General features: G+C 38.6%; 1 protein-coding gene across 1 annotated transcript; it reads left to right on the top strand.

Annotated features, from left to right (window-relative positions):
- Positions 1-5,141: 5,141 nt before the first annotated feature.
- LOC127067029 (protein apterous-like) lies at positions 5,142-45,926 on the top strand. The gene is made up of 6 exons (XM_051001480.1): positions 5,142-5,431; positions 18,969-19,293; positions 19,738-20,134; positions 37,964-38,553; positions 40,433-40,650; positions 44,481-45,926. The coding sequence occupies exons 1-6, from the start codon at positions 5,384-5,386 to the stop codon at positions 44,694-44,696; spliced, it is 1,794 nt and encodes a 597-aa protein (XP_050857437.1). The 5' UTR covers positions 5,142-5,383; the 3' UTR covers positions 44,697-45,926.
- Positions 45,927-60,948: the final 15,022 nt, after the last annotated feature.

The following is a 60,948-nucleotide window of genomic DNA, read 5'->3' as shown; positions in this document are numbered from 1 at the left end:
CAACGATATTAAAGCGTTTTCTTTTCTTTTTTTCATTTTTTTGTTTTAGTACGCGATAAAAGGGAAAAGAAAAAAGAAAAAAAGAATTAAATATAAAGATCGAATTTTAGAATAAGATATTTCTTTCGTTTGGCGAATATTAATCGGATAAAAATACTCTTGCTATTCTAAAGAAAACTTGATTTTTGTAACCATATTCGCAATCATTAAAATTTCTCATACTCGTACAACGAAGTATCATCATACAATAATTATATTTATGCTTATTGAAGACAGAAGTAGATTTGACAAAACAAACACAAATAAAAAACTGATTGGAAAAAGAAATTCGATCGCAATGTAAGTAGAAAGTACTCTTTTGCTAACGTTATAACATAAAAGATAGAATCTAAGTACGCAAGAGAGAATTATTTATCAAAAATATATAAAAACTGATTATTCAAAAATTGTACACGATTTTATTGACTTCGATCGATAAAAACAGAGAGAGAGAGAGAGAAAGAGAAAAAGAGAGAAAGAGAAAGAGCGAGAGAAAGAGAGAGAGAAAAAATGTAAACCGAACGGTTTTCGATTGACGAGTCTGAGAAAATGGATTCGTCAATGAAAAGAACGTAAACGGAAGGGAAGAAGAAGAAGGGATCGTCGTGACCAAGCGTTTGGGAGGAGAAAGGTAACAATTCGAAAGAAAGAAAGAGAAAGAAAGAAAGAGAAAGAGAGAAAGAGAGAGAGAGAGAGAAAAAAAAGAGAGAGATGCTGTTAACTTGACGCGTGAATACTAAACACGCAGTGACGGTACAATGAAGAGCGGCGCCCCATGGTGAATGGAACCCCGCCCGTTGAGAACCCCCCACGAGTGGGACTCGACGAAAAGTATGAAAGCCTCGTCGATCTTCGTAAAGCTCTTGCGTTTCAAGACCAACCGCGACGAGAGAGAGAGAGAAAGCTACCAAGCTGATCGAAACGAGCGGATAATCGACTACCTATTCGCCACCGACATTTTCTTTCCCTTCGAGCGAAATTTTAAAAACGTTCTCGCCACCCCATGGCTTCGCGAACTATAATTTCTGGATCAATTTCGATGTTAGAGAGTGTTAACGAGAATCAAATACAAGGATCGAGGATCGTCTTACCGTTTTTTAATCGGTTTTGTTAAAATGGGATTCGTTCTCACGATTTCTTTTCTCTTCTCCTTTTTTCTTCCTTTTTTCGTTTGCGGATGTATTCCAAATTGTCAATGTGACGAATTGGAGAGGAATGTAAGTACTACTTACCTACTTCTATATCCCTCTTTCGGTGATAAGGGATGACGAATATCGATTACAGATTAATTTTTTAATTCTGCTTTCTATTTCTCTTTTCTTTTTTTAAAGACTGAGAAAAATGAATAATGTAATGATAAAAGAAATTTATATAAAATGATATAGATATTTATCTTCAATTTCTACAGAGATCTTTTTAAAATATAGATACTTCTCTTCTTCTTATTCTTATTGTATTTTTTCATTGCTGAAGGTCGTGTTCATTTTTAACAAGAAGTATGTTGTTTTCTATTTTAATAAAAAATTTCTTGAAAAATCAGTGCAACGATTTCCTCTTGCTTTATGCATTTAGATTTGCACTAATGGTATCTCACATAGGTATATACCACTAATTACATACAAGTTTTATAGATACAGTTTTTATTGCAATAAATTATTCAGTAGTCACTGTCATTCGTGTAAAAAAAAGGAAGATATCGTAATGTATAACGTTTATTACAACTAGATTCTTTTTCTTGTGAAAACAATATTAGCTTATAAATTTGGAAATTAGGCAGATAAGGTAGATATATTTGACGATAAAGCGGATTGATTTCGCAAGAGTTTCAAATTGAATGAAAGTTAGCAAAGAATAACTTTGAAGGGTGTAACTTAGAAGAACGAGAAAAAAATTCGACGTTGTTTAAAATTTTACGAAAGGACAGGTTGACCGTTCGGATGGTAAGACAACGAAAGCAACGACGAAGAAGAAGAAGAAGAAGAAGAAGAAGAAGAAGAAGAAGAAGAAGAGACTCACTTCGGGTCGATTCGCTTCGTCGACATGTTTTTCTGCATTCCAAGCTTGGCTCTCCCTGTAAACACTCGGTTTAATCGTACGAACGAAATAAAATGATCGCTGCCGATGCAACAAAGGGCTCGCCGAGTAGTCGTTGCATGTTGGGGTCAAGCTAAGAGAGGAGCACCTCGAGCACCTATCCGAAAACGTCATCGAGCTATGTCCGAACGTCAGGGAATTTCTTGAATTGACGCCCCCCCGCATATACGACACTTTCCGTCTTCGTTGCAACGAAACCGGTTCTTTTTTATGACGGAGTATATCGGCCCGTCGTTCCTTTTCAGCGGCTCTCAAACTCGATCTATTCTATCTGTCTGTTTGTTCTCTCTATCTATCTATTTTTTATCAATTTTTTAACGATTATACTTTAAGCTTTTTAAATCGTAACTTCATGCTAAATAAAGATTTCCTATAAAACTCTTATGTCATCTCCGAAGTGAGAAGAATAAATCGTTCCTTCATTTTCCCCTTGTAGCATATTTCTCATTCGACTATTTTTATTTATCGATTTAATTATACCGATGTAAATCAAGAAAATAATTATCTTCTTGTTTCGCTTTCACGCGTCAAAATTTTAACGCAACGGTATTAGATAAAAGGAATCGAGTACGAAAGGTTAAACCTGTCGTAACGATTATAGATAAAAGTAGGTAAAATCGAGCAGGTTATAATATTATAAATAATTGAAGATATAAGTAAGTAAGAAGTAAGTAGGTATTTATCATAAAAATAGGTAATGAAGAAGTTAAAATTACTTCACTTAAAATTAATTCGATTATCAAGATAATTATGATATTAAGAAATATCCAGTTAGAGAATGAATAGGATTTCGAATAAAGAACGGGAGGATATTTAAGGAGGCGTAGCACGCGAGATCGACCGAAGGGACGTAGTAGGTCCTTAGGAGTCCTTCGTAAGAATAAAAAAAAAAAGATGCGAGACGGTGGTCAGCTACCGTTCGAACGGTCGAATCGACTTCCCAATGAAAGAAAAAAAAAAGACAAGGAAAAAAAATAAAATGCAACGAAAGAGCGAAAGAGAAACAGAGATAGAAAGAACGTAGGAAGCAAAGCAGAAGTTTCGAAGTGAATTTGACGGTAAATCGATTATACTTTCTTCATTAATCGATCTTATGCGATTTCTTCGCGTGAAAATTCTTTTTTTTTTCTTTAAAATAATTCATAAAATATCTATAAGATAAAAACGATCGATCGAAGAAATGAAATTAATCGATCGAAAACTTTCACAGAAATAGAATAGACGAAAACTTCCTAGGCCGTTTTAAAAATCAATTCTTAAATACCCATCTACTCTTTTTCGAGACTCGCTCTTTTCCTTAAACTAATTTTTCTTCTTCTTTTTCCTCTGTTTCTTCTTTGAAGGAAAATGATAAAAAGAATTTCTAAAATGCTTTATGACCTTACTAGGATGTGTAAAGAGAAAAAAAAAAGAAGAGAAAAAAAATTTGCTCGGAAAAATAGTAATCGATATGTAAAATAATTTAGGAATCTTGGCTCACCCTGTATAATCAATGAGAAAAATCGAATGCTACGCCAATGGAGATCGCAGTGGAGCCGAGAGGGATCTCTGTAAAGAAAGAGCGAGAGAGAGAGAGAGAGAGAGAGAGAGAGAGAGAGAGAGAGAGAGAAAAGAGAACAGAGAAAGAGAAAGAGAAAGAAAAGAGAAAGAGAAAGACAGAGAAAGAGGGAGGACAGAGAGAGAAAGAGATGGTATAAAGTTTAGGGTGTGGAGGGTAAGAAGAGGATCTCTGTTTCGATAGGAGGAGCTTGTCGGCAGAGAGTCGATCGTGGAGGGGTCATAGGTGGGCTGGCCTTCTTCGAATCGTGTCCGCCCAACTTCGGCTTGAATCGCCGGTTCTCGGCGTGGCCGTTTAATTCGGCCGATTTGCCGCAAGACGGCGCTGTTCTCGGCTGAAAGCGGACGCTGCCGCGCCGGTTCCCTCACTCCGCGTCGCGGCTTCGAGTCGGAAGACGGCTCCCCTTTAGAAGAGCGCTATCCAAACGACGAGCCGAACCGAGCCGAGCGGAGCCGAGAGATGAGATGAGATCATTCGCGATCTCATCTTTTTCGCGTGACGACCGAGTTTCGTCCTCCAATTACGATATTATATTCGCGTGTACAACTCTACGAACAACGAACAGTGAGGATTTAGTTGGTGCGTGCCAAAAAAAAAAAAAGAAAGAAATAAGCTTTGTGATAATCGAGTGCGATACCAGTGTTAACGTCTAACTTCGAAAGAGTAATATTAGCCGACGGCTGAAAGGAAGAATTTCGATCGCGAATAATGTTTCCGTCTCGTCGTTATCGTGCTTATCATTGATTGGTACCCGCTTAAATAACCGTGAAAAGAGTGAGAACGATCGAGTGGTGCGGACGATAGAGTGTTTCCATATATACATACCTACCTACGCGACGTGATAAGATTCGAAGTTTCCTCTCCGTCTTTCTTTCTCTCTCTCTCTCTCTCTCTCTCTCTCTCTCTCTCTCTCTCTCCTTTTCTCTCTCTCTCCCTTTCTCATTTTTCTTCCTTTCTTTATTTCTCTCTTTTTTCTCTCGGTTTGTCGTTCAAAGACGATAAGGAAAGAGGGACCGAGTTCTCCTTTGAGATGTGCCCGTGAGGGCGCTGCTATTCGCAGCTTCTACCCACAATTTTATTTCTCCGTTAATACTATAACAAACCTACAACAACAACAACAACAGCCAACAACAACAATAAAAATAATAATACAAATAATAACAATAATTAAAGAAACATAATAACAATTACAATCGGAATAAAATATCAATCGGAATAAATCATCAATGAGGACGTTCCGTCGAGTTAGAAGTTAGATCCAGATAGATCGAGGGAAGAGGGTTTGTTGCGGTGTCAAAGCGAGAACGAGGAAGCTAGAGAGGAAGAAGAAGAAGAAAAGGAGGTGGTGGAAGAGGAAGAGGAGGAGGAGGAGGAGGAAAAAGAGGAGGAGGAGGAGGAGGAGGAAGAGGAGGAGAAGGAGGAGGAGGAGGAGGAGGAGGAGGAGGAGGTGGAGGAGGAGGAGTCGCTCGACGGTGGCGTCGGCGGCGTCGGCGGCGTCGGCGGCGGCGGAGGAGGCGGCGGTGGTGGTGGTGGTGGTGGTGGTGGTGGTGGTGGTGGAAAAAGCAGAGGAGAAGCCGCTCAGCGGACGCCATCTCCGCGTTATCGGCAAGCGGATCCCCCGGGACTCCCCCCCAAGCAGCTTCGACGTCGCGCACCCTCGCTGGGAATTACCCCGCGACAGAAGCCACCCTGATGGGAGTGTATGAGGAGCGCGCCCCTCCTACCACCGGCATGCACTGGGTGAGTTTCATCCCCTTTTCATTCGTCAACAGACGACGTAGGTTACCTACGATGATACATACGAAGAAAACTTCGATATCTATGTACTTACTTAGTTACCGATATATATTTCGAGATCGACAGCTTCTTCTGTATTTTCTTTCTTTTTCTTTTTCTTTTCTTTTTCTTTTTCTTTTTCTTTTTTCCTCTTCTTCCATTCGAATCAATCTTTACGCATCTCCATTCTCGTACTCGTCGATCGATCGATTCGAGATCTGAAAAACAGATGAAGTAGTGACAAAAGTGAGAGCGCAATTCTCTCCTGCCTTTTAACACGACTAGAAAATCGACTCTACGGACTCGTACGAGAATCGTTGAAATGATTAGACTTTCTTAGATTTTCTATGATTTGTCCGTCTATTTCGTCTTGACGTTTCTTTACTCATTGGGTTTTCTAAGAGAAGTGTCTAATGCAAAATTGACGACAATGTATTATCTAAGAATTACGGAAGACGTTGGATAATACTACAGCGATTTGCGTTTCTTAATGTTATGAGAATAACGCGATGAACGGTCGATCAATTTTCTATACTTTACTTGTAACGTTTGTAAGATCTTTTTCTTTTTCTCTTCTGACATTTGAAAGATTATGTCTATTTATTTACTTTTACATTTTTCAATCGAATTAATGTCTAATTTACAAAGAGTATTCTTATATTTTTTATCTTTCAAATGTTATAAAAGATATTAAGGGAATTATTCGATTTATGGAAAATTGCTTAGGCGGTCAAACGTATCGAATGGACATTTAAAGGGGAATCTTTGTTTCGATTTACGCTTTCCTTGAATCTTTTTAAGGAAAAATACTAGTTACTATGTATTTCTTTTTTGAACGTGCGAGATTACGTGATAACTCATGGATTTGAAAACTTGATTAACGTTATAAAAGAGTAATGGAATTTTATGGAATATCAAGTATCGGTATTGTCAAGTTTAACTCGTAGCATCGTTTCCATTCTTCGTTATCATCGTCCCACGAAAATCGATTATCTGATAAGTTAAATTCATTGCCAATTACATTTACTTCGTGCGATGGTTAGCGACGATTGTTTCTCGGTTTTACTTCGACTAGTACGACTACCCTGTACCTCCGGTTTACCGTTAAAGGCTTAGACAGCTCTTACTTCGGTTTATTCGACGTAACACTCTTCGTATTTCTCTCCTTTCGTGGTTAACCTGTTAACCGGCTTCGCTTCTCTTTTAAAGTGAATGCGAATACTATGGGATTTATTTCTAATACAAATTTAACGATGTGGTTTAAGGACAATAGGATTTCTTTTTTTAAAGAGGCGAAGGAAATAAATGTATTTAAGTACACTTGACCTCGGATTAAAAATCTCTATGACTAAAATAAATGAACTTTAAGTAGGTACCTACTTGTTTGTATCGTGTGTGAATATGCATGCGTGCGTGCGTCTGTTAAATGTTATATAGAAACGAATGGAATCCATAATACTTTTGACTTTGATCGTTGAAATTTATATATATATATATATATATATATATATATATATATATATATCGTCCAGTTCAGAGTGTTGTGTTCATGGATTCATTCGAGGCTTATCGGCAATGTAACGCCCGGTGATATATTCGCAGAGTGAACATGGCAAACGGGTTTCTCGGTTTCTCTCGCGTCGTTGTAGATTGCTCGTCTCGTCTCGGGAATTGGGAAGAGACGGGGAGTAAGAAGGAAAAAAGAAAAAAGTAAATGAATAAAAGAAAAAATGAAAAATAAAGAAGAAGAAAAAGCAAGAATAACAAGGAAGAAAAGAAAAAGCAATATTTATTCTAATGACACTCTCTAGTCAATTGAAAACTATTCGTTCCATACCAACTGGCAAAAGAGCCCCTTCGGCTTCTGTTCGTTAGCAAAACATATAATTATCCATTTCGACTTTCTTAATTTTCTTTTTCCTTATTTTTTTTTTTTTGGTTTTAATACATACCGATTTACTCTAAAAAGATATATACGATATATAACTTAACTATCATGTGTTTATTTGAGAAAGTCGATTAGCATTGGAGTAGATATAAACATTCAAATATATAGAACAGTTCAAAACATAAGGGAACGATGAAGATGAAAAAGAAAAAAAGAAAGAAAAAAAAGAAAAAGAAAGAGAAGAAGAAGAAGAAGAAAAAGGGGAATTGCGAAATGGACGACGGACGGTACGAAGTTCGGATCCGCCGGCAAGGTCAGAATTATACGTCGGGAATATCGTGACAAGCTCGTCCCTATCGTCATCGACGATGTTCTTCCTTCCTACGCTTGCTTCGCGCTTCAACGCGTTCGTCTTATTCGAACTCGTTTCGAACGATGTCTCTGAGCTCGATCAACTCGGCTAGCACGCGATTTTCTTTGCGATCATTCGTCGAACTCCTCTAAACTCTCTTTCTCTCTCTCTCTCTTTCTTTCTTTCTTTCTCTGGATGGAGAGAGACAGATCGAGAGAGAGAGAGAGAGAGAGAGAGAGAGAGAGAGAGAAAGAGAAAGATATCTCTCTTTCTCTCTCTTTTTCCTCTTTCTGCGCTCAACAGAAAAGAGAGAGAGAGAGATGCGCTGATAAGGGAAAAAAAATAATTATCTTTAATGTTAAAGAAATTTAAAAAAGAAGAGAAAAAAAAGAAGAAGACGAAGAAGATAGGGTCATCGTACAAATCCGTACATCGGCGAAGGATCGACTTTCGTTAATTGGCAAACGTACTTAACGTATACAGCATGTAAACAAGGGTTAATCGATTGTAAAGTGTCGAGTAGTTAAATCGAGTTGCATCGTTCCTTGATATTTGCTTGAAAGTATTCCGACGAATCGAAGTATTATCTTTAAGTAAGGTCAATCGAGAGCCTCGATCGGCAATAACGTCATTAATAGTGTTATCGAACTTTTCATTGATAAGAAAAATGTATCTGTAGAAATTTTGGCGGGACGGGGGAGGGTGAGCATGGGGTGAGTTTATAGGAAGAAGAAAAAAACAGAAAGCAAAAAAAGAGAAATGATATCTGGATATCAATAAGCAATTCTCATTGCTAATTTTTTTTCCTTTGTCTATTGATCGTAAAAGAATATTGTAATAAGAGTATAGATGAGGTCGAGGTCGAGCCTTTAGCTTCAGGATACCAATTCGCGGTATAGTTCGAGCAAATGCGCGAGTCCGTTTTATTATAGCCCTGTCTCCAGACGAAATTAATTATCTACGAGGCGCAGAACCGGTAGAGGTTCCCGTCACCCTTTCGGCCTTCTCAAAAGGTACGTCGTCGATAAAAAGAAGCTCGCTCGTTTCTTCATCTTCTTCTTCATCTTCATCTTCTTCTTCGTCTTCTTCGTCTACTTCATCTTCGTCTTTTCTTCTCTTCTCTTCTCTTCTCTTCTCTTCTCTTCTCTTCTCTTCTCTTCTCTTGTACCTTTCGGCGAAGCTCAATCGAATTATCGAAGGGAAAGGACGGCCTGTACTTAAACGTTTACGATGACGTCCGACGGAAGGATGGATGAAAACTATGCAAAAGAGGGTTGACTGGGAGGATTATATTTCAATTCGAACGAAGTTACATATCCTATCTTCATTGGATTTTTCTCAAAAAAAAAAAAGGATGCATTAACGTAATAATAACCTATATAATAAATAATATATACATAACGATTTGAAATATTAATAAACCATCTATCATATATTGTCTCCTCGTTTATTGATAATGATCTTTTTTATGATATGCTTGGAAAACAGTTATTATTAGGACGTTTTCCAAGAAGAAGTAAGTAAGTAGAAAAAGAAAAAGATGAAGATGGAGGAGACCGACGATCGAGATAAGAACTCGACGTCTTGCAATCTTCTTATTTAAATCCGTAATCTGAACGATTTTAAAAATAATTATATCGACGCCATTCATTTTCGGAAACTCGAAAAAAATATAATCGCGTTTAGAAAATTTATACCGAAGGCGATTGGTGATTTTCGCGAAGCACGCAAGCTACACCGTACACGATAGAGTGATTATTGTAGTAACCGACGAAGATAAGGACATCTCTCTTTCTCTCTCTCTTTCTTTCTTTCTCTTTCTCTCTCTCTCTCTCTCTCTCTCTCTCTCTCTTCTCTTCTCTTCTCTTCTCCTTTCTTTTCCTTTCCCCTACCGACAGCGTGTCTGCTAGCGATAGCAGAGTCCGCCGCGCTTGCTTCGAGCATAATTTATTACTCGGCTTGTATTTCATATGTTTACATATATACATATGCCCTGCTCATCTAATAATTTTAATGCTGATCGATATTCGAATGACTTTTATGATCAAAAATCTATGGTTAGATAGAACATATTTTATCTATTAATTATTATTTACCGATCAGTTATTTACCTTTGATCGTATTTGTTTTTTTATGTACCTATGTTTTTTACCAAAGTCGAGAAAAAGATTATTCTAAATGTTACAAGTAAATTTGCGTTCGTGTTACGTTTATTTTGAAGGTTTCTAATGAATAATCATTCGTTTCTAATGAATAATCATGCGTAAATAGGTAGAATTTATATGTATGTGTGTGTATATATATATATGTTTTATATATATATATATATATATATATATATATATATATACACATATATAACATTCATCACATATATCCAATACCCATATACCCAAGTAGTAATTAACATTTAAATTACCATTTAAAGTGTTATATTTAAAGGAACTTTATCTAAAAATTTTACATATATGCATACGTAATGATACAGTTTATTTTCCATTTATTTCCTGTTAGATTTAAAGATGTTTTTAGTAAACGTAAAGAGATATTAGGAGCGTCGTTTGACCAAAGCGTTTCGATGATCGAAACGTTCGCAGAAATCTTCAAGTCGATGGTAGACGCGAAGCTTTGAGAGGAATGGGAGGAAGGAAAGGGAAGGAGGAGGAGGAAAACACTAATCTCTTGGGTCGGGTCGCGATTCTTGGCCTCCACGGCATGCGCCTATCCGAGACACTCCGTCGCTTTTAAACGTACAATCATTATTTTCTCATTTTCTCCCTGTCTACATCGAGTCGAAAATGCTGACAATACTTTCAAATCTAGAATCAAATAACTTTTACGTATTAACGAGAAATTTAACTCTGTAACGCGACGAAGATATATACATATTATATTCTTTAGAAATGCTGATAGAAAATGTTTTTCTAGAACATGTTTACAAGTATCTAAGAATTCATATTTCCATCTTATTATTCTAATGAATTCCGAAATAACGTACCTACTTCGTTTAATTTTCTCTTACTACTATTTACGTTTCAATCGTCATCGTGCGTGATAGAAAATATGTTTAAAATAACTTTCAAGTAGCTAGAAATCGTTATTTTTATTTCTCTTTTCCTTTCTTTCTCTTTCTCGCCGTCTGTCTTATTATTGTATACTAAACAAATTTCGAGCAAAAGTATTCCCCGTTCAGTTTTCTCTTCGTTAAGTGTCAATCATCCCGCACGATAAAACATTTTTCTGAAATATTATTTCAAGTATATTAATAGGAAAAATGGTCCCGTTATTTCCTATTATTATTTTATTGTAAATCAATTCGAAAAACTAAACTGAAGATATTATCATTTGGTTTTCTCTTATTTACGTTTCAATCGTCAAGCAGGATAGAAAATTAACGTAGTAGATTTTTCGAGTAAATAGTTAGATACGTAGAAACGTCTCGGTATCGTTATTTCACCCGACATTATTCTATCCGAAACGAATTTCGTGTATTTTCGAGAGCAAAAGCACTTCGTTTAGTTTCCCTTGGTTGCGTCTCAATCATCGTGAGCGATAGCAAGCGGTGTAATAACGTACCGGATGTATGACAAGGGCAATAGCGGTGCAATTTTATTAACGACGCCTGCGTATAGCGTCGCTCACCGACAACGTTTCCCTATATTTTCGTGAAATTTATTGCATGTATCTACCCTACTAGACACATACCTTACTTACATAGAAGACAAGTATCATTAGTCTATTTTATTAAGCGAATTTTCTCTTTGGAATGAGCGATCTCGGAAAAAAAGAAATTTCGAAGTAATTCGAAAAAAGGATAGATAAAAAGTAAGAAAGAAGGAAAAAGAGAAAGAGAAAGAGAGAAAGAGGGAAAGAGAGAGAGAGAGAGAAAGAGGGAAAGAGAGAGAGAGAGAGAGAGAGAAAAAAAAGATGAATTTGACACGCATATATTTGTGGAAATTTCGAGGCGAACGAATCTCGTCATGAACTCAGCTCCGAATGTGTCTTCTACGGAAAAGTATAGGCGGTGTATGATAACCTTACGTCACGACCCAGAAGATATATATAAGCGTGTTATCGCTCAAATCGTTGCGATAATTCTTTCTTTTTCTTCTTATTCCTGCTTAAAGTCCTCCAAACGTTTTCGTAGTTCTTTTATCAAGAATTGTCAACGACTATTGCTTCTGTTATTTCCTTTTTTCTTTCGTTTTTTTTTCTTTTTCGTTTGTTTTGTTTTTTTAAACATCGATCGTAATAAATATTAAAACTTGATAATAATGGTGGTTAAAGGAATAATATATAGCATCAATTCGGAATAATTTGATTCGTTGCGTTAATATGCACGAGAATAATAATTATTCGCGAATTTTATTATTCGATTATTATATTGGTAATGCGTTTGCCCGAATGAGTTTCGTCGGTAGATATCGCAAGGAATATCTTTCGGGCACCTGACTCTTCAACGTTGGATATTCATCATGCGTCGTTGACATCGCTCCACGAAGTTACATTCTGATGACAAATATCGTGCTTCTCGCTCCATCCCCCTCGGATCGCGATCTATCATCGCGAAATGCGGTTGAAACGATAACGAAAATCTATATCAATATTTTTTGATAGTACGAATGGCCGAGCTAGACATTTTGATCGAAACTTTTGCAACGATTTTATTGTTCCTTTATCTCTTGTTTTATTTGTCTTTTTTTTTTTCTTCAGAATATCGATCGAATTCGAAATTTGTCGAAAGATAAAGAAAAGAGTAAGTACGTTTACCCTAAATTTCCGTAAATTACGGGGATAATAAAAAAGAGGTAAATGAAACGATAACTCGACTGAAATAAGACTCCTTCGAGATTACGATTACGTTTTCTCGAATTGTAGTAGCTCGTTCGGTACCTCGAAGCAATAAAAAAAAAAATAATAAAAAAAAGAGAAAAAAAGAGAGAAAAAAAAAGAGGAAAAAAAGAAAGAAAAAAGAACGAAAAGTATTCTCGTTTAATCTCGAGATCGTTTTTGGCCAATGTTCCTGACGAAGGTCCGTCGTGTGACAAATGGCGGACGTTTGCTTCGATCGTCTATCGATCATTCGAGTGGCGCGAGAAAAATGTCGCGTCAACGATAAGTTTCTCTCTCTCTCTCTGTTTTTTCTTTTAACTCGTGTCAATGCTTTTTCGAATCGTATCGAAAATTACATATCTTTCGTTATTTTCTTGACGAAATTATTCGGTTCTATCAACAACATATTTCTTTTCATTATTTTCTCTTTGATTTAAAGAAAGTTAGGAAAAGCTTTCCGTAGAGTGAACGAATGGAGGATTTCTTGAGAGGTTTTAAATTGGCACGGCATTAAATTCATGACGACTTTAATTCACTATCCTCCTCATCCTTTCCTCCTCCTCCTCCTCCTTCTCCTTCTTACGTAGGGTACTTATTCGTATAGAATCCTTTTTTCAATGTCTCTCCCTTTTGCTTCGTGTAAAAGGGAACGTCGCGCAAAGTCGAAAGAGGAAGGAGAGAGTTTAATCCGTAGGGAACGTCAAGCTTTTCTAACGAAAGTTGTGTCCTAGTATTTTGATCGATTTACGATAATACTTTGTAGAAAGTCACGAGAATAATCCTTCGTTTCGTTTCCAAGTTTCTCACGTTTGAGATTTTTCAAAGAAAGAAAGAAAGAAAGAAAGAAAGAAAGAAATAAAGAGAAAGAAAAAGAGAGAAAGAGACAGAGAACCGAACGTCCTTATCGATCATCCTTTCAAAGAGAAGTAAAAGAAATAGAGAGAGAGAGAGAGAGAGAGAGAGAAAGAGAGAAGGTACGGCCGATCGAAATAAAAAAGAAATTTCTTTTGGTGACATCGCGTTGCTTCTTATTTCTTTTTCTCTCTGCTGTTTTGTATTTTCTTTTTTTATTAAGATCGTAACCCTCTCATCCGGTCCTTTTCGTCCCTGTATCCTCCTTAGCCATCCTTCTCTTTTGTTTCTTTTTCTCTTTTTCTTCTCCAAGAAGAATAAGAATAAAAATAAGAAGAAGAAGGAGAAGGAGAAGAAGAAGAAGAAGAAGAAGAAGAAGTTTGGGGAGGTAGGACGGTAGCTGGTGGTGGTCGAGTGACCGGATCCGACATTTTTGAAAGAAAGACCACTTTGCTCTTCTCTCTACTTGGACTGGGCCAAGCTTGGTAGCCGTTCCGAGTGCAGATAGCGAAGCGTTTATCGCTCCTCCGCGGTGTTAACCGTCGCCCACGCATTTTTCCACTCTTTCTATTTCTCTCTTTCTTGTTACACGTATGGTGTATGCGTATATATATTTGTGAGAAAGGGAGAAAGAAAGAGGGAGAGAGAGTGAAAGAGAGAGAGGAGAGAGAGAGAGAGAGAGAGAGAGAAAATAAGAGAAACCACGAACGAGCGCCGGAACGGAGCTCGACCCGGACTAGGCTGTTTATTGTTATCGCTTATCGTCGCTCTCGAGCAAGGGAAGCTGATATACGTGAAACCACGCGGCCACGAACGAGCAAACTCTTTCTTTCTCTTTCTTTCTTTCTTTCTTTCTTTCTTTCTCTCTTCTTCTCTCTTTCTTTCTCTTTCTTTTTTTTCTACTTTGTGCCTTTCGTCAATTCTCATAAACGAAGATTACATGTTGTCTGTTGAGAACATTCGAATCAGTTTGCTGTTTGATTTTGTAGTAGTCATTGTCTTTATCCTCGTCGTCGTCGTCATCGTTGTTGTTGTTGTTGTTGTTGTTGTTTTAATCGAGAAGATAGTTGTTCAATGATCTATCTTTTCTATTTTTATCGTCTTACTGTGATAATATTTTAATTCGATTTGTTGATTAATATTATATATATATAGCCGAGTAAATCATGTTGTATAATTTTTGAAATAATAATATATGGTTACTTCGTTCAAGTTGTTCTTTGTAACGTTAGTATATATATATATATATATATATATATATATATATATATATATATTTCATTAATATATAAAAATATTTTAATGCCGATTTAAAGTTTGATTGATAATCAATTAGTTGATTTAATAACGTTACGATTAAAGTTAATTTTATTTTTATTTTAATAGAATTTGTTGATGCAGATATTGCGAAAATATCGTGTTATATAAATTTTATATAATTATCTAATAATATAGTTACTTAATCGAATTTAATATTATTAGATTTTCATCGCGGTCGACGATAATTAAGAAATGTTACATCAAAAAAAAAAAAAAAAAGAAAGAAAAGAAAAAGAAAAAAGAAATAAAAAAATACTTTATAATGCTGATCTAGAAATGGATTAATACAAGATGTCAGTCGATCTATGAACGTCGCGATTCAGTAAGGAGCTTCTCAGAAATCATAAGTTATCGCATAACGCGACAAAAGGAACGGCGTTCCAATTACATCGATCCCCTCGTGACTATACCGTGGAAAATGGCAATTGGTTGACGGGAGGAAAAAAGAAAGAAAGGAAAGAGATAAAAAAAAAGAAAAAAAATGGAATGGACAGACCCAGATTCAGTAGTCGTTGCTGCTACAACTCGTTCGGAATGATCCGTCCTCTCGAGGTTTCGTCGTTAAGAGAAGGAACGTCAGCCTTGACGATCTCGAAAGTTATTCCAATCACGACTACTCGTGGGATCGCGAGAAAATCAACTTTTCGAATAGGTCAGCGATAGATAAAAGGTAAAAGGTCTAAAAAAAGAAGATATAGTCATTATATCCGGTTAAGAAAAGAAAAAAAATGGAAGGAGAAAGAAAGAAAATATTGAAGAAATATGTTTAGAAATTTTTAAATCAGTTTTTTCTCTTGTTTTTCTCCTTTTGTATATCATCTTTCAAAATGAAATATATATTTACCAGTGACAAAAGCAAGCAGGAGCAGCTTGCTTCTAAGAAGAAGTAATCGTCGAATCGATTCTCGAGTATCGATTCGTTATCGATTCATGGAGGAGGCTAAGAAACGTCGAAGAGATCGGACCAATAGGAAGGAGAGCGTGGCTTCCACGGGCCGAGTCTCAGGACGGTCGGTCGGCCGACATTTCTGGCGACATTCTGTGCCTTTTCGCTTCGCGGTATCTCGCGATTCCGCGCGCGCTCGTTATTTACTTCACGTTTCGTGAAAATGAAAAAGGCGGAGTCTTGTGCAAGTTCGCCGCCGGTGAAAGTCTCGGATCTCTTTTACAGTCCGAGCACGGCCTCCTTGCCGCTTCGGGTCCACTCTCCGCGGATGGATAAGGATCTCTCGAACGAAGATCGATCGTCGATGTAGCTTTCGTGGGAATTTATAAGATTTATCGAAGAGACCGTGGTTTTATTTAAACTTAATCGAATGAATAAATGACGACAATAATAACAACAACAACAAAACATGATATTTGATTATGATTTTTCTTTTCTTCGTCAACGAAACAGCATCGGGTTACTTATTTACTTAGTTAATAAGAATCACGTAAATTTTGGCGAATCCTCGTTTGGAGTTCGTTTTAACAACGAACACAGAAAGTAACAAATCAAGTTCCTCGCACGCTCGCCAACGAAGAGTTATTCCAGCAATCCTTATAAGCGCGCGTTCCAACGATTCCTTCGTTGACCCGACGCAATATTACATAAGAGAGAATGAATACCGGCGATCGTGTACCGAGGAGAAGTGCGCGTTACACCTTGTAAACTAATCCTAAGTAGGCGGTTTAGAATTTTCCTAACTGTTCGTCGTTAGTTGCTAGTAGTCGATTCTACCTTGGACATATTCTACCTGTTAAATCGGCATCGTTATCTTCGACGACTAATTAAAGAGAAAAGATAAGGGAAGTTCTTTACAATGTTCTATACTTTTTCTTAACGCGTTCGGATAAGAAATTTCCAATTGAAAAAGTACACACATACCTAAAATTATTACCTATTACTATTATTATAATCATCATTATTACTATTGCTATTATTATTACAGACGATAGAACGATATTCTCGATTTTTATCGATCGACTTAACGAACCTTTTTACGTTTTTTATGGCACCCCCAAGTCTTTGTGGTATCGGTTTAACAGAACTCGAACGTTCGATTTAGTGTCGAGAAAGACGGTAGCGTACGCACACAACGAGATAGCTTTCCACGCGGGAACGATTTTATCGGCGAAGTTTCTCGCCGATAAACATTATCTTCGACGAGGGACGATGTGTCCGACACGCTCGCTACCGTCGAGTAGCTACCTCTATCTGAAATAAAGTAACGGTTAAGAGCGTAATTCTACGTTGTCGGACAAGTTTCTTTTTATACGCGTTTATCGTTCCCTTAAAATTTGACGATAAAAATTAATAAATCCGAATAGAAACTTATTCGTTCTTCGTAGTAACTACGGAATAAGAAAAGATTTTTTTAAGGTCGTATTCTTTGGTTAATGATCGATGAATCGAGGTACATGCTTCAATGTCCATTTTCTCGAGAACGTTCATCCTAGAAAGAATTCGTCTCTCTTCTCCCCTTCTCTCATCTCTTTCCCCCTCTCTTTCTCTCTCTCGTTCTTTTGCTTCGGCATCCCCTTCTTACCCTCCCTACCTTTTACACACAACCCTGGTTTCCGTTGGGCGGCCTCTAGATCGCAAACGTGCCGCTTCGCCTAAGGCGCAGTAAATACCGGTATCTGCTGTCGTAAAGTGCACCATTGGTTTTCCACGAGACGTAGGTACGTAAGGTCTGTGCAACGCTCAAAGAGCGAAAGAGATAGACGGACAGAGAGACGGAGAGGGAGAGAGAGGGAGAGAGAGAGAGAGAGAGACAGGGAAAGAAAGAGAGAAAGAGGGAGGGAGACGACAGTAGGGCAACTCGAGTCGTAATTTATGTCTCCACGGTACGCGCCGCTGTACGCCGCACCGTGAGCGCGTTGACAGTTGAAACACGGCAGCGACTCGGATTGGTCGGCTTCGGGCGCCTTATAGGGTCGCGCGCATGCGCACACTGCCTTGCGACATCCATCAGAGGCGAGCCGCCGATTCGCTACCCGATCGAGACTGACTCTCTTTCTCTTTTATTTTTTTCCTTTTTTTCTTTCTTTCCTTTTCTTTTCTTTTCTTTTCTTTTTAGCTTTCCTTATCTTCTTTTACGCGCTCCTTATCTCTCTCTCTCTCTCTCTTTCTTTCTTTCTTTCTTTCTTTCTTTCTTTCTTTCTTTCTTTATTTCTGTTTTATTTCTTTTTTATTTCTTTATTTCTTTCTCTCTCTCTTCAAGTTGCGATCAGAGAAAGCAACGTTTGAAACGCAACGGGGAGGAGGCCCTCGTGCGTTCTTTCTTCTTTTTATTTGTTCCGAGCGATTTCTCCTACCGGTTCGACCTGTCGATCGATCATGATCCGTCGTCGCATTGATCGCTTCCTGCATCGATCTTCCTCCTTCCCGAGGCCACTTTTTTACCGATCATTCTGGACCGTAGGGTTAATGCAAATTTCTACTATGTAGGTTAAAAGAGCAAACGCAGAAATTGAACTTGTTTGTTTATTTAGATAATGAACGACGAATTTTTTAAGTATTTTCTTTTCTTTCTTTTTACTTTCTTCCTCTCGTTTATTCCGTTCTTTTTTCGTTCTTTAATTTTCCTTAATACGATCGATAGGGAAGACCAACTTTGAGAGCCTTGAAATACCATGACACGCGAGTCCACGGTATCAAGAAAAAGAGAAAAAGAGAATGAGAGAGAAAGATAAAGACGAAGGTGAGTCTTCGATACGCATCGATGGACGGTCAATATATACTCTGACCGAACCATTTTGTAAGACCGGTTTTTGGAGTTCTCGTTTTCCGTATGATTCGATCGTTTCGTGTAATCTTCCGAAAAACTACTCGTCTACCGATTTTATCCCTTGGGGTGCTCTTAAAACGATCTTCTTACGACACGGTAGTCGTTATTATACTACGAACTTGATTACGTTTATCGAGTTAGGAACGGAATCGTTAGATCGTTAGATCGATAAATCAATTATTCCTTTCGATCGAATAAAAGAAAAGCTTATTAAAAGTTAATTGACTATAAAAACAAATCTGAAACTAATTCAAGTGAAAAAGAAAATTTTTCGCGTCATTGTATATGTAAGAAGATTTATTAAATATTTATAGTAATCGATTTTTTGTCGCGTAAAAAAGTGAACAAAAAGAAAGAAAGAAAGACAGAGAGAGAGAGAGAGAGAGAGAGAGAGAGAAAGATAGAGAGAGAATGATACACACGATATAAAAAAAAAATGGAAAGAAAAAAAATATATCTATCAATGGTTTGTTTTAACAGCCGGCCAGCTCGCAGGAGCGCGGGAGCGGCTTGGCTGTGGGGCGTCAAGGGGGGCCCGGTAGTGCGGGGGGCCCCGGAGCAGTCGAGCAGGCAAGGGACCTAAGTCCCTGCCTCCCCGCGTCGATGGGCGACGCTGCACGACCCACCACCTTACCGTGCAGTCCTCCCGCCGCCCACCACCACGGGTCCCATCATACGCCCCATCACGCGTCCCATCAGACGTCCCATCAGACGCCCTTACATCAAACCCATTGCGGAACCAACAATAATTGCTACGACGGTCCAACCACCCCCTACGATTCGAGGGACTACGATTCGCCCGGAGGTTAGTTTCTTAATGAACTTATCTAAAATTATTTGATATAACTGTTATTAGACTTGTAATAATTTTATCTAAATTGAAATTGTAATTGTTTTTCTTTTTCTTTTAGTATAGCACATAGAATACCGCCAGGAAAATGTTTTTGTTTTATATATATATATATATATATAATACCGTCTCGTTGATGTTTGTTTTATCATTATTAATTTTATTAAAATTGAAGAAGTAGATAATTAAAAAATGTGTAGTTATACAATATTCTTTAGTTTTGTATGACTTTAGGATATATTTTCGATGATATAATAACGAGTCGGTATTCTTTTAATTTACTCAATGCCCGATAAAATCTATTCTTTCTTAATTATTTTCATTGCATTAACTTCCAACAACAATCGAACAATCGTGCTGCTGGTTTGCAAGTTAAAATAAAAAATAATAATTCGACAGGTGGATCGGAGTACAGAAACAACAACGGTAGTTTCGATAATAATCCGAGTGACTTGAGTATGCCACCACAAGGGAGTCATCATCACCATCACCACCATCATCATCATTCGCATTTGCATGCGCAAACTCATACGCAAGAACAACAAACCTCCGAGCATTTGCAGACCATTCCGAAACTCGAGCCACCACCAACGCCACCGGCACAATCCGAGGATGTTCCTGGAGTTGTCTGTGCGGGTTGTGGATTAAGGATATCCGACAGGTATTACCTTCAGGCGGTCGACAGGAGATGGCATGCTTCGTGTCTTCAGTGTTCTCACTGTCGTCAGGGTCTCGACAACGAAGTCACTTGTTTCTGTAGGAATGGGAATATATATTGCAAGAAGGATTATTATAGGTGAGTGATATAACTTTTGACAAGATAGTTTCGTTCTTTCACAACAGATAATATTAACTTTTAATAGGTAGATACTTTTAATATTTCCTCTTTAATAGTTATTAAAATTTTTTACGATCTACAAATTTTTTGTTCATGTCTGCATAAGAATTGATAACCAAACAATTGATTTTCTTTTTTAAGAAAGGATTGCAAAATAAAAACTTGAAAGATCGTATAAATAGTATGACCCTTTTAAAGTCACACGGCGATTAAAGATCGCAAAGGAGATTAGAAACTTTTGATCGATGAAATTCATTTTTTCTTTCGATGGTTCGATATAGAGAGAAAAAAAAGAAAATTTTATTTTGGACAACAACGGTTGTCGAAGTAAGAGAAAACACGGTGTTCGCATGACGGCGTCGATGACGACGAACAGTCAAGAGAGATCGTTCCCGGCGATCTCTTTCCGCTTCCTCTTTAAGTCGATAGCGAGTTTATTTATTACGTTACTCCGACGTTCATTCATAGCGGAGCGTGTTTACACGACCGCCCACAGGTCCTCATTTTTCTCCGTACGGTCATTAAGCGAGATCGCACGCCGGTAACGCCTGTCACGCTTATGCTACCGTGTCTCTCGCGGAAATCCGTGTTAAATCATTATCGCGCTAATTGTAAGACGAGACATCAAGATATTCGTATTAATACAAATTTCATAAAATTTTCTTTAAGTATACGAGGTACGTGAAAAAAATTTTTTTTATAAAGAAACTCGCAAACTCTCCAATCTCTCTCTCTCTTTCTCTTTTTTTGTTTTTGAATACCTCTCTCGAAAAATAATCAAAGAAAATCATCTAATGAAAGTCCTTCAAAGACGTCCTTCGACCAGTTCGAAAGTTTCACGTCCTCTCGTTTGCAACGTTTGAGTTGCATTTTGACGGCGAACAATCCGCGTCATGAAAGCAACTCGTTACGGCTTACCGAGAATAGGTCGGAAGGCTCGTGCGAATAAGTCAAGCGCGAAGTAATTTATGCGATTCCGTGAGCCATTCGAAGACGAGCGCTGTTTGAAAATACATCCGCCGCCGCCGACGCCGCCGCCGCCGCTGCCATTGCCGTTGCCGTTGCCGTCTTCAGCAGTACCGCGAAGCGGAATCCAGCAAACGTTTGCGTAATTACACATCAGCTTTTCCTTCTTTTTCCTTTTTTCTTCTTTTCGAATATCGGTATCCTTTTTTTTTAACGATTCCATATTTTCTTTCTTTTTGTTTGTTCGTTTTATCCTCTCTTTTTTATTTCTTCTTTTTTGTTTTATTTTATTTTATTATTTTTTTTTTTTTTTGATTACTTCATTTCCATTGAAAATATGGATAATTATTTACAAGTCCTACGAATTACACAACGAAATTATTTTCTTTCTACTACCTTTCGATAAGTCGTATAAGTTTGCGGTCTTACGATAAAACGCGCTATTCATGGCCGGTAACATTTGCAAATATAATCCAACACGCAATGCCACCGATGTATCCCGGTATCGCACGCGAAATAAACATTTATCAAAGGCGACCCAGTTCGTGATTACTTACTAATGAAATATTAGATACCTACGTAGGGATAATTCTCGATCGACCAACGATTTTATTATAAAATCAAGTGGCGATCGATTATCTGTTGCAAAGTTGGAGATCGAGTGTTGTAAAGAAAATACGAAAGTTAGATTATACGTTCGTTCTTCGTTCTTGCATTAATGTCACATTAAATTTTAATATTAACTTCAATTATTAAAATTAAATTGCGATTAGAACATATCTTGATCATTGACCGTTTACGACTCTTGATTATATATATATATATTTTTTTTTATCAATTCGTTAAGAATTCCCGCACGTTTTAGAAATATTTTTTTTATCGAAAACAATGAACCTATTTTATTCAATGAAAATATCAAGATCTTTTAATAAAAAAAAAATGTTAGAAAATATCGACGTAAGATTTTATGCGATATACGAAATAGAAGTTCGAACGAGTTAACGAGTTACAAATACAACAGAATTAGACGAAGATAGAGATAGATAGATAGATAGATAGATAGATAAACAAGTAGATAGAGAGAAAGAGAGACGTATGTAACTATCGTGCAAAGTAATAATTCTTTTTCTTCATAACTCACAAGAGAAATTCCACTATCCTTTTGATCCAACAAAATTCCCATACTCCCGTCATGCAGGGACTAGTACAAACGTAGGTAGGTACTTAACGCGCGGCTTAATAAGAATTTTCTCACGTTTCCCCCTCTCCCCTCGCCGCCCATCCCCCAACCCTTCGTAGTTTAGTTAGCTTTAGTCAGTGATTTCCATTACGGGAAACAATCGCCGCACCGGCAGTTAGAAATACGCGGAAATCACCTGTCTTGCCATATTTCGAGCTGACTTCAGACACTAATTCTCGCGTTCGAGCAAACAACTCGAAGGCAAGTACACTTGAGTAAGTGGGTTATGCCGTTTTACAGGACGTCGAGTTTGAACGCGAACGTGCGTTTAGATAATCCTTCGTGATTGTTATCGCGTTTGAAATTTTGAATTTTGGAGAAATTTATTATTTCAAAATAACATTGTTTTCATCTGATTATTACGTAATCTGACAAACTTTTAATTATGTTCGTTCTTTATCTTGTCGTGTTTTTACTTTTCTTTTTTTCCTTTTTTCTATTTTTTTTCGAAGATAACATATCTTTCTTTCTTTGTTTTTTTCCTCTTGTTCAATCACAGATAATTCTCTCTTTCTCTCTTTCCCCTTCCATTGGAATAAATTATACTATACGTTTTTTCTTTTTCTTTCTCCGTCTAACGTCCGTAGATTTTCTCAAATGTTTCTGAATATCGCTTCGGTATTTCAAGCTTACGTGCTTTCGTTACGACTTAAGTCTAAATGGAAAAGAGATAAAATCCACCTGCGAAAAATATTCACCTGCGTAAGTACATATGTAGACGAGGAGAATTACATACATTGCGCGTTCGGTATTAACGTTAACGTGACTTGCAAAGACGGGTTTCTTTCTCTTTTCTTTCCTTTTTTCTTTTTTATTTTCTTTCCATTTTTTCCCTTTCGTTTTTTCTCTTTATTCTTTTCTTTTTCCTTGTTTGCTTAAACTCCTGGCTCTCTTTAACGCGTATAGGTTCGTTAATAGGCCAAGTACAGGTATAAAGTAAAAAACAGGGAAAAAAGGATCGATCTTAGCCGGTGCCATTATCTCGTAAGTTAACGTGGATGAATAGCGTTGTATGTGTTACAGAAAGAAAAAAGAAAGAAGAAGAAGAGAAAAATGAAAATGATGCAAAAGTAAAAGATAGTTATCGCTTCTTTTTTTTTTTTTTTCTTTTAAGCATATACCTACATGCATACGATGCGGGTATAGCGTGCTAGCAAAGAAAATGCTCGTCAAAATCGTGCTACCATTCGTCGCGCGCGGATAGGCGTTTTAAATTCATAAAGCCTCCTCTCTCTCTCTCTCTCTTTTTTTTCTTTCGGTAGAATTCGAGTTACGAAGAAAGAAGCTCTCTCTAATGGCAGGCTCGGTGTAACGAAGCGAACCTATAGAATTAGATCTCCCTAAACGTATTTTTCTGAACGAATGAAGTGGATGCGAAAGCGGTACTCCTCTATTATACTTTGTTCTTTATACACATAGTTTTTTGGAATTCAACGCCAATTACAGAGAGAGAGAGAGAGAGAGAGAGAGAGAGAGAGAGAGAGAGGGAGAGGGAGAAAAAGAAAGAAAGAAAGAGAGAGTTTTTCGAATATAAAAAGGGCTTAGAGAAGGAAAAAGGGACGCAAACTAACATAATTGGATATAGATATTTCGCGCGAACGTTTATCTCGCTGAAAGCGTCATTTTTATTTGACTAATTCGTACGGTCGATGCTTTTAACGAACTGTATGTGATTCAGTCTATTAAATCGTATAGAAATTAAGGAGTCGAAGTACACTTTAGATTTAAACGTTCACTGCTAACGTATGAAATTTTTGTTATATGAGAGGAAAAGAGAAAGAGAGAGAGAATAAACTTTATTATATCAGAGTGAAAAGTTTACATATATGTACATACATACATACATATATATATATATATATATATATATATGCATATATAATTATATTAAAAATTAGTGAGTATACGTGAAAAAGATAAGAGTTGAAATTTACGAATGATAAAATTTTAAATTATTAATAAAACGAAAAAAAAAGAAATGAAGAGAGAAAGAAAGAGAATGATAGAGTTCAGGCCTCACACGGTGAGGAGAAGGACGATATTAGCGTACTCTCTCGCTACTGATTCAGTCAACGCGAGAGAAGAGCACACAGAGAAGAAATTACCAAGCACGATCTATGTATGTATGTATATATGTACGTACGTACGTACGTGTATATCTATGTATGTATGTATACTCCATGGACGTGGCGTCCGTGCTGGACACCGGCAATACCTTCGACCACCGCACCATCGACTAATGGTCACGACTCGACCATTTACCTCCGGCGAAGCGTCGATTCTTGATAAGTAAATCACCGCCGATCTACATTTCAGGAGCGACGCCACGATATGTCTTTGCGTTACGATCTACGTTTACGTAGTATATCTATACATATACATCTGTGTATATATATGTGTCTGTGTGTATGTGCGTAGTTTAGCATATACGTACCGTACGTATATGCATGTGATAGAAAATGAATCTCTGACATCGTTAGATGATTAAAAAGGACGAAAAGAAAGGAAAAGAAACAAGAGGAAAAAAGAATGAAAAAAAATTATTATTATTAAAGCTCGTCATTAGAACTGTTTGATACTCGTAAAGATTCGATTATTTGTAAATTAACGAATGAATTAAGAACGAACGAATTTAAATATCTCGAAGAGAATACTCACGAAGTAATTTCGGTGGTCACGAGAGTGTTAGGGCCGAAAGAGAGAAGAAGGAGTCAGTCATCGCCCTTAGTCCTCTTTTCCTCTCTTCTTCGTGTACGTGGTATGCTTCTAAAATCGCATTAACCGATCTTCTTAGAGGGTACGCTCGAGATCCTAGGATAAGCAGCTGGTTTTATCGCGCCAAGAAGGACGCTTTTGCTCGCGAAGTAGAGAAAGAGAGAAAGAGAGAGACAAAAACGAGACGTATAGTCGTGCAAGATGGAAATGGCAGTAAGAAGAAAGAGAAAGAAAGAGAGAGAAGAATGAACGACGCGTTGAAATCATCAATACTAAAGTTAAGGTTAACGTGTCCCATTACGATCATAACTTTTTGTTAGAACGTTAGATAAAAATTTCTTTCGATAACGATCCATCCATCCATCCATCGATGAACAATTACATAGGAACGTCGATAATCGGCACCTGCTTGTATTTTTTCTATCTTCGTTCTTTTTTCTTTCTTGTTCTCCATATTTATCAAGTTTATATAATGTGACGGTGAAAAAAAAAAAAGAGAGAAAAAGAGAGAGAGAGAGAGAGAAGAAAAGAGAGAAAAGGATAAGGAAGGAGCAGACATCCCGTCACGACACGATTTTAGCCGAAAGAGTCTTTCTTCTTATCTCCCTCGTTCGCGTCTCGAGCCGTTAGCATCGTTCCTGTACTGCCATCGTCGCTTCGAAGTAGTTTCGAGCCGTTTCACGACTGTTATTAGGCAGAGACACGTCGCGTGTCTCGTCCGGTTCGACTCTTCACGAACGAACATTCTCAACGTGTGCGCCATGCTACCGTGACATACTTTCGCGCACAAAACTCTCTACTTTTCTACGGTTTGCGACGTTATCAAAAAAAAAAAGAAAAAAGAAGAGAAAAGAAAAGAAAAGAAAAGAAGAGAAAAGAAAAAAGAAAGGAAAAGAAAAGAAAAGATCGCCAAGAAAATAAGACAATAGGGGTACTCTTCTTCTGTCATCCTCTTGGCTCTTTAAATCTAATATCATTCGTTCCTTAAAAAAAAATATTTTAGATTTCAATGGGATACTTCATATCTTCCCCTTTTACGGTCAATGAGTTAATCCTTTCTTTTCCATCTTTTTTTGTTTTTTTTTTCTTTGTTTTAATGAAACTTCTTTTCGCCTATTAGTCACTTCTTTTCCATAGGTATATAATAAATACTTCGATAGGGTTGTACGTTTCTATATCGAACACAGGATATGTGTGTAATTTATGAGCACGTATATACAGCTTTCACAGACTCATTCAACACATATAATCTTATTCTGTTGAAAAATATAAGGGAGATAGAAGGAGAAAGATGGAATATAGAACGATCTTTTTGATCTTTTCATCGTGTTTCCTTTTCGTCATTCACCGATTTCGATTGGAAAGGTGTGCGCCCACTTGAAAAAGGGAAATTAAGAAGAATAGTTCTGTATACTATGTTGTGTTCCACACACGTCGAAAGTTTCTCGTCACCTTGCGTGCTGCTTCGGCCCGGCCGGCTGGTTTCGTCGTAAAAATTGCTTGCGCGTAAAGAGATCGTTGTGCTGCGGTCGTCGACGTAAGAACTTCCTTGACTCTTCCGTTTCTTACAGTCTTTCGTTTCTATCCATCTTTCTTTCTCTCTCTCTCTCTCTCTTTCTTTCTTTCTTTCTTTTACGTTTCTGTATCTCAATCTTCTACATTTTTTTTCTTCCTTCAAACTTCTTTCCTCCCTCTTAGTTTCTCATAATCCATCGTGATATAACTCGAGACGTTAATCGAACCGAGACTATCCAATCTGCTTGTTGCTTATTAATTGCTCTAAAGTGCTTATAATAAAATTATATATACGAAGGAAACAACTTGGATTCTAAATATCTTTTATTATCGTTATTCTTCACTGTTAAAATCTTAATCCTTTTCGAAAAGATTTCAAGTGGCCTCTTTTATACTTTTAATAGGACGATAAATAATTACATTATTTTTTAGAACTATGAGGAAAGGAAAAAAAAAGGATAGATAGATAGACTGACAGTTTCGTATATAAAATATTCGAAAACTGTATCGTTGCCAATTCCGTCGGTTTTCATTTTCGGACGTTCATGAATTAAAACGTTTAACAAGATGATTCGTATGATTATCGAAATATATGATATATAACGATACGAATTTTTATCAAAATTATATAGATATCTGTCTGTTCCATTTGTATTTGATGATAATTTGTAGAAAATGTTTTATAGTTACGTACTTTGAAATAGATCGTCTATTTCTATGATAGCTCAACGCGTTACGACAAATATTACGATTAAGTTGATTTCAAACGATTTTGATCGACTAGATTTGTTACTAATCTACTTCTGAAAATATTTTATGGTTGGAAATCTTCTCTCTTTCTCTTTTCTCGAAGATCACCAATGAGAAATAGAGGTATATTCGTGCTCATACACTCGGTGTTGACTCGAAAAAAACTCGCGTGCGATAAATTATGCGTGTCCACCGTCCCACGTGGTACCGGTACGAGTTTGCTCGATAAATAATGAGTGGCGAGTTTGGGGTGGATCCCTTTTCTCCCTTTTTTCTTTCCGAAGTGAGAAAGAGAGAAAGAGAAAGAGAAAGAGAGTGAAAGAAAGAGATAGACAGATAGATAGATAGATAGTGAGAGAGAGAAAGACCGAGAGAAAGAAAATAGAAGAAGAAGAAGAGGAAGAGGAAGAAGAAAAGGAAGAGAGGGCTGCCGATTCCAGCGATAATTTCAACGACTAACCAATAACGAAAATAAACTTACAAGAGAAATGTTCCCGCAAATCCGATCTGACGTACCCTTCGGTACTCGGAATCGACGGTAAATTTAACAACTACCTAACCCTCTTTTACCTCCCCTCTTTTAAATTCTTTACTCTTTCTATCCCTGTCTCTGTCTTTCTGTTTTTCTGTCTGTCTCTCTGTCTGTCTATCTGTTTGTCTCTCTCTCTCTCTCTCTTTCTCTCTCATTTTCTGTCTCTTTCTCTTAACGCATGCGAAAAGATCTGTCGCTGTCATCGTTATCGTTACCGTTGTCGTTGTCGTCTCCTTCTCGTGTTCTCCGGATGTAAAGTCTCACGGCATGCATCGTGTCATTGTAAGTAGACCCAAGCAGAACTTACATTAGCGTCTATCCGGCTCTATCCGATAGCATCGAAGAGGACAACGATGTGTATGAGATTAATTCCACGAGAATTAAAATCCTTTTCTCTCTCTCTCTCTCTCTCTCTCTCTCTCTCTCTCTCTCTCCCTTTTTCTCTTTTTCTAGCGTGTTAACGTATTGTGCGTTACTCGAGAATAGATTTCTATCAAACGAGCTAACTTTTTATCATTTCAGTCGCGTGTCACGTCTCGTACGATCTTTCAAATGCGAAAGTAGGTACTTATTTATATATAGTACAACGTTTCTCAACTCATGAGCTTTGCGTTAATCCAATAACTCGTTAAATTTTTAATAGGTCGCGAGATTATAGCTTCTATTTTATTTTAATAAATGGGGAAAGTGATAAATTTATTTCTTTTTTATGATGAAGAGATATACAGAAAGTTCTTGCAGATTGTTCTTCTTCTAATATCGTAGTAAAGGACTTAACTATCTTTGATATAATATATAGTTTATTCAGACTATCAGGTTCTTAAAAATTGTATAGTATGAAAATTTTGAACGCGGTATCGTTAAAAACAAATTCGCATTCGGTTTGTGAAATCTTGAATTATATGCAATTTAATTTCGCAGAGAAAATATTTTTGATTTAATACAAGTTAGACGTAATGTAAATAATTCTGCTATTAATTATCGTTCACCCGACGACTAGGGAATGTATCTTTACTAGAGTACTGCCAGAGTAAATTCAAATTCGTCTTTTATGATTTCCTTTCGACGCGGTTTCGTCTTATCTCTTATCATAATTAACACGATAATTAGTTTGTGCTTAGTTGGTTTTATGAATTTAGTACGATGAGATCCGATAGGAAACGTAACATCCTTGCGGTTATATTGTTTTACGATAAAACATTTCACTTTTCTATGACTATTCGTCTACAAAGCGTTTCTCATTTGTACTTATATATATATATAAGTACAAATGTATGTAAGTACAACAGTATGTATGTATATATATATATGTATGTGTATATATATATATATATACATATATATATATATATACTTCGTTGATGAACAGATAATTATATATTACATAAGAAGTTATGCGAGAATAATTCTATACCTATAAGCTCATAAGAGGAAAATAAATGCAAAAGAAATTTCCAACATGGAATTCGTAGTGACGTTAGAGGATATAAAGAAATCGCTTTTTATTCTCACCGTTTTTGCCCATAAATGTCATCCGACGTTAATCGTTAACCAGCTTTTTTTTTCTTTCTTCCGTTTTCCTTTTCCTTTTTTCTTTTCTTGTTTTTTCTTACCTGCTCGTAAGATCGTAAAAGAAAGCCATCTACCGATACGTCGGCACGAACTGCATTTAATCTTGAACGATTTAAATCGACTTTAATAAGCGCGATATTCCATTTCATTTATACATCGAATTATTACAATGTCTAAATGTCATGAAAAAAGAAAAAAAGAGTTAGTTGTAAGAGACGATAAATAATATTTGTAGAAATCGTAAAATAATAAAGAGGGGACTCGTTACCAGCGTAAGAGGAACGATTCAAAAAGGATATATACAGAAGGGGGCAGGTACAATCTCGAAGCTTTGGTAGACATTTGGTCGCTTTAAATCAACGCCGTGCAAACGGGAAATAGCGAGATGTAATTGAGCCATAACCCACGGCCGGTGAACGGACAAATATTTCAGCGCTGGGAGCTCGCTCATAATTTAGCCCTCGTAATTAAGATGCAGACGCCCGACGGAGTACCATCTCCATCGGTGGAAGAAAGAGTCAAAAGGCAGATGAAGAAAGGAAAAAGAGAGAGAGAGAGAGAGAGAAAGAAAGAACATGAACCTTCTTGATTCTCTTCCTCCTCTTTCTCTTTCACTGAAAGAGATGCATTCGTTATGAAGAATTTCACATTATTGTGAATTATGAAAGTTTGATAATTTTAGAAATTATATTTATCTTAGGACATATCGATTCAACTAAGAAAACAAGAAAAATAAGATAAGCTGTATAATGATCGAATGATTGTTGAGATTAAAAGAGAAGAAAAACAGAAGAAAACATTTTTTTTCACACGAATAGGTATTCTTCCTCTAAATTTTAACATTTACCTAGAAGTAATAGCGCGTTTTAAATGGACGATAAAATATATTTAGAAGAAAAGAAAAAAAAAGGAGGAAAAAAGAGAAAAGAGAAAAGAAAAAAAATGAAAGAAGATCTGGTTGGAACGTTAAAAATCTCGAACGCTTACGGCTTTTAAGAACGGCCGCTCGTAAAGCTCGAAACATTACGAAATCCCATGGGCCGCATTTTGTCCGAAAGCATGCTCCTTAAAAAAGAGAAGGATATCAGTAAGATCAGTCGTTTGACATACGACGAGTCGGATCCTCTTCTACTTGGTGACTCGGAGGTTGAACCATAGTCGTTTCCCTTCGTCTCCACGGTGACTCCTCGGCCGTTGACCAGAAAAGAGCAAAAAGAAAAGCGAACGAACGAACGAACGAACGAACGAACGAACGAACGAACAAATGAACGAACGAACAAACGAACAGCAGAGAAAAACGATTAGACCTCGATAACGATAACGAGAGACTTCCCCTATCGACGATCGTCGTTCGTTATCGCGTCCAGCCATCTTCTCTTGGAATTTCGACGCGTTCGCCCTGCTTTTTCGGCTCGACGAGGAAAAAGTAGTCAAGGACATAAATATGATAGAGTCACGACCCTAACCTCAGTCTCTTAGTCTCAGTCTTTCCATCTCTTTCTCTTTCTACATTTTACACGGTACTAGAAAGAAAGAAAGAAAGAAAGAAAGAGAAAAAGAAAGATAGGAGACAAGAAGAAGAGGAAGAAGGAAAAAGAAAGAAAGAGGAGGAAGAAGAGGAAGAAGAAGAAGAAGAAACGAGTAACATAATACGCGGGACTCGTAACGCGTTCCAAGGACATGCATCATCGGTAGCCGTCCTGGTGTCGCGCTATTTCTCAGGCCCTTCCCAAGATCGTAACACGGTGGAGACACCGAGTTATGTCCTTGCCTTCGTTATCCTACGAAGTCTTGGATACTCCCTTTAAGGGAGAAGGAGTAGGCGTCTTTCTCTCTTTCTGTCTTCCTCCTTCTCTCTCTTTCTCATCTTCGAAATAAGGAAATCATATCCTTCATTCTCTATCTTTACAATATTTCTAATTTATCAGTTTATAACTTATATGGATATATACCTATAGTATATACATATAGCATCTTATTTACGAAACAGGTGTTGTCTTCGTCGTAACTCTAAGTCGTTTGCTTCCAGCAAAAAGATCAAACGTGAGATGGCAATCGGTTTATGAAGAAAGGAGTAACATACGTGCACGAAAGAGAGAGAAAGAGATTATAGTCTGTAGATGCTGAAGCATCCACTTGGAGTTATCACCGATGAACGCATACGAGTGTCTCTGGTGTGTTTTTTGAGTTATGCACGATCACCTCGAATATAGATGGACGTTTTATCTCGAGGAAAGAGAAAGAGAAAGAGAAAGAAAGAGAGAAAGAGAGAGAGAGAGAGAGGGTAGGAAAGAGATAAGAAAGCAAGGATATCTCGATATAGTAGATTTCATGAGATAACTAAGGCGGCCGTATTTGTACGGCAACACCTGCGTACGGGACACTTCATGTATCACCGAAGGACTCTGGCCCTTCGGCGACATGGCGAGAACACGAACGATACCTCCTTTCCCTTAAGCGATATCGCCTAAGGAGGAGCGAGTCTCGTTCCCTATCAGATTCACGAACAATGGCGCCCCGCTATGCCTACGCTTCTTCCTTCTTGTACCACCCTCTTGCGAACAGCTTCCATTTTCTAGCATCATGGCGCGATCTCTTGATTCTTTTAAAATCGTTTTCACGTAAATTTCAATGAATTTCTAAGTACGATCTATTTAAATAACATAATTAATGCGAATAATCGTTTAACAATCATAAACCACGATATCATTACTTTACATTGTTAATTCTTTCCTTTCCCTTCTTTCTTTTTTTAACTTCGCCTCTACTTTCACTTTAATTATTTTATCTTTCCTAAGTACATTCCTTTCGGTTGTCATTATCACATATTTTACGTTCTACCTACTTATTATATAGGTAAAGTATATTTGCAAGTGTGGCAAAAATTCTAACATAAAGTTTCATTTTTATATTGACGTATACCAAGAGAGACGGATAAAACGGTCGGCGGTATCTTCAAACGATCTCTCTCTCTCCCTATTTTTCTTTCTTGTTTTTTCATCGTCTTTTCGAGAATAATCGTTCGACTTACGCCGTCGAATCTCGCCATAAAACTCGATCCTCCGGTGGTAGTTTTCTCATAGCACATGGATATTCGCCGATGTTAAGGTCCGTTTTGGCATTCGCCTCGACGGGGATTCGTTGAGAATTTTTACGAGTGCCTGCCTCGTTGCTCATCGTTGCACCGTAAGAGGATTCGGCGTATCCCAGCGGGGGGTCCCTCCTATCGGGCAACTTGCTCTCTCTTTTCCTCTCTTCTCTTTCTCTTTTGCGACGAGTTCTACGCCTCCAGCATGCTATCGTCGATGTCACCGCATAAAACATTCCTAAGAAAGTATCGCGTTACGCTCTAAGGCCCCTTTCCTCTTCTTTCTCTACCCTTTCTTCTTTTTTCCTTTCGTTCTCTATCGCGCTTCTCGCGATTCCATTGTAACGGAGGAAAAGTGATGATAGAAAAGGGAATATCGAACGAGTGTACGAGTAATGCCAATGACGAAGTGTCGATTTCGACGACCCACGCATCTGAATATTTTCTTATTCGATCTCTTTCTCTTCCTTACTTTTCATCACTGACTATTTCTCTCTCTTTCTCTCTTTCTTTCTTTCTTACTTTCTCTCCATCTTTCTCTCTCTCTCTCTCTCTCTTTCCTTCCTTCCTTTTCAACTTGCTTTTATTTCCTTACGAATAATCTAGAGACCACGACCACGACGAGCTACCGCTCGATGTTATATGTACGCTCGAGAGCAGGGAGGACACCGCTGTGCGTGGGATGCTACGTGACTGCTGCCGGCAACGCTTGCATTAATCTAGATCACAGCACTATATTACGCGCGATGTCTTCTTATTGGGATACCGTTGCAGTCGCCACCGTCGACGACGAATTTTTCTCGCTTCTGACGATCGAACGAACGGGCCTCTCTCTTCTTTCTTGCTCTATCTCTTTCTTTCTCTTTCTTTCCATTTCTTTCTCTCTTCTTTTTCCCACTTTCTTGAGATTTAATAAACTTTTTATATATATACAATTATTTTTTAATCAATATCACATAGATGTAATTAAATGTTGCTTCATAAAAGAAGAGTAATTAAGTATAATTAAAGCCAAGGCTTTATTGATTAGTTGATTAATTTATGATAAATTCTGAACGATCATGTAACGGTATACAGGGAAAATAAACTTTACGATTGACATTTGTCTATCGAAATTCTTTTGCAATGCGATTCTCTATTTTTGTCTGATTTAAAAGTTTGTTGATTATTCGAAATTGAATTGGTTATCCCTTTATCGTTGTTATCATTGAAGTATTTATCTGTATATACAGTATGAAACATCTTGAATTAACAAATCATATTTATCGGAAATGATTTTTTTCTTCTCCCTTCTCTTTTTTTTTTCTTTTTTACAACAATTTCATAATACTTTAACGCTCATCGATATAATATGATTTATTTCTATCTGAGTGAATCGATCATTGAAATAATCAATGATACGTATATAATCAAGCCAATTTTGATATCTAGAATGATTGCATACAGAATATCCGATTTATATTTTATATACGTGTACACTTCTTTCGATTTAATATTTGATCCCATCTCCTCATCTATTACCAATACCAATGAAAATAATTAACAGAAATATCACGAATTATCTTAATGAAAGAACAATGATTTCGATTGATGTTTTTCAATAGCCAATATCAAGTGAAAGATTTAATGGTCGATCGAGTTATTTACGCGTTAACACGACACAACGTTATAGACACTTAAATCTATAAAACGAATCGTATTTGTCGAACGATGGACGATCGAAAGCGAATAATTCATTGTCAGGATGAAGAATCGACAATTCGAAAGGTCCATTAACGTTTTAGCGAGAGTTCCTCTCTCTCTCTCTTTCTCTTTTCCCGAAAAGATTAAATCAATGCATAGCTTATCGATAGATCCATTAATTACCGATGTTCCCGAAGAAATTTCGCGCATAGCGTTTGGCTGACACAAGCTTTATCGCAAAAATAATAATTTATGAGAAGACGTAGATGAATCCTTTCTCTCGAAGAAAAAAGACGAGTTATCGGTAGGAGAATTACGAAGAAGAAAATATGTAGGTAGATACGTATTATATTCACGCAGAGCTTTGCTACCTTTTTCGACGTCCATGTATCGTTTCACTGACAAATGTCGGAGTATCACGATATCGTAAAGTTCACGTGTAGTTAGTTACCCACTATGAAATTTGTATTAGGTAGGTATACAGTAGCACGATTCACACGCGAACTTGTTACTTTTTTCGCGATTATCACGAGTATGATAATCGATAACGAAGTCGATCTAATCGTAGATTATAACTCGTTGAACCTTTCTTTCTTTTTTAATCGATGTTTTTCTTATCGATCTTTTTTCTTCCTCGCATTTCGTTTCGTGAAGTGAATCGTGAGTGGGTCGCATAAAGATCATCGACGAGAACTATATCGAGATTTTTTTTTCGATCTTCGATCATTACTCATGCGGTTAAACGAACGCGTAATTCTTTCCTTTCGTCGTTGGACTCGTCGGTACGAGTCTCTCCGCAGCTGGCGAAGAACGACGGTTCCAGTTCGGTGGCGTCTTCAGTACATGCGAAAAAGAGAGTGTGAGTTTAAGTGTGAGAGAAAGAGAGAGAGAGAGAGAGAGAGAGATAAAGAGAGGGAAGAGGGACATGGTCCAGCCTCTCTCGTACGTGAGAAATCGCGGTCCTCCTCTTTCGAAGAGGCGCGTACGTTCTCGCGGTCGTATCTCTTTGGAAGCATGAAGGAACGTGAACGGGAAAGGCGAGAGGAAAGAAGAATAAGAATAAGAATAAGAATAAAAATAAGAGGAGGAAGAGGAGAAAGAGGACGAAGAAGGAGAAAAAGGAAAAAGAAGAGAAGAAAAGAGAAAAGAAAAGAAAAGAATCAGAAAAAAGGGAAAAAAGGAAGAAAGAGAGAGGAAAAAAAAACGAAGGAAAGAGAATCCACGTGCTCCACGGGTGCCGAGTGTGCGAACGCACGGCGAGTGGTCCGAATCTCGTAGTATATAAAGGATTTCCGACTCTTTGTGGCGAGTGGCAACGGTGTGTTTAGGCGTTTGAAAATACACTGCGGAGCTTAGAATACGCGTCACATTGTATAATAATGTATCGCATATGGTGCATCTTGTAAAACTCTGCGGGCGTTCCTCCATCCCCTCCTCTTTTTTTCGAGTCCCGTGACCCTAGGAATATGTTGGTATGTTTGTATGTATGTATATAGGTACGTACATAAGTATGTACGTAAGTATGTACGTAAGTATGTACGTACGTATAAGCCATAAGAGCGTGTGTACGAACGTTTACGCTCGTGTACGTCCGTCGTAGACGAAACGAATGAAAACGTGAATGAGCTTATTCTTGGTTGCTCCGATTCATTCATCGAGAGCACAACCTGGCAGCGTCCTGAGACTGCAAATCGTCCTACGTGTTTTGTCCACGAAATAGAAGAAAACGCTGTTTGGTGTTCTCCAGAAGCAAAAACCAAGTCGAATGAGCAAAATCTTTATAATGCTTTCTTTTCTTTATTCCTTTTTCGGAACTTTGTTCCTGAAAATGTTGCTTTTATCTTTTTTTCTGCTCCCCCCGTCCCTTCTTCTTTTTCTTCTTCTTGCACTCGTTCTATCATCGAAAATTTTCGATCGAAATACGATCGAGATTGAGGGTAGTTAACGAATCGGAGAAGGCAAAGTTCATGCGAAAACTAAGAATCTACCGAGGATTTACCCGAGGGTACACTAATACGTGTCTCACAAAGGCACTGGCTCGATCGATCGGCCAATACGCTCTACTAGATCCGATTAAATGAAAATACGCGGCTTTACGTGTACTCAGCGGAAGAGGATCCAGCAGAGAGAGAGAAAGAGAGATCTTTTGGGGTCGTCAATAGGATCACGAAATGACAATATGTCTGAAGTCAAGAGATCCTCCGGAACGAGAGACCTGTTTGGACTAATCCGTTAGATTAGGTCTTGCGGTTTACGGTTCGAGAGTTTCTTTCATATAAAGGTTTCAGATCAGAAGTATAATAACACTCATTTCTGCAAATATCGGTATTAAAATGTCCGATTGAAGACTTCAAATGAATTTAAATAAATATCTTAAAATGAATCTCCCTTTTTCCTTCTTTTACACTATCCGATTAAATCAAATAAATAAAACGATCGACTATAATAATAAATATCTTTCAAATTGGAATCGATATAAAAATCGAAATAGATGTTACGTAAAATATAATGATCCTTAACGAAATATCTCCAGTAGATTTAATCTGATTTTTCAATGACGCTGACATTATCGAAGCATCGTTCTTTGGTCACTCATCGTTACATCCTCCCTTTGTTACTTACCGATCGACATTAACGATCTCGAGAAGAAGATTTCTGCCTTGTGAAATGCTAAACAGCCTTTCGAAAAGTGCGGAAAGAAAGGGAAAGGGACGATGAGATAGTCACGTACTTATGGATATCCCGGTATATCCTGATGGTGATGGTGGTAGAGCTTGGAGGTGGTTGTGAGGTTGTGCCGGCGGTTCGGATCGGCGTTATAAGATCGGACACGTCTCTATCTAGGCTCTCTTCGGCAACGTACGGCCGCTTCGGGGACGCCAATATATTTGGAAGAAGCGGAGAACGAGATAGGTGGTTAGGTAGGTAGCCGTGGTGGATGTCGAGCGAGATAGTCGACCGGCTTCGGTAATGGAGACTGCAGGGTGCCGCTAATGCAGTAGCGATGTCACGGTGCCCGGTGCATCGGTATATTCCTTCCCTTCCGCCGTTTTACTTTCGCGGCTACTAAGCCGTGTCCTCCTCGCTTCGCGATATCGACGAGGCGTACGCGTCTCTTTCTCTTTCTCTCTACTTCTTTTTTTGTTTCTTTTTTATTATTTTTTTTCTTTCTTTCTTTCTTTTTTCTTTCCTTTTTTCTCTCTTTCTCTGTCTTTCTCTCTCTCTCTCTCTTTCGTCGCTACGTCGTGCGTTGTCTTGTCTTGCCTTGCCTTGCCTTGCCTTGCCAGCAGCGATCTCGGAGGCAGCTCGATATCTTGGCAATATCGGAACTCTGAAAAAGGGGAAAGAGGGTTTAGCACTGGAACGACTTCGTTCGTCGAGGTAAAAGCCGTTGGATTTCTCTCTACCAACTCTGCTCTCTCGGCCGCTCTCTTTTTCAACGATTATTATTATTATTATTATTATTATTATTATGATTATGATTATTATTATTATCATTATTATTACTATTATTATTTTTATTAATTTTATTATTTTTATTATTATTAATATTACTCTTATTATTATTACCTAGATATTACTGTTATTATTAGCGAGCGAACTAGATATTACCAGGTATAATTAATTTCCACAAGTATAAATAAATAAATATATATATATATATCGATCTATCGAGATTACGATGTTTCCGAAAAACTTTACCAAAGACCCATCATCTGTTTGCAGGATGTTCGGGAGCTTGAAGAGATGTGCGCGATGCCAAGCCGCAATTCTTGCCTCGGAGCTGGTGATGCGCGCGCGCGACTTGGTCTTCCACGTGCGTTGCTTCTCGTGCGCGGCGTGCGCAGTCCTGTTGACAAAGGGCGATCACTTCGGTATGAGGGACGGTACGGTTTTGTGTCGGCTACATTATGAAATGGGTGCGGAACTTCATCCGGCACAGAGCCCACCGGTTCCTGTTTATCCACCGGGTCCACATTACGCCGGACAATTTCCATCTCCCGAATTCCTTCATCATCATCACCACCACCATCATCATCATACGACGGTCGCTGCGGCCGCGGCAGCGGCAGCTGCGGTCGCCGGTCATGGGCCACCTCATCCACATTCGATGCACCCTCAACATCCTCACAGTCACATAAGCCCTGTGCCGCTTCAACCCTCGACGCCGTCAGTCCCCGACGCCGGTTCACCTCCAAAGGTACCCTATTTCAATGGCGCAGCGGCAGCAACAACAGTCGTACCACCACCGAGGCAAAAGGGACGACCAAGGAAAAGGAAGCCTAAGGATCTCGAGGCTATGACCGCCAGTCTCGGTGAGCTTCACATTTACTCACACCTATCTTCTTTATTATTTCTCAAACTCTCTGAATTTTCATGGAACGTCGTAAGGTTTTCTTCTCCCTATTTCTCTTTTTTTTGTATATACATTTTTCTTCTTCTTCTTCTTCTTCTTCTTCTTTGGCAAGATTTCATCCAATCTCCCATTACTTTTAAACCGGAAACTCGCGTTTAGATCAAGATCATTATTGCGTACCAAAATTCCATTCGACGCGTACTACCAATACGTATATCTACCTACATATAATAGTAAGTATGTGAGAACGGAGAACAGGATTTCAATACATGTTTCCCCTCTCTTCTTCAATGTAGTAGGATATCTACTCGCGTAGATCGAGGAAATCGCGGAGAAACGAACGAAGAAACGAATGTTTCTTGCTCGACGACGAAACGAGAGTGAGAGAATGAAAGAGCGAGAAAGATAGATAGATAGATAGAAAGAGAAAGAGAGAGAGAAAGAAAGAAAGCCCTTGTTCCGGATACACGAATCCGATTCTCCTTTCCGCGTGATTTATAGGACGCGTGGGCGTGCGCCGTTTGCCACCGAACCCTGATAAAATTTGTCGCTGCGACATAAATTCACGAATCCGATCCCGAAGGAAGCGCGTACTTGGACGGACTCGCGTGGGTAGTGCCGCGGACACGAGCTCCTCGAGAACTTAATTTCGATTGTTGACCGACCGTGGGAACAACAACTTCGACCGAGTCTCTTCTTCTCTTCTTCTTATCTATCTTTCTCTTTCTCTTTCTCTCTCACTCATTCTCTCATACGTGAGACCACTCTTCTACTCTTGCTCGTTCTATCTTTTCTTTTCCTTTTCGCTGAAGGAGGTTGACCACTGTCGCCTTGTCTCCTGTTCCCTTCTCCTCCTCCTCCTCCTCCTCCTCCTTCTCTACCTTCCTGTTCCTCCAGTTCCTCTATCTACCTAGCTCGTCGTTGTGGAAAAGGATCTTGGGTTTCTTAGTAGTCTTCTCTACTTCTCTACTACTCGCAATCTCTCTCCGGGACATGGCCGGACCCTTCCCTCTTTCTACTCGAGTAAACATTTTTCATATTTCAAGCGGTTCATAGCGGATTTATCTCGTCGTTGAAATGTATAGGTATGTAACTACTTAGGATCTATCGATCGTTTTAATCTACGCGTATGTATGGTAGGTACCATAGGTAGATAGGTATATGTATGTATACCTACGTTCCATTCGTCTCCGAGCTTGTGATTCGCGGCAAGAGGGATATCGGATCTCTCAGTAGCAGGATAGGATCGATCGGTCGATGGAGTTATCCCGACATCGTCGATCGCAGTGTTTCCAAGAGCGCGCGCGAGAGAGAGAGATAGAAAGAAAGAGAGAGAGAGAGAGAGAGAGAGAGAGAGAGAGAGAGAGAGAGAGAGAGAGCGAAAGCGATAGGACGAACCGTCGGAAGTGTACGTCGTTTGCCGTTGTTGCCCGCCACGAGTCTATAGCGCTGTTTGATGTGTATCACGGCTCATTAGCTCCTTGAGTGCAAACAAGAAGGGTGATAGCGTATGCGAAAGGCCGCTGGATACACGGCCAATTACAACTCTATGCAGCAAATAGTTCGCAGACACGATACCTCGTTTTACCGTGGATATATATATATATATGTGTGTATGTATATATGTATGTATCTATGTATATACATGTATATATACTTAACTACATATTTACTATAGTCAATCCCTTTTGCCTTTACGATAAGCCTTCCCTTCTTCGTCTTCGTTGTGTACCTCTTCGGATTTATCTTTAACTTTCAAAAATGTACGTTCTAACCAAAAAAAGATACGACTATTCTAGGTGGAAATCTAATCAAAGTAATTCGATTTACGTTTACAGACTTGAACGCCGACTACATAGACATGCCCTTCGGAAGAGGCGGTCCTGGGACTCCAGGCATACCTGGCTCCAATAGTAGAACAAAACGAATGAGGACGAGTTTCAAGCATCACCAGTTAAGGACGATGAAGAGTTACTTCGCGATCAATCACAATCCCGACGCGAAGGATCTCAAGCAGCTTTCCCAGAAAACTGGCTTGCCAAAAAGGGTACTGCAGGTAAGCTTTAATACCCTTCTCTCTCTCTCTCTCTCTCTCTCTCTTTCTCTCTTCCTCTCTCGCGGACGATGATTCCGCGAGTATGCTATTCGAACGCACGCGCACAGAAGAACAGATAGATCGAGAATCTTTTCTCTCTTTCTCACATCCCTTTACGGTATTTGAACTGCTTCTTTTTCTTTTTTCTTTTCTTTTTTCTTTTTTCTTTTTCCTTTCTTTTTTTTTAACATTCTTTAGCGCACAGCTACTCCCGACTCTCGAACGGTAACAACAGACTTGGCTAGATTTATTTCATATCTACGAAGGTATCTACCAGATAATTTCTTAAACGATTTTGAATGACTTATGAATAAATGGGTTCTCTACAATTTCGTAACGCGTTCCTACTTACGGAGAACAGACTGGCCAACTAGTTAAAGAGAAACTTTCTTCTCGATGACTCGTAGTTACGAACGTTTTCAAACTTTCACGATTGTCCAGCGTTTATTAGAAAATGTTTCAAGTATTAGAGCGTTTATGAATTATTTTTATTAAAGTAGACACGCGTTCGTTCGTCTCTATATCTCTGATCGAGGATGATTTTAATCGTCGCTTTAACGAGATCCAACGAAACAATTTCCCTACCGTTCAACCATCCCGAAGAAACTCCTACGTTCTTCAACGAGAACGTAAGTACTCGTCGATGTTTCGTTCTTCTATTTCAGTGTTCTCTGCAAACTATATTTATACTTGCGACATATTTTTTTCTACCGAAAAAGATAAGAGATGTTTTAAACGCACTCGATTACAAACTTTCTTTTCTTCCATTTACCTATCTTTATCTAAGCTGTACCAGTAATTATAACAAGAAAATATCTTCGCAAAGAAATATCTTATTACCTAGCGTATTCTGAAAAGTTCGTACAAAGATCGCAACAATTTGTTCCTTCATCCAATTTTAAAACTTATCGAATTCAAAAATAGAATATTCTATTTGAAAAAAGAAAAAAGAATCAACGCCTTAAAATAAACGGAAGAGGAAATGGTCGAGATCTCCCTTCAACGTCCTATCATTCAGATAGTACCAATCACTTTTCTTATCCTCCGATGTCCGGACGCGTTCTTCCGCGGTTTCGGAATCATTTTCATTTTCGTTCATTCTTCTCGATAGCATTGACAAATGAAAATAATAACAAAGAAAAAAAAAAGAAATTGTGAAGAATAAAAACAGCAGTAAGCCCGACAGGCTAGATATCGAAACTATTACGAAAATGGTTGAAACGATAGAGAAACGATAGGAAATCAATATCGAATAGTCGAATTTTAAGCACCGAATGGATGATCATAACGAAACAGATGAGGTAGGACGAGGAGAGATGGGATGATGGATGGATGGAGGGAGGGAGCGAAGCGGAGTGCGAAGGAGAAGAGTGGAGGTTGAAAACTGGAGGTTGGAGGGCGGGAGGGAAGGTGCGAGAGGCGAAGCTCGTCGCGCTCGAGTCGCGTCCGACAAAACTTAGCCGGGCGTAGATTTTGACTTGCGCCGGATTGACGGAGGGCCATAATTACGGAGAAAGGCCACGGGCTCGTCGACGGAAATATCACGCGGACGCGCGGTTCTTTTAACTCAACGGCAGCCGGTCCGTGCCGCACTAATTGGGAGGAGTGCGCTCGAGTGCGAGCACGCGCGCGCTACGCGTTCTCCCGCGTGAATATTTTTATAGGGCGGCTACCTACCCAGTTCAAAAAGGGCGAACACGAACGACGAACCACCGACTATCCATCTTCTCGCTCGGTTCTCTCTCTTTCTCTCTCTCTCTCTCTCTTTCTCTGTCTCTTTCTTTCTTTCTCTCTCGTTCTCTTTCTCTTTCTAATACATACATACATGCTCGTTCGACGCCAGACGCAAGATATATTTTTGTAGTTACGCATTGTCGCATGGATATTTGGTAATCTATACTTAGAACCCTCCGCGAGAGAATTTATTAAGCGTATCGAGTCTCATTCTCATCCTCTCTCTCTCTCTCTCTCTCTCTCTCTTACTCTTTTTTGGAATTCATAACTCGGCGTTTGATTAACGCATTCACATCGAATTCTTTCTCTTTATTTCTATTTAATAAGAAAAGAAGAGAAAAGAGAAGAGAAGAAAAGAAAGAGGGAAGAAAAAGGAAAGCCAAAAAAAGGAGAAAAGAAAAAGAAGGTTTTGACTCGTAGAAAACATCGACGCGATCTCGATATAATCGTGAAAGGTATGCTTTTCAAAAGGGCGAAGAAGAGTAAAAGAGAAAGAGAAAGAGAAAGAGAAAAAGAAAGAGAGAGAGAGAGAGAGAAAGGTGTCCTTGGAGCGTTGAGAGTGGTAGGAAAAGAAGAGAGAAAAAGAAAATGCGGAGTACCGACTATGGCAGAGAGAAAAAGAAAGAAAGAAAAAGAGAGAGAGAGAGAGAGAGAGAGAGAGAGAGAGAGAGAAAGAGAGTCAAAGGTGGACGGGACACGAAGAGAGGAAGAAGGAGAGAAAGAGAGAAAGAGAGTAGAGAGGTGGAGAAAGAGGAGGAGGAAGAGGAGGAAGCTATTGTATTCGACGCGGCGTAGGGTTCTTGGTCGCCATCTTGCTTGATATTGATCGCGAAACGCACGAATACTCACTCGCGGCTGCTTTCAGTATATCTATATACATACAAAGAGAGAGAGAGAGAGAGAGAGAGAGAGAGAGAGGAGGAAACGTAGAAACGCTTTCTCGTAGACGCGAGTTGGGTGTGCGCGCGCGCGCGCAGGGCCGTCCGTCCTTCGAAGGCAAAGGGGGAGGAGAGAGGTCCTCCTCGTTTCTCCGCTTCTCGTCGACGTCGCAGCAGCTCGGTGGCTGTTTCGGTTCGCGGGGGAGGAGACTATCTTGAAAATGGCGACGTGCATCGAGAGCACACGGCCGTCTTTTATCTATCGGGAGAATAAAAAGGAAAGGGTGAGAAGGAGGAGGAGAGCGTAGGGACAGGAAGGGAAAGAAGAGAAAGACAGAGGAAGAGGACTTCTCCCCTACTATCCTCTTCCTTTCGTTATATATCGTACTATTGTGTCGACGATGTAGTTATATTCTCGTTGCTCAGAGGGAAAAGGAAACCCTTTTTCGTCCTTTCAAACCTCCTATCTTTCTTTTCCTTTCTTCTTTCTTCTTTAGTCGTATTTATCGTACTTGTCAAATGTCTCTCTTTCTCTCTTTCTTGCTCAGGATATATATATACACATATTTACCTTATACTTGCATATTTAAAGTCCGTATGCTTTTGGAATAGGTCTTAGATATAAGACGAAGAATCTTAAAGGCGTATTCATTTAAAGATCGTACATATTAGTACTCGGTCGACCTACTTCATAAATCCCTTTTGGAATATCATCGTACCTCATGGAAGTGCTCCGAAGCGAGAATCTGACGCGACTCGCGCGGAAATAGAATCTCTCGACGACTTTGACGAATTTCGTTAGGAAGGAGACACAATGGTGTCTTTGACGGGCCGCGGATCGACCCTCCCCCTTCGCTTCTTCTCATCGCGTTATGAAGCGAATCGTTTGTGCGGTCATCTCGCCGACATAAATCATGCTCCGTGAATCTTCTTTATTTATTTATTTTTCTGTTTTTTTTTCTCCTTTCTTTTTTTCTTTCTTTTCCCTTTTCTTTTCCTTTTTACTTCTCTTTTTAATCGTACCCGAGCTCCTCCCAAACGACAGTAAAGACATTGACGACGAACGTTTTCTCGATGAAATTATCTTACGATTACAGTTATAGCTATCACGATCGTTTATAAAAAACAAAAGTATTATAGTTATACGAGCGTGTCCCTTGTTTTAATTTCTGTTCGCAGGTTTGGTTCCAAAATGCACGTGCCAAATGGCGACGCATGGTATTGAAGCAAGAAGGGAAATCGGACAAGTGCGATAGCGTTGTAGATGGAGGTTCCTTGGGTGATCTCGAACTTTATGGCAACAGCGGCGGAAGTGGTGGCCCACCGATGAGCCCTCCCTTCATGCTAGGTGGCCCTCATAGTCCAGCATCCCTGGCGTCCTTGGATTGCGCGTGATCAACCTTTGGAATTTGCACGATCGATGAAGACAATTCAAAAAAAAAAAGAAGAAGAAAAGAGATGCTACAAAATGATCACTAATTTCTTCGGGGGTGGGGAGTCTGGCTCGACGCTTCCAAAAGGCGATTCGTTGTTTCTTCTTTTTTTTTCTCTTTTTCTTTTCCAGTTTTCTTTCTTTTTTTTTCTTCTTCTTTGATAAATCCCCTCTCGTGCGAAAGTTTCCTTTCTCTTTCGATGAATCGGTGGGAACGAATACCAGCCAATCGAGTACCGATGGAGATTATCATCGATTTATAGAAACTCTATCCGTGCCGTGTTACGAAAGTTAAAAAGGAAGCAGAAGAAAGAAAGAAAGAAAGAAAAAACCAGAAGAATAATAACTTCGTAGGAAAAGATAATCGAAAATAGTCGAGAAAATTCCTTGTATTTATTGTAGTCCTAATCGGCGAACGTCCGTAAACATCCTTTCTTGTATAGAAAAGAGAGCTTCGTCTCGCTTAAACTGAAGGGAATTATTTCTGAAGGATGCCAAGGAAGGGAGCCTTCTGCTGAAAGCAATGTAATTAGTTAACGATGTCTATTTATTGGTGTAATCGCTCAGAGGTAATAAAAAAAGAAAAAAAAAATAATAAAAATAAACATAAAAAAACAAGCATTAGCTAACGATAAAACGATTACGATGCAAGCGAGCTGCCCTGAAATTCAACGTTTCGATACTTCGACAACTCCTTTTTTTTCTCTTTATTCCGATAGAATCATCTGACGAATGATATATATATATATATGTAAGTACCTAATACATCGTTTTGAATCAATCGAAACCTTTACACGAAGCTTTTTGGCACGTGAAAAAAGATAAAAGGAAACGTAAAAAACGAAACATTGAATTTCGTCGACGATGTAACACTCGATATTTATAATTCAATACGATCGCGATTTTTGTTGCTCGGAAGCCAACGAGCGATGGAATCCTTGACGTAATTATCATAATTGTTGTATATAAAGGACGTTCCTCGAATTCTTCTTAAGGCACCGCTATAGGTTGTAGGGTTATAATTGCATTCGGTAGCGGTCGTGTTTTAGACAACGGTAATAATGATGATGACGACTATTATTATTATTACTTCTATTATTAATATCCTTGTAACGAATGGAACGATTGTCTAATTTTACAAGATGATTTTTTCATTGAATATATTTTGACAATATAGATACGTTTGTCGATTACTCTTAGCGACCTAGCTTAGTTCCTCTCACCTTTCGATAAAGTTCAACGTATCGTTATAAAATTTCTTATTCGAGGTCAGGAGAATGGACGGAGAAGGAAAATCAATAATATCTTTTACGATCGATTCGCTGCTTTTCATTATTATGCCATTTACTCTACGTAAGTATTTATTACTTAAACTACGATCGTAGCATAGCGAGAAAAGGTAAGTCCATTTTATATTAAGCGAACTTTATTTATCTCTGAGAAAAAAAATGTCATGAATTTTTCACGAACATAAACGATACGAAATAGTAAGAGACGCGAAGAAGGCGGCCGATTTTTCTCATGGAAACGATCACGTCTTTTCTGTTCTTTTTTTTTTTTTATTTACTTTCCTTCCTTTTTCTCTCTTCATCTCTCCGCTTGATTAACTAAGATTTTTGATCGGCAATCGTTACATGAAATTCATTTTAATTATAGAAATAAAATAAAACGAATCGATTAAATTAAAATCCGATCTTTGTGGCTTCAACCATTTTATGCAAAAAAAAAAAAAAAACAAAAAAAGAAGAAGAAAAGAGAAAGAAAAAAAACCGGTCAATTACGGCGAAATTTCGAGATGCTACGATACTATGAATAAAACGACTTTCTAGTATAGCATTTCCTCGAGATAGAAACGTACACGTAGAAGATAGTATGTACATATATATATATATATATATATATATATATATATATGCATGTATGTATGTATGTATATATGTATATATGTATATTATGTATGTTATGTATATATACACGAATGTGCCTATTTTCGAATGGCTCTCGTACGTCTCTCGGGTATTCGCAAGCACAGAAGCCGTACCGATTTAACGGCTCGATTATGCGAAGCTATGAAACGCGATGCACCTCGCGGTGCCGGGACATTAAAATTGAAATTATAAGCTGCCGCGGCAGATCGAATTATGCAAGAGTACATAACCGTCTACGTGTAAATTTTCTTTTGCCTTGCGTACATAACGTTGCCCGCCCATAAAAGTCCTCATTAGTTATCCGTTTATCTCCTTGCCTCATACTCGTTTTCTTATCCTTCCCCTTTCTCTCTTCCACCTCCTTCTTCTCTTTTTCTCCTTCTCCCCCTCCCCCTCCTCCTCCTTCTCTTCTTTTTCTTCTTTATTCTATTACTCGATAATCAACATTTCCAGTTTTTTACTCGTAACTATTCAAATTTCACTTTCAACGTGATATCGTTCCTTCGTCTTTTATCTTTGATGTTATTTAATATAAGATTCAATTTTAAACGCATAAACTTTCGATTCCAACCGAGTTCGTTTTCTTTCAAGAAAATAAGAGAGAGGGAGAGAGAGAGAGAGAGAGAGAGAGCAGACTTTTCCGGCGGAAGAAGGGGCTACTCCGTTTACGGTAAGACGGAAGGTATATACGCTTGACTCTCTTCTTATTTTCCATCTCTTTCCTTCTTCTTCTTCTTCTTCTTTTCCCACTCGTGGCCCATGCAATATGCATCGAGTAGGTAGCAAAGCCCCGTGGTCGTCGAGCTAACGCATGACGTACTACAGCGTGATACGATTTCAAGTCGAGATTATTCTTTGAATTCTAAGACGTTTCAAAGGGAACCATGGATGTAAGGAAGGAAGAAAAAAAGATAGAAAGAAAGCAAAGAAAGAAGGCAAAGAAAGAAGGAAGAAAGGAAGGAAGGAAGGAAGAAATGGTACGAAAGGTAAGAACGACCAAGAAAAAGAACAAAATTGAAGAAAGAAGAAGCTCAGGAATCAAGAATGGTAGGTCAAAAGAATTGGTACCGAGAATTGTGTTCTGAAGAGGAGATTCGATATCTTTTATATATTCGAATAATTCACTCTCTTTCTCTATAAAATTTACTTCTCTGAAAATAAAAAAGAGGAAAAAAGAGAAGAAAGAAGATATTAAAACGAAATAAACTATTAATCATTTTCATTTTGTTATCTTACACATTTTCTTCGATTTATGATAAGGACGCGCTAACGTTCTCCAGTTACGTCATTATTATCTATGCATCTTCAAAATGTCGATCGACATTTCTTTTGTTTGAAAAGCCATAAGGGTGAATCGAACGAGCATTCGATTCACATTCGACGAGCGTTCGTTCTCGAACCCGATGAGGCGTGATCGAGGATACCAAAAGATTCCTAGATCTTTCCTGTGATGTCAAGCTCTCCTCCAGTGTTCTCCGACCGGTTCGGAAAGGATCGAGATGTCGATAACGCGGATGATCGATGCCAGCTTCGGAGACAAGGGGAGACCTTTCGATAGACAACGGCGAGACCGTGTCGCCTCTTGGCGACGTCTCATTTACTTCGTCAAATACAACATGACTTCTCTTCTCGTCTACTCGAAAAAAAAAGAAAAAAAAAACAAATGGAAAAACAAAAAAATTCTTGAGGGATTTTACGTAGCTTCGTATCTGTTTATTCCACGTGTGAATTATCATATATATTAAATATTATATATATATATATATATATATATATATATGTGTGTGTGTGTGTGTATATATCATACGATTTTACGATCGACGGCTCTTTTATATCCAACTGTGGGAATCGTTAAATTCATAAAGCACTCCTTGTGTATCACCGACTCCATTAGTTACGATAATGGGAATCGCTGCGATGACTTAATGCACGTACAACAGAGATATACATACGATGTATGTTAATAAAAAAAGGGAACGTGCATAATCGAGAATAAGATTCTTGCGCGTATCAAAAGAATACACGTGACTGTACGAGCATGCTCCTCGTTGAAAATCGCATAAATATAGATAACGAATGAACGATTGAGTGAGAAAGATAGCGATGAGCACCTAAATACATAAACGTATTTTAAAGTCGAACGACTTTCATAATATTTTACGATTATTAAACAATTCGCGATGATCTTATCTAATATCTCTCTCTCTCTCTCTCTTTCTCTCTCTCTCTCTCTCTACGAAGATCTCCGCGTTATAATGAAAATTATTAGATAACTGAAAAAAGTTTGAAAAATGATTCATGAAGCAAAGAATTAATATAGAAATGACGATTTTACGAATTAATCGTGAATTGATTAAACGATTTAAACGAATTCGAGATTAATCGGTATATTTAGATTCCGAGAAAAAAGGAAAATATTTTTCATCGATTTTCACGTTCGTCAATCGAAAATTTTACCAAGAGTGAAATTTTCTACTAGTACCTTCGTTCACTCTCACATCCCTTTGCCTGGTTGCATTTCTCTCGAGTTTACGATTCATGGATTCTACCTCTCTCTCTCTCTTTCTCTCTCCCTCTCTTTTTTTCTCTCTTTCTCTCTTCATCCCCCTCGTTTCCACGTCTGCTTCGCAGTCGTATCAGAGGAGCCCTTTCTCGCGAATACTCTCCGCGGTACTCGCGCAACCCTTATCCCGAAGACCTTTAACGCCCTGGATCGAGTTCACGCTCGAATACCATCCGACAAGGAAATACGAGAGACTCCTTCTCGGTGTTCCTCTCATTTTTTTCCTTCTTCTTCCTCCTCCTCTTCTTCTTCTTCTTCTTCTTCTTTTTTTTCCTTTTTTCTTTTTCTTTTTTTGTCGCTCGTGACTTCGCCAACGAAACGACATTGAATACTACCAAGATGGAAGATACGACTCGTTGGAATTCTTTTTTTCTTTCTTTTTTTTTTTTTATGTGTATATACTTCTTTTTTCTCTTTCCACCAAGACAATCTATGAAATATCACGTAGAGAATTTTATATGAAAAATATTATATCAAATATATTATTCGATAGATTTCAATGTTAGATTAAAAAAGATAGGTCGATATGAATATCCCTTTATAGAACATAAAGATCTAATATGGATCTACAGGAATAAAATATGTGAATGTACTATAAAAAGTGATTTTAAAAAAGAATACTTAAAAAGAAAAAAATTGTAAAAGAAACAAAAAGTAGGAAATTTTGTTGTACTTTTCCTTGTTCAGATATTCATACATGATTCGTTCTCGTACTTGTAACTTACACGTACTATCGTTCTTTACATATCTCTGCGAATCATTGAGTATACATTTTTGTTAGATCTATAGATCCTTTTTTCTTTATATATATATATATATATATATATCCACACAGTATCAACTTCGACGTTATATTTCTTCGCTCAGAACGCACACAGAAACGTATCTACATAAAATATTTTCGTATCTCTTTGAGAAATGGAAGTTCTCTATTCCCTTTAGTCCGGATGCACAGACGGATTCAAAATTTTCTCCTCTTTTTCGTTCCTGGTAATACTACATGGATCTTCTCCAGAAAGTCTCAGAGAACGGTGCTTAGAGTTTTGCGCGCACGCACGCATGCACAGAGAGAAGGCACGTGCTACGTTGTGTCAGGAGGGAAAGGGGCCAGAATAGAGAGAGAGAGAGAGAGAGAGAGAGAGAGAGAGAGAAAGAGAAAGAGAGACAGAGAGAGAGAGAGAGACTTTTGACGCCCTATGTCACGCTCGGATACCATTCGACAAGGGGCGCCGCTCTTCGCGGCCAATAATTCAGACTTCAAGGCGCGAGCGTGAAGATCGCCATGACGGAATATCAAAAGCGCCGTACTTTACGCCCTCTCTCTTTCTCTCTCTTTCTCTCTCTTTCTCTTTCTCTCTCTTTCTCTTTCTCTTTCTCATGCGCTTTGCAGTTTCTCAAAGCGTCTGCTTCGACATTGCGAAAGGGAGAGGAATACGAGACGCATAGACGTCGAAACTAAGGGAGTACTGATGTATATTATACGTATTGTATTATATTCTACAAAAGTATTATATAAATCGATATTTATATCTCTATATCGATTTAATATCATTAGTCATTACGTGGATAAGCGTGAAAAATAATTCATATTTTATATTTTAGATACATAGGTATTATTAATAGTATAATTCCGAATCAACGAAATATCCTGAACGACGTTGTAATATTTCTTTAATCTCTCCTCGTATACAATTTTTCACGAGTGCGTATATTAAATTATAAAAAAGAAAAATCGTCCATCATAATTATTATACTTTGCAAAATATTATATAAATCGATATTTATAACTGCACATCTAATATCTTTCATCACTGATAAGCGTTTAAACAAAATTATCTATCCTATATTTTGCAGATAGATATTATTAAAAAATATGATCTTGATCAAGGGAATATTCAAAACGAAATTCTTATTGGCTTACCTGTTTCCTCTACATATATACATTATATACATTTCCCACTGGTCGAAGCGTATATGAACCATAAAAAATTCGTTTGTCCAACGTTTTTCTTTCGAGGAGTGACAAAGCATCGAGGTCAAAGCTGAAAAAGGAAAAGGAAGAAAAGTTAAAGAGAGAAATGGGCAAAAGAGGATTGTCGAAATCGTGGTTAAAAGGGTAACTGGGTAGGTAATATAAGAAAACAAAAAAATTAGGGTAAGGGGGTGAGGTTGGAAGGTGTTTGACTCGGTGTATTCGAATACGACGAGAGTTTCCTTGAGACGACCTTCGCGCTCGCGTGCACACGGGACTAACCAACCCCATCGCTATTCTAGAAGTCTCGGCGCCTATGACGAGGCCGACGAAAAAATACGAGCGCTATAGAGAAAGAGAGAGAGAAGAGAATACGAATGAGAAGTAGGATGGTGAGGAGATACAGGACAAGAAGGAAGAAGTGGAGGAGGAGGAGGAGGAGGAGGAGAAGGAGGAGAAGGAGAAGGAGGTGGAGAACTTCCTCCGTGGTCGCGCGGGTGACAAACAACCGCGTGCGGATTCCACGGATCCGCAGGGCGCGCAAAGTCCGCGCTAATTAGCGGTTCACGAGCGTGCCGAAAAAGAGACGGTGAGCGAGAAGAAAGAGAAGAAAAAGATGGCGCTGTGCTGAGCGTGGCGCGAGCAAGGATGAGAGAGAGAAATATATATATATATATATATATATATATATATATATATATATAGAGAGAGAGAGAGAGAGAGAGAAAGAAAGAGATGAGAAATGAAAGAAAGGGAAAAGGAAGAAGAAGAAGAGGAGGAGGAGGAAGAAGAAGAAGAGACCACGACGACGATGAGGAAGAAGGAAAAAGGAAGACCTGCCTCAAGATGGTAGGCCACGGTGTGAGTGGGCCATTTGAATATATCGACTTTGGACAGTGAGCGATGTTACACCTGCCGCTGAGAGTCAGCGTAATAGCCGCGAGATGTCACGTTGGGGTACAAACCGAAACAAAATTCCTAAATTACCCCTCTCGGGGTCTAAAGTATTAACCCTCGTTGTTTCGAGCTTTTTTGTTTCTTCTTCGTTTCTTTTTTTTTTCTTTTTAAATAGTATCCCAACTTATATCGTACCTTTACCACAAAGAACATTTCTTTTTGTTCCGGGCTTTCGTTTTACATCGATCGCGCGTTGACGTATTATTAAGATCGAAGAAATCTTTTAATCTAATCGGAATTAATGCAAATAGTTGAAAAAAAGGATTATTGACGTACATGCATAACAGTGTTTAATAAATGGTAATTAATCACTGCTGACGAGTATCACTTCGTTAAAATATTTTTGTTATGAGAGTAACAATTTTGACGATAAATCCGTCGATCCTTTGATCCTATTTCGATTCGATACGCAACATTGAAATCGTCTAGTAGAAATAAATCGTCTGTTACGTGTTCGAACGTTCCGAAGAAAGTTGGTTTGTTTGTCGCGGGCCGATTCGGTAGCAGACCAAGCAGAGATACCACCCGTTATTTTAGGGTGTCTGGGTTGCGAAGAAATTTTTGTCGGACGATGTACTCTGTGCTTTCCGTTCCTGATATACGTAACTGCACGCATCACCGCCGAGCAAAGTCGGTAGGCGGAGCTAAGAGAAGACACGCATGGTTGTTATACTCCTTTGCGTATTTGTCAACAAGATCGCCCACGTGGCTATCTAGGTATAGATAAGAAAACCCTTTTAGCTTTTACCCATGGAGTGTTAAAAAAAATATTTCCGTTTGTGTACGTGGTGTTTAAAGAAAAAAAAAAAATTATAGGTAGACGATATCGAAATAAATAAATATAATTTTCTCAAGATTAAACAAATATTAAAATTATATGGAGTATATAATTTGGAAAAAAATGTTTAAAAAGCAGATTATTCGTTTTATTTAAATCTAATTTTTTCTAAATCGCGATACAGTGCATATAGAAAAAGTGATTCGATTTGAAACAACAGGCGAATAAATCTTTTTTATTCATAGAAAGTATAATACTTATCTATTTCACAATAATAATAACGTCCTTAATACATTACACAACAATACCATCACAATGAATCTTCTCATTGCGTTATCATCGTTATTGTTATCAACGTTAATAATCCGATCGAACGAAATCCTCGTAATCGATCGATGACGTAAGTATCGCAGCGAAGATCGATCCGGTCGTTGGCGGTCCGACGCCAAGCCGTTGTCTACTCCCTAACGAGCCGCTTATATCAGTCGATTAATTAAAATGCATTTTATTTTGCAAAGAATCGATCGGCATGGCGCCAAGCTCGTGACCGTTCGTCTGCATCCAAAGATCGATTCTCTATTCTTTCGAACATTTGATTTAATCCTTTTCTATTTTCTATCTTTTTTTCTCTTTTCTTTGTATCTTCTTTTTCTTTATCATTTTTTATCCCCTCTCGTGTATTTTCTATAGCTTATAAAGTAAATTTGATCGAAGGAATAAATAAAGATATAGAAAATTTGAGATTATAGGAATAAATAAAAATATAGAAATTCTTTATGCAAACGAAATTCAACCACGCCTATGGATTCCATTTCTCTATTGGAATGTATATTTTAAAGGGACAACCATAGAGACTGCATTACGCTTGGGATCGGGCTTGGTAATGACGGACGCCTAAATGAAGATGACAGGCGATATAAATTATATTGATTTACGAAGAACGACGCGAGTTCTATCGCCTCCGGCAGTCCGACAAGGATTGGAGAGAACTGCCAAGCGCATCTCGAGTCAGGGTTTGTTAAACGCTCACCTCGTCGAAAGATTTCGTCGCAAAGGAGATAAATGATTTCGAGGAATCGTAAATGAAAATGCGCGAACGAGTCCGACGGATCGAGGAGTCCCGACGATAAATCATATGCGATCCTAGAGATCGATGAATACATTTCTACATTTCCTTCTCTTTTTTCTTCTTTTTCTTTCTTTATGCATCTTTCCTTTTTTAACCCACCTACCTACTTACCCATCGTCAAGAACCAGTTGGTAAAATTCGAGATATCAAATTGACGGATGACAAAATTGTCTTGGTTGTAATTAACGATTAACACCTACGCTCGATAATCGAATTTGTTTGATCCGAGTATACCTAACTAATCTATCGATTTTGTTTTGTACCTTTTTTCGATACCTGAACTTGCTGATATCTACCTGTCAACGAAAGAAGAGAGATGACGAGCAAGTACAATAAATATAAAAGAGGGGAATCGACGGATGCACGTGGTCCTTATTTTAGCTAGTGCTTGCAAAAGGGTAGGAAAAGAATTGGACGAGAGATAGAGAGATAGATCGCTCGATAGATAGATGGATAGATAGATAGATAAATAGATAGATAAAGAAGGAACGAAAGGGACTCCACCGAGTGACGATGTTACGGGCTGGTTGTCCAGGGGAGGCAGAATCTAAATTAATTGACGGCCAATCTCGTATAAGGCTCATAGCTCGTTAATTGGCAGCTTATAGGCGAACGACCCTCGTTAGTTAAAGCGCCGTAACCACCTCCCGCGTTTCGTCGAGGAGAGAAAGAGAAAGAGCACGTGCTGCGTTTCGGGACGCGTTATTTCAGCCGAGCAGGTTACATACGTGAACGCAACGCGACATCCTCGGACATCGGTGACGCATAACGAGAGCGCACAGGTGCACTTTCGAAATGCGAGCCACGACGATGCTTCGGTGAACCGTCGAGCTTTTAACGACATAATCCAGCATATAGATACGAGCTGCGGATCGATTCTGAACACAACACCCATGTCGTTTTTCTCCATATACTTTCGTTATTTATCATACTTGTTCTTATTTCTTTCTTTTTTTTTCATTTCTTTTTTTTACTTTTCTTTTCTTCCTTTTCTTACGAATCGACGATATCTTACGATCGTCGATACTTCGAATAACGAAGTTTATCGATAACTCTTGTAATGAAATTTTCTACTAATATTTCTTCTTTCGAAAAAAAGAATGTAAAAAATTATATATATATATATATATACTCTCTCGCACTAATTATTTCATGGAAGATACGAGAGAGCTCGTGTTCGATTCGTTAAAAGTTCTAAAGACGTTTTCGTTGGATTTTTCAAGGTTCTCATTGAAAGATAGCACGACTCGTTTCAGCCAGGAAGGTCCAACGAGAGAGAAAAAGAAAGAGAGAAAGAAAGAGAGAGATGCGAAATCACTGTCGATCCTCTCCCTTTTCTCCTCCACCCCGACCTATCTCAGTTTCTCTCTTCGACGTTCTCCTCGATTCATCCGCCGGCTATCTTCTTTAGGTGAGGCTATAAATTCGGGGGAATTGTAAATACAACGGCGGGTCGGAGAGGAGAGTGCATCGGAAAGGCGAAACCCTAAATCACGTGCCGGACTCGGCACGAGGAGCGAGAAGGATAGACTGCGGCTCGCGGTCTTCCGACGGGCGTTTGAATAAATAAACAAATACAGATTAGTTTCAGGAGGTCACGGTGTGTAAATCATCGCGAAACTCGTTACATATCACTATATATGCGCTTGCCCGTCGGATAATACGATTTGTTGGAGGATCGGCCGGTGCACGCGATCCTCGCCCTCCTCCTGTTCCTTCGTGGAACAAAGCCTCGGGCTCCCCTTTTCCCTCTCTCTCTCTCTTTCTCTCTCTCCGTCGCTCTCTCACTACCCCTCCCTCTTTCTTTCTCATCGTTTTTCATCTAGGCTCCATCGAAATCCACGAGTAATGGCTAGAGAATTTTCTTTACGATGGCGAGTCGAAAACGAAACGTTAATATCTTTGACTCTCGCTAATAATAATAATCCCAGTTCAAGATTTTACTTAGAGAAATATCGTATCAATTATTCTTCTTCTAGAATATCCCGTACAAAAAAAAAAGAGACGCGTTGAATGGAACATTAGGTAACACCGTCGTTTAACTTTGCAACCACCTGCAATGTTCACGGATTGACGGAAGAAAATATTCGTGATTATTCTTACGTGCATCATGATAATCGATGATACATCCATGCGTATCGAGTCTCCAACATCATCATTTTTTTCCCATCCGCACGATGGGAAATGTATCTCTCCGTCGTCGTTGGTCACATTTCCATGATAGAAAATGTTAGAGGATAGTTATTAAGAAGAATTTAAATAAGAGAAGTAAGTAAATAAGTTCGATGAAGATCTCGCGACGCGTACGAAAGCGTAAAACTCGTAAATCGGCATTCGAACAAATTTATTCGGCGCCTACGTCGACGAGAACGAGCCGAACGATCTCGAGCCACTGCTTTTTCTCTCTTTCTCTTTCTCTCACTCTCGACGTAGAGAAACGAAAGAAGAAGGCTCGTTAATTCTCGAGGTACATTAATTTCCCGTAAGCGCGAGGGTGAGGAGAAGGGCGAGGGAGGAGGATGAAGAAGAGGAGGATGAGGAGGAGGAGGAGGAGGAGGAGGAGGAGAGGAGGAGGACATAAGGGGAGGTGCGGCTAGCCGGAGGGAACGTCGTCGAGCTCGGAAGCTGGTGACCAGATGGTTTAAAGAGCTCCCGGCTTGTTCCTCATTAGGTCGTCACCGGACCTTCGCGCTTCGAGGCGACGCGAGTTGCGCCTACATCCGAAATCCGAGCGACGAGATCCAGCTCCTCCTCCTCTTCCTCCTCCTTCTCCTCCTCATTCTTCTTTTCCTTCTTCTCTTCCTCCTTCTCAAGCTCCTCTCCTCCTCCTTCTTCTTCTTGCTCTTCTGCGTAAGGAGCCGCTTCATTGAGGAATCCCCATCAGCGAGGAGGACCACCCAAACCGTTCTCCGTTTTGGTAATCGTTTCTAACTTGCTCCTGCTCTAACATAGTTTCTGTCTTTTTTTCTTTCTTTCTTTCTTTCTTTCTTTCTTCTTATTTTTTTCTTTCATTTTCTTTTCAACATCTTACCAGAAGTAGAATCAAACTCATTGACGGAAATCTAAGGAATGAGGAGAGTTGAAAAGAAATGTTATTTGTTTGTTTGCTTTATAGAAGGATATATAGGAAAGGAAGAAAATACAAAGGAAAAGGAATTTCCTCGAGAGGATAGTCTGGTTTGAAAATCGTTGCGATGGAACTTAGTAATCGCGAAATGGACATTGCGCGAACGAAATATTGAAAATCGTCCCTCGAGATCGTTACGGTCCACGTACGGCAACGCCATTCTTCTCTTCCCTTTCGGTTTAATTAATTGGCCATAACTCGTGAAAACCGTAAATCTTCGATCTCGCTCGTGTACGAGCGCGTGCGCTCGGCCAACGGAAGAATGGGCTTGTAGGTGGCGATTGTCTCGAGGCCCACGCTCAAATACGTGTGGGAGTTTAGAAACCGACCGAACAACGTATCCCGTCTCGCATATTCCCCGACTATGAGAACAATTTTGCCTTGCTCGTCGAAATCGAAATTTTCGAATGCCGATAATATCTTTTACTCACATACTTCGACAGTAAACTGCCGAACGAGATGATAGATAATTACGAAGAGAAGGAGATAAATTACATCGAAAGTCATACCTATCCTTTTTATAACGATCGAAGCTCGTATTCATTTCTTTTTCTATTTTTCTTCTTTCTTTTTTTTTCTCTCTCTTAAACCCTAATTACTTCTTCGAAATCGTAATAAGAAAGATATTTTCAATATAAAAATAGATTGGAAGGACGACACGTCTTCTTCGTCCCTTGAATCACGAAAGTCTAAAGCATGGCGTGCCGAAATGAGAAATCATGGTCTGTCTTGTTGTTCGAAGGTGCACGGGTGGAAGGACACGCCATAAGCGCGACTTCGTGTCACGATAATGGTGTTACTCAGGGCTGGAACGAAGAAACTCGTAACCCTTTATAACGATCCTGAATTTCCTTTCGCCAAAAATATCCTATATTCCTCTTTAACGAAGCGATATATCTTCGTACCGGTAACGTTATCGGATCTATCGTATCGATCTTCCTTATTGATCGCCTACCTCTTTGCTTTTTCTCCCATTAAGCTACGAAAGTTTCGATTTTGTAAGAATTCTTATTACCCCCTCCCGCCCTCGGTTTCCTCCTTCTGCTCCTTCAATTCCTTTTTCTTCTTCTCCACCCTTTACCTCCTTTACTTTACATTTACTAGAAATTTAATCATTCATTTTTACATACTTTCCCACTACGTAAAAGACACTTTCACATTCTATATAATTTAAACGATATAAAATAATTATAAAAAATTTAGTCGCGTGCTACCCACGTTAACATATTCAACCCGGCACTGGACAGTGCCAGAAGCAAAAGGATATCGTCAAGATTGCGTGTGGTCCTCTCAACAACATCTTTCCCCCTTTCCTTTTCCATGATTCCTACTGGTACTTTCCTCACCTTCCTACATCCCTTTTACGTACGCGAACGAAGAACCACCGACGCAGAAGTGTCCTACGATTTCAAACAGAGAACAGAGCAGAAAGAGAGAGAGAGAGAGAGAGAGAGAAGAAAGGAGAACTATGATCGATGATGCTCGAGCTACACAAAGGCGACGATGCACGTATTCGCTTTCTCACCTATCATTTTCCCCTTTTCAATCTCCCTTTATCATTATTTCCTTTTGTTCAGACTACTACTTCACTTTTACATGGGTATAATTATTCTTAAAGATCTTAGTTTTTCTTTTCTTTTTTCGAGTCTTGTAGAACTAAATAGATCATCCAGTCAAAAAGGGATAGAATTTTCGAGAAGACGAATGATAATTACGTGGAACGCCTTGAACATATGGAAGGGAAGCTCAAAATTTGCTTTCATTTTCTTTTTTCCTTTCTCTCTTTCCTTTTTTTATTTCGAAACATCTCTACTCTGTTCGTATTAGATATTCAAAAATAGTTAGACGTGGCAAGAGAAGGAGTGAGAAAGAGAGAAAGGGAGAGAAAGAAAAAGAGAAGCGAAAGAAAGAAAAAGAGAGAAAGAGAGAGAATCGATATTCCAAAGGTTCCAACAAAGTTTCAGACGAAGGCGCGAGGAGCATCGATGGCTCGATGACCTCACCGAGGGAGGGCCGCCCGTTTCGTTCTCTCCACGGGGTTCTTGCTACCCGCCAACTTTACAAACCTCTTTACAGATCGTTATTCGTTCGATCGGGGCCACACATAAATCGGGGGCCCTGAAACAAACAAAAAAAGAAAGAAAGAAAGAAAGAAATAACAAAAAGAAAGGAAAAAAAGAATGAAAAGAAAGATAGGAACTAGCGAGCTAGCTAGTTTGCTATCTTGGTTGCTAGCCCAGCTAACCAATCTAGCCAATCTGGGCATGATATCATGGAGAGTTGCAGACGAGAGAGACGTATTCCTACCGCGCGGAAAACTTATTCCGATCGGCACGCTCAAGGGTCAAGGGCTGTCGTAAATACGACTTTGGAAAAACACCTGCTGGGAGAACCGATCGAGGATCCTACGACCTTTCGAACTTGCCCCGCGAATTTTATCACGATTTACTCTTGGAAAAAAAGATTGTTTTTCGCTTTTCGAACGCGAGGAAGAAGAACAGGGAAGGAAGAGAAAAGAAAAAGACAAGGAAAAAAAGACGAAGAAAAGAACAAAAAGATAATAATATTATACGAAAGATTACGACGTTCTTCGTCGTCCGTAATTAAAGGAAAGTTCGAAGGGCGGACCTTCTCTTCGTTTCGAATCCATTTTGAAAGTAATAAATAACGAGCGAGTTTTTTAAAGGGCCGATCAGTAAATATATATATACATATACATACATATATATATATATGTACACACATATATGTATATGTGTATATACACCTAGGTAACTTAGAGAGAAAGGCAAGAAAAGACGAAGCGAAACGCAAAGCGATATATCATCGAGGACATAACAAATGTTTACATATTTAAACGCATCTACATATGCTTATTATGCATATAGAAATGGCGGATGCAGATGGACGTGGCGCGCGAGCACGTTCACGGGCACATTTCATCGGGCAGGAAATCGTTAGAACTCGGACGCGTATCGAAGTCGTGACGGTTCACTTGATGCCCACCGGACGTGCAATGCCTCCATCCTCTCTGACTTGACTTAACAGCGAATGGATCGTAAAAGTGAAGCGTAAAAAACTCGAGGAACGCCCACCCTACGCCTTGCGACCGCGGAACCTTTCTTGCGATCATTATTCATAAAATGCACGAGAGTCCAACTTGCCTTTCGTTTGCGTTTCTTTCCATTCTTTTACTTTTGTTTATTTTTCTCTTCTTTTCCTGTATTTTCTTTTTTTTTTCTTTTCTTTTCCTTTTGGTTTTTCTTCTTTTTTTTTGTTTTTTCATTTTTATTGCTTTACCTTCGCAAAAGTGGTAGAAACGTATCAAAGGATACTCGAGACCATTCTCGATTTTTTATTTTCCTTTTTATTGTATTTTTTTGTCATGGATCTGTCTATGGATGCTTTTAAGATAATTTATGGATTTTGTTCGAGTTAGGATAACTAGCAATTTAAGATATTATACGTTAATTACGATAATAAACGATATTGTAACTCCGTATATTTATTTAGAGAAAAATGCGATCTACAAATTAATTTAATAAGAATTTTCATGAGGAACAAATTGATGAGATAATTCTCTCTCTCTCTCTTTCTTTATCTCTCGGAGATTTCTCACGGACAAAAAGAAATAAATGTGTATAGACCGACCGAAAAAAGAAAACAGAAAACATTTCTCAACTCGAGAGTTAGTATTTCAATCTTTCTTGACGCGCGTGTCGACATCGATTGGTGTTATACCAGGCGCAACAGTGTAACGC

The sequence above is a fragment of the Vespula vulgaris genome, chromosome 10 (genome assembly GCF_905475345.1).
Source record: "Vespula vulgaris chromosome 10, iyVesVulg1.1, whole genome shotgun sequence".
NCBI classification, from domain to species: Eukaryota; Metazoa; Arthropoda; class Insecta; order Hymenoptera; family Vespidae; genus Vespula; species Vespula vulgaris.
Note: the sequence above shows the minus strand (reverse complement) of the source record. Positions and strands in the feature narration are given on the sequence as shown.

What these genes read in the sequence shown, in the direction of transcription:
- LOC127067029 (XM_051001480.1), top strand. Translation starts at nt 5,384, where the DNA reads ATGGGAGTGTATGAGGAGCGCGCCCCTCCTACCACCGGCATGCACTGG. An exon ending in CTACCACCGGCATGCACTGG is followed by an intron (nt 5,432 to 18,968) that starts GTGAGTTTCATC and finishes TTGTTTTAACAG; the next exon opens with CCGGCCAGCTCGCAGGAGCG. An exon ending in TGCCAAAAAGGGTACTGCAG is followed by an intron (nt 40,651 to 44,480) that starts GTAAGCTTTAAT and finishes TTCTGTTCGCAG; the next exon opens with GTTTGGTTCCAAAATGCACG.